General features: G+C 34.4%; 3 protein-coding genes, 1 non-coding gene and 1 pseudogene across 5 annotated transcripts; 4 read left to right on the top strand and 1 right to left on the bottom strand.

The window, feature by feature from the left end:
- The first annotated feature begins 13,204 nt into the window (after nucleotides 1-13,204).
- Nucleotides 13,205-14,027, top strand: LOC145077362 (18S ribosomal RNA; annotated as a pseudogene).
- Nucleotides 14,028-22,479: 8,452 nt separating this feature from the next.
- Nucleotides 22,480-24,061, top strand: LOC145075261 (uncharacterized). The gene is made up of 2 exons (XM_079021562.1): nucleotides 22,480-22,669; nucleotides 23,653-24,061. Exons 1-2 carry the CDS (start codon nucleotides 22,551-22,553, stop codon nucleotides 23,924-23,926), a joined length of 393 nt encoding a protein of 130 aa, XP_078877688.1. The 5' UTR covers nucleotides 22,480-22,550; the 3' UTR covers nucleotides 23,927-24,061.
- A 5,615-nt stretch (nucleotides 24,062-29,676) lies between these two features.
- On the bottom strand, nucleotides 29,677-29,749 carry TRNAA-AGC (transfer RNA alanine (anticodon AGC)). Its single transcript has one exon. It is a non-coding gene; the product is annotated as a tRNA-Ala (tRNA).
- A 232-nt stretch (nucleotides 29,750-29,981) lies between these two features.
- LOC145073152 (uncharacterized) lies at nucleotides 29,982-36,082 on the top strand. Of its 2 annotated transcripts, XM_079019715.1 has the most exons (23): nucleotides 29,982-30,156; nucleotides 30,482-30,606; nucleotides 30,752-30,836; nucleotides 30,922-30,975; nucleotides 31,149-31,240; nucleotides 31,357-31,457; nucleotides 31,604-31,679; nucleotides 31,805-32,237; nucleotides 32,332-32,661; nucleotides 32,735-32,941; nucleotides 33,008-33,112; nucleotides 33,219-33,291; nucleotides 33,363-33,490; nucleotides 33,592-33,892; nucleotides 33,959-34,146; nucleotides 34,214-34,338; nucleotides 34,420-34,537; nucleotides 34,615-34,670; nucleotides 34,745-35,025; nucleotides 35,120-35,200; nucleotides 35,364-35,467; nucleotides 35,548-35,610; nucleotides 35,708-36,082. In XM_079019715.1, exons 1-23 carry the CDS (start codon nucleotides 30,094-30,096, stop codon nucleotides 35,813-35,815), a joined length of 3,297 nt encoding a protein of 1,098 aa, XP_078875841.1. In that variant the 5' UTR covers nucleotides 29,982-30,093; the 3' UTR covers nucleotides 35,816-36,082. The 2 variants fall into 2 exon arrangements, with proteins under 2 accessions (XP_078875841.1, XP_078875843.1); XM_079019717.1 differs by lacking the exons at nucleotides 29,982-30,156; nucleotides 30,482-30,606 and having other exon boundaries at nucleotides 30,783-30,836; nucleotides 31,068-31,240.
- A 17,523-nt stretch (nucleotides 36,083-53,605) lies between these two features.
- On the top strand, nucleotides 53,606-56,282 carry LOC145072170 (sn-2 acyl-lipid omega-3 desaturase (ferredoxin), chloroplastic-like). The gene is made up of 8 exons (XM_079018553.1): nucleotides 53,606-54,289; nucleotides 54,557-54,646; nucleotides 54,822-54,888; nucleotides 54,969-55,061; nucleotides 55,186-55,371; nucleotides 55,463-55,543; nucleotides 55,654-55,791; nucleotides 55,893-56,282. Exons 1-8 carry the CDS (start codon nucleotides 53,766-53,768, stop codon nucleotides 56,073-56,075), a joined length of 1,362 nt encoding a protein of 453 aa, XP_078874679.1. The 5' UTR covers nucleotides 53,606-53,765; the 3' UTR covers nucleotides 56,076-56,282.
- The last annotated feature ends 13,561 nt before the right edge of the window (nucleotides 56,283-69,843 follow it).

Raw genomic sequence — 69,843 nt, 5'->3', positions numbered from 1 at the left:
TTAGGGAGAGGAGTCCCGAGCCATCCAAGGAGTACGATTTCGGCACACATAGTTGAGGTTAGTTACCTTCTAGGTATAAGTGGGTCGAATGCACCAATGTCAGCCCATGAGTAGTTATTTACAGTAGAGATGGTTGTCTTTGTGATAATTGTCTAGTATGCCACTATATGTTGAGGTTTATGTGCTTTTATGCTGTGTTATTACATTGTAATGGTAAGGGTGAAGTAGACCCCGTAACCGGTCGAAAGAGACCGAATGGGTAGGCCGGCACCCATATATGCTAGGTAGTATGTGATTTATGTGCTTATATGCTAGGATATTATGTGGTAGTGGTAAGGGTGAAATAGAACCCGTAACCAGTTGAAAGAGACATAAGAGGTAGGTTAGTACCCATATATGCTAAGCAGTTACAAATTGAAAGAGACCGAAGGGGTAAGCCAGCACCCTGATATGCTCGGAGATTACCGGTTGAAAGAGACCAAAGGGGTAGGCCAACACCCTGATATGCTAGGTAATACCGGTTGAAAGAGACCGAAGGGGTAGGCCAGCACCCGGATATGTTAGGCAGTATGATTATTGTATGGTATGTGGTATGATGAGGGAACTCACTAAGCTTCGTGCTTACGGTTTTCAGTTTTGGTTTCAGGTACTTATTCGAAAGTAAAGGAGCCGACATGATCACAATGCATCACACTATGATGTTTCGTACATGAGATCTTTGGGAGTTTTACTCTGATGATTGTTTTCTTATGACATGTTTTGGTTATTAAGATATTGGTTTTTGATTATGATATGAGATGACACTATTGATGTTTTTAGACTATCGTTTTTATGAATTACTTAATTAAAAACAAATATTTTGGTCTTAAATTTTAGGATGTTACACATAATTTTTTTTTTTAAAATTAAAATCATCAAATAATATTAATATAGATAAAAAAAAATAAGTAAAAAAACCACTAACCAACACCATTCACCATCCAAACAACACCACCCACAACCACTGCCCGTCACCGCCCACTACCACCAACCATAACCACCACCACCACCACCCCTACCCACTACCCACCACCATCATCACTGTTTGCTACCACCAACCATAACCACCACCACCCACCACAACCACCACCCACACCCACTTTCACCACCCATCACAACCACCCACCCACCATTATGACCACCACCTGCTACTTCCACCAACCAACACCCACCACCCATCACCATTACCCTCCACCATCACCCATCACCACCACCCGCCTCCACCACACATCACCACCACTCACCACCGCCACCGCCGATCACCACCATCACCCACCAAAACCACCTCCTACTCACCATTCGCCTCCACTACCCATCACCACCACCACCACTCCCACTCACCCACCACTACCCCTACCCACCAAGACCACCACCACCTACAACCATCACCACTACCCACCCACCCACCTCCACCCATCACCATCACCCACCCATCACCCACCAAAACCACCATACACTACCCCCACATGTCACCCCCACTACTATTCATTACCACCTACCACCAAACATCATCACATACCACCACCACCTATCACCACCACCCGTGATTATATGTATATAATCACATGTGATTATTTGTAACTAATCACATATGATTTATATGTATTTAATCACATAAATTACATATGATTAGATACATATAATCACATGTGATTAAATGTATCTAATCATATATGCTTTATAGATACAAGATTCATTTTCATGTTTTCTATTCAATAATTTTTCTCATGCATTTAATCATATATGATTATATGTATTTAATAACATATGATTAATGTGGGAAAGGATTTGTTTTTCATTTTTTTATTCAATGGTTGTTCTCTTGTATTGATGCGACTTCGACTCCGACTAACTGCTCTGAGAGAGTGCTTCTATGCCGGAGATAGATCTGCAAGGTCACAACAGATAAGGTCGTTAGGGCCACCCCAGGGACTGTGCCCCGGGAGTGGGCTCCGACGGTCAAGTTAGATCATCTGGTAGATCTGAGATGGTTCTCTTTAGCCAGAGAGAACCATCTTGGTGCTAGTGGTGGTGTGTGGTAGCTGACGGCGACGTGTGGCTGTTGAGCCACCCGGCCGTAGTATAGTGTGGCGGCTGAGCCCATGGGAAGATCTAGTAGTGGCTAAGCTACTTGGGGAAGAGTCCCCCTTCGTGGAGAAGGCACTATTCTATTTATAGTAAACAATTAGGTCAAGGGGAATTAGGTCAGGCCTTGGGCCATCCCAATTCAGGCCCAAATAGCAAGGAGCTAGGCAAGGCCGCCCGGAGGCGTCGGGCAGGGCTGACGGGCGCGCCTAGGCAAGGATGGCGGGCACACACCAAGAAATGATGGCAAGAGAGCGCCAGGCTGGTCCAACAAGAGAGTCCCTAACAAGGCTAGCAAGGGAGTCCCCAGGCAGAACCAGCAGGAGAGTCCCCAACAAGGCTGGCAAGGGAGTTCCCAACAAGGCTGGTAAGGGAGCGCCAAGCGAGGCTGGCGTGCCATAACTATCCATGCCTTACTAATGGACCATATATCATCATGTATAAAATCACATGTGATTATATGTATCTTATAACATATAATTTATATAAACAAATTTATTTTTGTCCATATAAATCATATGTGATTAGATACATATAATCACATGTGGTTAGATGTATTTAATCACATATGATTAAAGTTGACAAAAAACAATTATTGAATCGATAACGCGATAATGAATCTCGTGTACTTAAATCATATGTGATTGGATACATATAATCACATGTGATTATGTGTTTTTAATCAAATTTGATTTTTGTGGACAATATTTATTTTTGCGGTTTTGATTTAATGATCGGTCTCGTGTATTTAATCACATGTGATTATATGTATATAATATAATCACATGTGATTTTAGGTGTACAAGATTCATTTTTGTATTCTCGATTCAATAGTTTTTATCATGTATATAATCACATGCGATTATACATAAAATCACATGTGATTAAATACACAAGAACAACTATTGAATCGAATAAAATGAAAATGAATTGTGTCCACATAAATCATATGTGATTAGATTCATATAATCACATGTGATTAGATGTTTTTAATCACATACGATTAATATGGATAAAGATTTGTTTTTGTGTTTTTTACTCAATATTTATTATCGTGTATATAATCACATGTGATTATATATATTTAAGTACATATGATTTATATGCACAAGATTTATTTTTGTCCATATAAATCATATGTGATTAGAAGGCTTAGAGTTAAAGAATTAGAACCCACATGTTCAACTTTATGCATTCTTGTCGAAGTGTTATTTCAATCTGTATTCAAATTTTTGCAAATTGTTCATATACTATAAAGTAAATATTACCTAGAAAGTCCATTTTGTAACTTTAGAGCGATTCATCAAGGAAATGAAATATTGATCTTGTATATTTCTCTTTTGTTGTTGTTGGTCATGACTATATGAAATTAAGTAAAGGCATACTACTTTGATGGAATTCCTTTTAGATAAAAAAAAGACCTTAAACATCAAGTATCACTTGGTCTTCTTGTACATTAGGTGATGTTAGATGGTTTGATTTAGGCAAAACTGCTCTTTCAAGCATTTAGTCGAACATCTAGTGTGCAAGGCTCATTTCCCCCTTTTGCTATCATATTTACTAGAGCTGGAAAAAATTGAACCAACCCACCAACCCAACCCGAACCCAACCCAAAATTAGCAGGTTCAGTTGAGATTTTCAACCCATTTATGTTAAATGGTTCAACCTGTCTAACTCATTTAATTAAATAGGTCAGGTCAGGGTAAAAATTATCAACCCGTTTTCAACCCACCAACCCATTTAACTTAAATTATATTAAATTTAATAATTATTTAAATATTATCATGTATTAATGTAACGCCTGGTTCCAGGTATGAACTTAATTCATTTATTTATTCATTTTGGAAGGGCTACTCGATGAGTTGGTGGCCCTAACTCATCGAGTAGAAGGCGGTATATGCACGGGTTTTAAGTGAGCTACTCGACGAGTCGCAACCCTGACTTGATGAGTAGGACGGGCTAGATGAAACCTAATCTTTAGTGTTTTCACCTTATTTAAGAATCATATATGGCCTCCATCCTATCCTCTATTACCTCAAAACCCTAATCTCGAAACCCTAATCCACCTAGAGTGGTCTTGAGCTATTTCTTGCCATTTTGAGTGTTATTTGTGCCTTTTGAAGCTTGTGGAAGAAGAAGAAGTTAGAGGAATCAAGAGAGAAATAGTAGATCCAGAAGTTTCATCCCTTTACCTGCGTTTTATGGTAATAAATCTTTAAACTTGATCACTCTCTTCTTAGATCTATTTATGACTTCCTTATGTGGGTTTTGGTCCAAGATTTGCTAGCTTGTGGGTAAGGATCGAACCAAGAGTTACTCTTCCAGATCTAGTGCCTAGAGGGGATGTGAAGACATAAATGTGCAAACTTTATGTCCTTAGAGCCCCCATGAAAGTGCTAAAGACATATTTATGGCCTTTTGAGCTCAAAAAGGCCATGCATGGAAGCAAGCTTGAGACTTTTTGTGATTATCTGATAGCTAGGCCCTAGATCTAGGTTTACATGCGTGGATTTGAGATTCTAAGGCTTTTTGGACAAGATCCATGTCCTAAAGGAATTAGGGTTTTAGCTAAACCCTTCAAAAAGAGTTATCAACAGGTAAAGTTGGAAACTTTATCCTTAGAAACGTAATTTCCAGTAAACAAGTGAAGTATGGACTATAGATCTAGAGAACAAGGGCTTAATCTGTTAAGATGGCCAATCAGACAGAAGGAGTGGTCGAGTCCATGAGGGAACTCGACGAGTCGAGTCGTGTTATCCCGATTCCAGTTTATAGTAGAACTCGACGAGTCTGTATAGGGACTTGACGAGTGGATTATCCAAGTTGTGACTGAGCAACTCGATAGGACTCGACGATTCGGTGGAGCAACTCGGCAAGTTGAGTCACGATTCCAGGATTTTTGAGTTATAGAACTCAACGAGTGGAAGGTTGACTCAGCGAGTTGGTCAACCCAGAATGTTGACTTTGACCGGGGTAAAATGGTTATTTTACCCATATATGGATTTTTAGTTTTCTGACCAAGTAATATTGTATAGAGCTATCCGGGGAGTCGTGGGAGCAGCCAACAGAGATTCCTCACGCACGAGTTCAATATCTAGTTTGAGAGGTGAGTCCTCTTCCATTAGGAACGGGTCTAAGGCCACAATGTCAGCCCGTTTAGTTGTTAGTATTTCCGGACTATGGTCCGATGTTGGGGCGGTCCCGAGAAGAGTATATGTATGCTTGATATCTTTGTGATTCATGCATGTTATGTATTATGTGTTATGTGTTCCGAGGCAAGCCCGATATATGTTAGTGTATCTGTTATGTGTTATATGTTCCGGGGTGAGCCCGATGTCGGGGCAAGCCCGATATCGGGGCAAGCCTAGGGGTGTTGATCAGGTAATTTTTTCGGGTTATGAGTAATTCGGGCTTTTCATGTTAGAAAAAATACCCATTACCCTACCCAAACTAAATTTGGGTAATTCAGGTATCGGGTCGGGTTTGGGTAATTCGGGTATTACCCGAAATATATATATATATATATATATATATATATATATATATATATATATATATATATATATATATATATATATATATATTTTGAATTTCATCTGAAAATAAATTTAATGAAATAAATACGTTGTGCTTTATTAGTCTTGTTTATATAAACAAACGAGACATAAATGAAGTCACTCAAGCTTTGAGCATTGAGATTTTTTAGTTAATAATACGTGAGATATCAAGTAATTTTTTAACAACTTAATCTAATATAATAAGATGTTAAAAAAACAAATACTTAATGTAACGACCCAAATTTCACGTCCAAAAATTTTGTTTTTAAAACATTACTTTAGAAAACATTAATAATTAAAAACATTGTTTGATCAAACCACATCACAATGTAAACCATGTCTAAAAGCCAAATCATACAGCCAATCGAAATATCAGAGTATAAATCCCAGAGGAATCTCGTAAGTGCGGAAACCAGTGTGTGTGTATGATGTGCTGCTACCGCGCCAGCTCCTTCCCCTTCGATGAAGAGGTACCTGAAACCAAAAATATAAACTGTAAGCACAAAGCTTAGTGAGTTCCCCCATAATACCTCATACCATGCAAGCATATAACATACAACATTCAGCTAGGAGTTACGGGCCTCGCCCACACTCATGAAGATACGGGACCTGCCCACACTTCGCTAGCCGGGAGATACGAGCCTCGCCCATACTCTACTATCTGGGAGATACGGGCCTAACCCACACTCCACTCTCGGAGAGATACGGGCCTTGCCCACACTCAACCGCTAACTCATAATATACAAGTATCACACAGACAACAAGTATAGACAACTCTATCATACTGACACATATATCATAATTAACTAAACCAAGAGATACGGGCTCGGCCCACACTCTAGTGCTAACATCTCGTCTACACGGGTCGGCCTTGGTGCCTTAGACCCGTCCCTACTGGAAGGAAACTCACCTCGAAATAGCTGCTGGTCTGTGTGGGAATTGACTGTCTGCTGCTGCTGCTGCTCCGGAAATCCTCCGGCTATAATTCCCACAAAAACTCAATCAAACACCGCTAACTGACCCTCGGGTAAATTGACCATTTTACCCTTGATCAAGTTAAAATTCAAAGCCAGAGTCAACTTTCAGTTGACCCGACTCGCCGAGTTGACTACCCAACTCGCCGAGTTGACTACCCAACTCGCCGAGTCCTTATCCAATCAATTGTCCTGCAACCCGTCTCTACTTGTCGAGTTGGGCGTTGATTCGACGAGTTCTCCTTCTAAACTGATATCCAAGTCCTTCATTCTACTCGCCGAGTTGTATGAACAACTCGCCGAGTTCATCTTCATCCGATGAACAATTTATGCTGTGACTCGCCGAGTTGTATGAACAACTCGCCGAGTCTGTTCTTGATCTAAGAAGATTGTCTTGAACTCGCCGGGTCAGGGCGCTGACTCGCCGATTTCCTTCATGGGTGAGTTCGACCACCAACTCACCGAGTCCACCCAGGACTCACTACTCAACTCGACGCAACGAAAAGGGGATAAACTCGGAGACTCGCGACCAGAATCGTCGAGTCAGATGAGCGACTCGCCGAGTCTGCTTCATGCAAAAGCCAAATACGCGATTTTTCTCGAATCCAGTCCATGCTATTCATAGATCTGGGCTCCTAGGGCCTGTTTTACACGTAAAGTTTCCAACTTTACGTGTAGATCATCACCAATAAAGGTTCTAAGGCTCAAAATGCACCAAAAGGGGTAGATCTAGGGCTTGTGTGCAATATGACTCCATAAAGGCAGTAGATCCAAGCTCCAGGGACTGAATAGGGTCTAGATCTAAAGGCTAACAACTTGAATCAACCAACAATGCACAACCAAGCTTGGGAAATGGTTCAAGAAGGACTTTAATGGAGTAATAAGCATAGAAACAGAGGGAAAACGAGTTATACCTCCAAGAAATTACTGAGAGAACACGAAGATGCTTGGATTCCTTCCCTTCCTCTTGATCTACTCCTCTTCCTTCCCAGAATCTTCAAGAAAACACACTAAAAAGCCTCAAACTCACAAGAACAAGGGCTAGAATGTATGGAGAGCTTCTGAGGGTGAAGGGGGCGGAGTTGGGGCGCAAATGGTTGGTTTAAATAGGGTGCAAACCCTTGGAAATTAGGGTTTCATCAGACAACGCGGACTCGCCGAGTCCATAATATGGACTCGCCGAGTCTCCAACTTAACCGCGTCCCAAGTCCCGTCTCTACTCGGCGAGTCGGGCCTCCAACTCGCTAAGTCCAAGGCCAATAATACAAAATACTTAGATAAATCTTACATACCAAGAACCAGGTGCTACACTTAAAGATCTTAATTTAAAAGTTTAAAATGTTTAAGCTAATTGTAGCCATAAGTTTTTCCATGTTATGAAGTTTCGTCAAGATAATGAGTTTGTTAGTTGCAATAGAAACTATAATCTAGAAAACAATTAAGTTTTAAAGAACATGATGATATATAAACAGTTACTTTTAATATTGTTAGTGTCATATTGTCATAATAAATAGATTCATGTTTTACAATAATGATAATTATTTTAAGCGTGATCAAATACCTGCTATATAGCACAAGCTCTTCAAAAAAAAAAGGAATTTTTAAAATAATTCGGGTAATTCGGTTATACCCGAAACCTAAAAAATGTACCCTTTACCCGACCCGAAAAAGAATCGGGTTACCTGATTACCCGAAAAAATTTACCTGATACCCGATTACCCGATACCCAAAAAAATAGCACGGGTAATTCGGGTATCGAGTATTTTCGACATGGCTAGGCAAGCCCGATGCATGTTAGTTTATATGATATGTGTTATGCGTTCCTGGCTTCGGTCCGATGCTGGGGTAAGCCTAATGTATGTTATATGCTTATGTTATGTGTTTATGATATATGATATGTTGTGTCTGTTCCGGGGTGAGCCCGATGCCAGACGTGCTCCGATGTCGGGGTGAGCCTGATATCGGGCAGGAGTCTGATGTCGGGTTCGTCCCGATGCAGTTGGGTGGTGTCCCATAGTTGTGTTATCTGTTATATGATATATGTGGTAGTTTGGGGGAGCTCACTAAGCTTCGTGCTTACAGTTTTCAGTTTGGTTTCAGGTACTTCATCTAGCAAAGGGAAGGGCTCGAGATGATCGCATGACACACACCACAGTTTTCTAGCCTGGGAGATTTACTTTGATATTTGATATGTTGATAGATATAATGATATTTTGAGACACATGGTTTATGATTTTATAATATGGTGATGATATTTATGGTTTTAATAATGATTTAAAAACGAAACTTTGGACCGTATTTTTTGGATGTTTCAATTAATCTAAGTATTAGTTTATAACTTACAATGTTTGTATTATTATTTATGTTTAAGAAAAATGAAATCCTAATTCCTACCTTTTTTATTGGCACCAACAACACTATCCACTCTAAATGGGTCAACCCAAATTTAACCAATTTGTATTACATATCTTTAATGTTATTTGAACAATTTCTTTGTATATGTGAATTGTGATTGTGATTTTATCATACTTTGAAATTTTATTTAAGTCTATAACTAATTTAAGTGGTGTAATATTTAATTAATTAATTAATTAATTTTATTTTAAATGGATCAACCCAAAGTTAACCAATTTATTTGATAACTTAGGATGGGAATTACAAAAACGGGTCAACCCGGTGACAACTCATTTATCTGAAAGTTTGGATTGGGTTGGAAATATCAACCCATTTAAATAAACAGGTTGGGTTGGGTTGAAATTTTCAACCCAATTAATGAATGGGTTGAACCCGAACCCAACCCATGTCGACCCATTGCCACCTCTAATATTTATAGTACCATAACTGACCAAATAACTTCACAATAGGAGCATGTAAGAATCATTTGATCACTTATAAGAGTCTTTGATGTTATTGGAAACATTTAAGGTGAGCTCAACCTTTGTTTTAGGACGATGTAACAACTTTTTCTGAACAAATTGAGGAATCAAGGAAGCCACCACAATCTGAATCAAGCAAATCCATATCAAAACGTTGTTTGTAGGATAAGAGATAGTTTGGGAAAACTATCGGAGGTTAGAGTTAGGACTAGAGTATGTGAAATTGAAGATTGAAGTAAGAGATTGTGCACACTAGTATCCAGGAAAAGATCGAGATAGTGTCGATGATGATTACATAAATAATTGTTTTCACAATCAGACCTATAATCGATGCATGAATAATCCACGCTAAGAAAAATTTAATCAGAAGAGCAACCACGAGGATTCAAAGATTGCATATACTCGGACCTGGTGGCGAGTCCGTGATCTTATCAGAGCCTAGAGCCTTTCCTGGTTCGCTTCTACTCTTCTCTCAAACAAAGAGAGGCGGAGGGGGATTGCGGTTCTCGACTGTGGGAGTCAAAGGGAGATGGAAACTAGTAGATCTGGAGAGGTGGTGAACAACTAGATCGGGATAAAAGGGAAAGGAAATGATTGGCTGATTCAGGCACTAGTCCGATGATTCCTACGACGGACGGTGACTCCGGTAATGGTCCGGTGGTCTAAGTGGGTGGTGCAAGTTCAAAAGAGGCTGAGAGACGTCATAGTGGAGTGGGGGCTTTTGTATTAGTCTAATTAAAAAATGTTCTCAAACATTCTCATTTAAACATACCTCTCTCTCTCTCTCTCTCTATATATATATATATATATATATATATATATATATATATATATATAATGATTAGTTACTTCTCGTTATCTCTAAATCCAGGTGTGGAATTTCCTATGAATATCGACCAAATTCATCATTATCAACATGATTTATCAACCAAACATGCTATTGACTGAATCTTTGAAAGTTTTTAGAAATCTTTAAAAAAAATCTAATTAGAAAAGGTTTTGTTATCACATTATCCAAAAAGTTACTTAGAGCTTTTAACTTTGAATTTTTTTATGTGATTTTATATTTTTAAAAGTTTTTAGTTATTTAATCCTACATGTTTAAAAGCTACAACTTTGGGCTATCATACATCATTTTAATTGAAATTAAATCCGTTATTGGGTTAGCCATACACTTCACGTGTTTTTAGCGATTCACATGACATCATCAAATGATACAAGTCTTGGATAAGAATCTACAACGCACCAGAATGCCCTTGTTGACGATCCTTTACTCCGATTACATCTAGGGTTCCTCGAACAATGTGATATCTCACACCAGGTAAATCCTTAACCCTCCACCCTCTTACTAAGACTGCATAATGTTCTTATGAATTATGGCCAATACCGGGTATATAAGCAGTGATTTAAAATCCATAGGTTAATCGTACTCTGATAACTTTATGTAAGGCAGGTTTGGTTTTTTTGGGGTGATAGTGGAAAAGTTGACAGATAAGTTACCCTTACTGCCACTCTACAGAACCGTACATGAGATTTTCACCTCATACGACTCCTCGTTCAATTCTTTCAAAGTTATTGGATCCTTTTTCGCTTTCGAGAATCCCCTCCCTTCTTCCACTCAGTCCCGAAGAGTAACTTGTACCAATTTAGTCACATTTTCATGTTCAAATTGAACACCTTTTGTTTTTTATTATTCTTTTTACCAAACATATGCGGATCCAATCACAATCTTATAATAAGAACAAAAGATCTTTCTCGATCAATCCCCTTGCCCCTCATTTTTCGATAATCAGAAAGATCATTTTCAAGTTTGAATTTGTTCATTTGGAATCTGAGTTCTTCTACTTCATTTTTATTTACTTATTTTATTTTCATTTTTATTTACTTATTTTATTGATATTTAATATCAATATTTTTGCCTCTCTCTCTCTCTCTCTCTCTCTCTCTCTCTCTCTCTCTCTCTTTTTTATATTATTCCTTAAGTCCCATACGTTTGATCCTTTAGAATTGGACTCATTTATCATTGAGTGAAGGGTAAGAAATAAATCAGATTGATTAAAAGCACTATGTGAAATATTAAGTTTTTTCCTCTTCCTCTATCCCATAGGTACAATGTTTGAATCAACCGAGAACCTTTTCTTCTGTCTGAATCGATATTATTCCATTCCAATTCCTTCCTGATACCTCTCAAGGAAAATCTTGAATTGGATCCTAAATTGACGGGTTACCGTAAGCTTATCCATGCGGTTATGCACTCTTCGAATAGAAATCCATTTTCTGAAAGACCCTGGCTTTCGTGCTTTGGTGGGTCTCCGAGATCCTTTTGATGACCTATGTTGTGTTGATGGGATATCTATATAATACGATCGATTGCGTAAAGCCCGTGGTAGTAGTGTAACCGGGGAAAGTATACAAAAAAAACAATTATTTTCTATTATATATATATATATATATCATATTAGTATTTTCTATTTAATTCATATTAGATTAGTCTTAGTTAGTGATCCCGGCTTAGCCAGTCCTTTCTTCTGTGATGAACTGTTGGCGGCAGTCCTACATTTTGTCTCTGTGGACAGAGGAGAAATGGGGTTCTGCAGGAAGAGGATTGTACCGTGAGAGAAGCAAGGAGGTCAACCTCTTTTAAATATACAACATGGATTTTGTCAATGTAATGTAGTTAGACTCTCATGATCCGAATGAGTCATCCTTTCCACAGAGGCAAATCTTTGCCTTTTAGGTAAGAGGATAGCAAGTTACAAACCCTGTCTCGGTAGGATATGAGTCTCTATTACTATAAATTTCATAAATGAAGTAGTGAATGGTGGGGTTACCATTATCCTTTATGTAGTGACGAATATGTGTTCCTAAGAAAAGGAATTTGTACATTTTTGGGATCTCAAAGGAGTGTGGAAACACATAAGAACTCTTGAATGGAAATGGAAAAGAGATGGAACTCCAGTTCCTTCAAAAATGGCAAGATCTTTGGCGCAAAAAAAGAGGTGGATCTGTATCATCTTGAATTGGTTTTGCTTCCTCTATTTTTTAATAATATCGGGTCGGGTTCTTCTCCTACCCATATCAAATAGAACACGTTGAGCCAAATCTTCTTCATGTAAAACCTGCTTGATTTAGATCGGGAAAATCGTGTGGTTTTATGAAACCATGTGTTATGGCTCGAATCCATAGTCAATCCTATTTCCGATAGGGACAGTTGACAACTAAATCCTATTTTCCCAATATTTTCTTATCCGTAATAGTGCGAAAAAAAGAAGGCCCGACCCCAAGTTGTATAAGAATAGTGTTGTTGAGTTTCTCGACCTTTTGCCTTAGGATTAATCAGTTTTATTTCTCGATGGGGGCAGGAAAGGGATATAACTCAGCGGTAGAGTGTCACCTTGATGTGGTGGAAGTCATGAATTCGAGCCTGATTATCCCTGAACCCAATGTGAGTTTTAATCTTTTGATTTGCTACCCCGCCCTGATTGAATGAGAATGGATAAGAGGCTCGTGGGATTAACGTGAGGGGGCAAGGATGGTTATATTTCTGGGAGCGAACTCCGGGCGAATATGAAGCGCATGGATACAAGTTAGGCCTTGGAATGAAAGACAATTCCGAATCTGCTTTGTCTATGAACAAGGAAGCTATAAGAAATGCAACTATAAATCTCATAGAGAGTTCGATCCTATCTCAGGATGAACACTAGCGACATGCTTAACACATGCAACTCGGACGGGAAGTGGTGTTTCCAGTGGCGAACGGGTGAGTAATGCATAAGAACCTGCCCTTGGGAGGGGAACAACAGCTGGAAATGGCTGCTAGTACCTTGTAGGATGAAGAGCAAAAGGAGGAATCCGCCTGAGGAGGGGCTTGCGTCTGATTAACTAGTTGGTGTGGTAATAGCTTACCAAGGCGATGATCAGTAACTGGTCCGAGAGGATGATCATCCATATTGGGACTGAGACACGACCCAGACTCCTACGGGAGGCAGCAGTGGGGAATTTTACGTAATGGGCGAAAGCCTGACGGAGCAATGTCGCGTGGAGGCAGAAGGCTCACGAGTCATGAACTTCTATTCCCGGAGCAGAAGCAATGACGGTATCTGGGGAATAAGCATCGGCTAACTCTTTGCCAGCAGCCGCGATAATACCGAGGATGCAAGCGTTATTCCAAAATTTTTGGCGTAAAGCATCTTTAGGTGGCTTTTTAAGTCCGCGGTCAAATCGCAAGGCTAAACTCTGGATAGACGGTGGAAACTACCAAGCTGGAGTATGGTAGGAGTAGAGGGAATTTCCGGTGGAGCGGTGTAATGCATAGACATCGGAAAGAACACCAACGGCAAAAGCACTCTGCTGGGTCGGCACTGACACTGAGAGACGAAAGCTAGGGGAGCGAACGGGATTAGATACCCCAGTAGTCCTAGCCGTAAACGATGGATACTAGGCGATGTGTGTATCGACCCGTGCAATGTTGTAGCTAACGTGTTAAGTATCCTGCCTATGGAGTACGTTTGCAAGAATGAAACTCAAAGGAATTCATGGGGGCCCGCATAAGCGGTGAAGCATGTGGTTTAATTTGATGCAAAGCGAAGAACCTTTCCAGGGCTTGACATGTTGTGAATCCTCTTGAAAGAGAGGGGTGCCTTTGGGAACGCGGACACAAGTGGTGCATGACTGTCGTCAACTCGTGCCGTAAGGTGTTGGGTTAAGTCCGACAACGAGCGCAACCCGCATGTTTAGTTGTCATCATTGAGTTTGGATGTAACGACCGAAAAATTCCAACCAATTTAAATTTTTCAAAAACAACCCGATTCCATTAAATTACTATAAAAAGGTTTTCTATACAAATCATTTAGAGTATTCCCAAAATCACATTACGACAAAAACATGAGGAGTGGTACGATCACGCCTTCGCCTTGCCACGGTCTCCTGAAGTACCTGAAAAACATAAAACCACAACTGTAAGCCCGAAAGCTTAGTGAGATATCCCCCAAATACCAACCACATATACCATACACGCATATCATGCCATAACATATCCAATCACAGAACAACCATGCACCTCGGGTCTACTGTGTGACTGGTCCGCCGCACCGGCCAACAGTCCATCTGGTCCACCCTCCAAGTCTATCCGTATACCTCGAGTCTGCAGTGTGATTGGTCCGCCCGCACCGGGCCTTCAATTCACCTGGTCCACTCTTTGAGTCTACAGTATGAATTGTCCGCCCGCACCGGGCCTTCAGTCGGCCCGGACCACTCTCCGAGCATCGGCACGTCTGGTCCGCCCTCTTGGGGCCTACAGCCTATCCGGACCGTATGCTGGGCCTTCAGGACAACCGATCCGCCTTGGGTATCTTGGCCTACAGCACAAAGCAGGACCCGCCTCAACCCAACTCCAGTCCAAACAACCATGTGCACATAAACATACAGTCATATAACAATTAAAAGTCAACAAGCTGATCAAGTAGATCACATAACATATCATCACCCTAACTAGGATACCGACCTAACCGGTCACTTAGCATAGCAACACCCTACAGAACAGGATACCGACCTCAACCAGGTCTCTAACATATACCATCCTAACTAACAGGATGCAAACATATCAAAGCAGTCACATAACAACAAATACCCGGATCTCAATCCGATAAAGGGCCGGCCTTGGTGCCGTAGACCCTATTGATATAGTGAGGATAACTCACCTCGAAACTGCCGGCTGAAAAGATAAGATCCCGCTGCTCCAAACTCCGACATGAACTCCTCCACTGAACAACACCAAAGCACTGAACTCAATAATTACTAAAATACCCCTGGAAGACAACTGGTCAACCCTTGGTCAAAGTCAAAGTCAACCTCTGACTGACTCTACTCGCCGAGTCAACCCGATGACTCGCCGCCGAGTCCCCATGCCCAACATTTCCTTCAATCCGCGACCCAACTCGCCGAGTCACCCCGAGACTTGCCGAATTCAACAACTCTGAGTCCACTCGCACACAACTCACCGAGTCATCCCTTGACTCACCGATTCACGGCTTAACCAGAAAAGATTGGGACTCTTCGAAAAGACTCGCCGAGTCCAAGAACAGACTCGTCGAGTCTAAGGCTATCTTCAACCTACTCGCCGAGTTGTTCTTCTAACTCGCCAAGTTCCAGGCCATCTTCATCCAACTCGCCGAGTTGTTCTTACAACTCGCTGAGTTCCAGCCTATCTTCAAGCAACTCGCCGAGTCTACCCATGTGACTCTCCGAGTACCACCGGGTCTGAATCCATACCGAGGCTTTCCAAGCCATGCAGATGATCCAAACCATAGATCTACCCTTCCTAAGGCCATCCATCATGTAAAGTGGCAAACTTTACGTGAATCCAAGGAGATCTAGGCATTTTCACTCTAGGGTTTGGGTTTGGGACAAGATAGCTCCATCAATCACTCAAAAACAGGGACTTTTATGCATTCTAACCCTTCTCCATTCCAGATCTAAGGTAGCAACCTCAGATCTAACCTCTAAACTCCAATACCCCAAAAGATATGATCTCTAACACCTCCAAAAATGATGAATCTAGATAATAGCAGCTCAAACAATGAAATAATACCTCAAAAGGAAGCCCTAAGAGAAGATTAATCTGAATCCTTGCAAAGCCCTTTGATCCAAGTCTCTTCTCCTTCAAGATTTCTTCAACAACCACTTCTCCAATCTCCAAATGCACTCTAATCCCTCACAGTCACGTCTTAGGGCTATTTGGACTTCAATAGAGGGTAAAGAGACTAGGGAGAGGGTATAATGTTCTTTATATAGGGCTCATCCTCCGGATTTAGGGTTTTCTCCAATCAGCGCCTACTCGCCGAGTCCATCCGCTGACTCGCCGAGTCGGCCACTTATCACGCGACCAAAGTCGCGACCCTACTCGCCGAGTCCACCCATGGACTCGCCGAGTTTCCCCTTCCTAATTTACTCTTTTAGCCCTTCAACTTTACTCTTGATATTTCGGGATGTTACATTGGAACCCTGAACATACTGTCGGTGATAAGCCGAAGGAAGGTGAGGATAACATCAAGTCATCATGCCCTGGGCGACACACGTGCTCCAATGGCCGCTAAGATCTGTAATACTACAAAGATATTCTCGAAACTTTTTATAAATTTTTACCTAAAATTTTCTAAATCTCATATTAAATCTTAAAGTGCATAGTCGTTTCCCGCTTGATATGATATATATTTACTTAAAAGTTGAGCGATCTTCAAAAAAAAAAAGTTTTGAGAATTTGGTGTCATATTTCAAAACTAATGCAAATTCCCCTAACATCCTATTTCAAACCACCTATAACTACTGTATCTTCTCTATCTCTCGTCCATTTGTCATCTCTTAATTTCTGTAGTTGAGTGTGTGAAGGCGAAGGCCATGGACGGGGACGACAACAACAACAATGGACATGGCACTCGCTATGAGATTTATGCATATGAGATTTTGTTACGCGTAACAGCGTTTTGCATAACGCTACTAGCTACGCTGCTCACAAGTGTCGATAATGAGACATCCTCTTTCGAAGTCACCGTTCACTGGTATGAACTTTCTTCTACTGTGTTCATTCATAATTCATTAAGACTATTCCTCTTTTGATGATTTCGCTATCAACATGGATCTATTTTGTTCTGAAATGTGAACTCATTTTCGATGAACTATGAAGTAAAACGTAGTTGAAAAGGTGTGGATCTGTAATCTGTATCATATATTCGTTTTAGGTCAAATACCTATCTAAAAACAAACTATATTATAATTACTTTAATAACGTCGTTGATCGAGAAAAATATTGCCACTCAGCCGATGTATCGGTCACGTTCCGGCCTTGAGCGCTTTAATCACGAGAGAGGCGACGGAGGGATGACGGATACCTTAGCTGGACGATTAGATCTGAAAGGTATATAAGCTATCTGAAATCATTCGGTCCTTGGCGGTTTCCGTGGCGATGTCTTCCGATTAGGAGAGACCGAGTCGTCCAACCTTAGAAGCGAGTCAGCTAGCTAGTGAACTCGCTGGCTGCACGCCTGCACGGCGGACATAGACGTCAACGACGACTTCTGACAGATCAAACTTCGGCGGCAAGACGGTGGATAGTATGGATTTGGCAAGGCGACGGAGTGTGAATATAATATTCAGATCTTACCATATCTTTTATTGTTTTTTTTCTTATTATTTTTAATATATTAATAGCTACCATCATATTAAGTATTAACAAATTAATACTAACAAAAGAATAATTATTACGAATATTATGTTAATCGCTTGATCATTTAACTGTCAACTTTTGGCCCCGATTTTCATGATGATACAATGCTTAATTCCAACATGTATTATCTCTCATACTAAAAGGAATCAGAAATAAAAAATTTCTTTTGTATGTTTATTCCATTGACAATTAAAAAAGAAACAAAGTGTTGAATTTATGGTTTGTTGCATGAATTTATATATAACTTTTGTTCTTGTGCAGCTGGATGTTGAAGATATCAAATGCAATAGTATCCTTATACTTGGAAGGATCAGCAATACTCGCCCTGATATATCACATCAAAAAGGTCCGTACAGAATTCCCAAGATTTTTGGTGTTGGACACTGTCGTGATGGCGATGCTGTTCTCTGCTGCTACTGTGTCTGCCCTGCCCCCGAATCCGATTACAGGCGTGTGGGAGTGGGACATCATTGGCTACCCGATACTCATGTCGTACCTTGGATCCCTTCTGGTGATATGGCTCATATATGTTTCATTTCAAAGCCACACTAAAAAATACTAGTTCATTACATACGCTGGAACAAATTAAGTACCATGCAAAATATTGAGGTTAGATTTTTGTTTCTTTTTTGTGTTTTTTATCTTTAGATCATGTTTTCGAAGAAATTGAATCTGTTGAATAAATTTGAATATTACGGACTTGGAGATTGAATCGGTGCATGTATTTGTTTGAATGGCCATGGAAGGAAATTTTGGTTTTGTGTTTGGTTTGTAGATATGCATGTCTAATTAGATTAATGTAAGTTGTGTCAATTGACCTAAACAATTAATGTAAGTTGTGTCAATTGACCTAAACAATTATTTATTGAAGTTTTTATTATGGATAATAAAAAAAGACCATATCATTTTAGGAGATACACAAAAATGACCCTAATATTTGAGAAATAACTACCATTTATAATATTTTTTCAGTCCCAAAATTATTGTCCACAACAGACAAACAAAAATCACACAGATTAAGAAAACATTAATTATCAACAGTTTTATTAAATAAATTGACAATTTTACCCCTTTATTTTATTTAATTTCATAATAGGTGAACTAATAATGAGATGTATTTTAGTAAAAAAGATATTTATTTATAGGAGTAGGTTATTATTTTGAGACAAACCAAAAGGGAAACATGAATTATTAATATGGGAGATGATTTGTACACAACAATTTTTCTCTCTATACACAATAATTGATGCTTTAAAATGTTGTACTGTACAACTCTATAATGTATAAATTGTTGTGTATAACAAAAAACTGTTGTGTATGAATCACTTCACTATTAATATGGGATGGAGGAAGGATATATTTAGATTTAGCATTTCGATAAAGGATATGTGCAGAAAAACACAACCAATTATGTAACATCCCAAAATCCAGGTAAAGCTATTATATCCTTCCATTTTGTCAAGTTGTCAAAAGTGGTCCTTTGAAAAAGTTCTTGTAGCAAATGAGTACGCTAGGCGTACTGGGGAGTACGCTGCGCGTACTCATGTGCTTAATTTGGACGCGAACTAGCTTGGGTAAGCTGGGTGTAATGGGTCCAGACTCAAACCCTAATATTTTGGCTTGTGCACTATATAATGGATGCTAAGGCTCATTTCTCAGCCTCCATATCAGTGAGTGAAACCCTAAGAAAGCCTCCCATCGTCCTTAGCTTGAGAGTGAGTGTTTTGGAGCTAAAAGTGCCTTGGTGTGTTAGTGAAGAAGAAGGAGAGGAGCTTGTGGAGGCTAGAGCTTGAAGTGCAAGTTTGGATCTGAGATCTTCAGAGGAAGGAGCTGCATATGGAGGTATAAAGTTCAAAACTTTCCTCTTCATTTTGGTTTGCTGTTGCATGGGCCATTCTAGGGTTAAAAGTCCCAAAGGTGGAGACTTTATGAGTGTAATGTGCTCCATGGACCTAGATCTGTCCCATTTAAGTGGTATTTGTGTTATAGATCCATAAAGTTTCCATCTTGGTCATTGATATGAGGTTATGCTTGAGTATTGAGCTTTCTAGTGTTAGGAAATGGAATATTATGGGTGTTAGTGACTTGTCTAGCCATGCAAAGGCTTAAAGTTACCAACTTTATGGATTAAGAGGGTTATAAATGGTCAGATCTAGAAGTTGGACGTGGGTCTTAACTGATTAAGACCCCAAAATGCTTAGAGTCTGAAACTGGAGTTACGCGGGGCGTAATCCCAATACGCGCGACGTAAGGGGTCGCACACCCTGTTTTCTGTGAAGACATCGGGTACGCCTAGCGTAACCCGGGGAGTTGACTTTTGTTGACTTTTAGGGTTTGGTCAATTTTGGGTCTTAGGGCCATGAGAGGGGTAAAACGGTCTTTTACCCTTCTGAGAGTACTAAGAGAGAGAATAGCCTAGCCTTAAGGGATGTATTGATTTAGAGTGTTTATTTCATATGATTAGGCGGAGGCTAGATCGGATTTTACAGAGTTCGAGATTTTACCGAGTTACCCGAGGTGAGTCTTCTCACTATACCTTACCTAGAGTGGTAATTAGAGTGATGTGATAGAGTATTTGTATGTTTGTGCATGATGAGATTTCTATGTGTTTTGTGCTATGCATGTAATAGAGTTTGGACCGTAAGGCCCACAGAGTTAGGGCCAGAGGGCCCACCAGAGTTATGGGACCGGAAGGTCCCACTGAGATACATTGACCAGAGGGTCAAACAAAGTTATAGCCTCGAGTGGCTAATATTAGTTGCATGTGGTATTTTGGGGAACTCATTAAGCAATTATGCTTACAGTGTTGTGTTATGTGTTTCAGGTACCAATGAGGATCGCGGGAAGGCGCCGGTTTGATCAATACACACTCGAGGAGCTTTTACATATTTTGATCTTGGGATGCGATGTTATGAATTGATTATGTGATACAATGATGTTTTTATGACAATTATGAATGAAAATGTGTTTTTATAAATGTGAAAAATTATTTGAAAATTTGGGTGTTTCAAATTATATATATATATATATATATATATCAAGATTAAAGTATTTCCTCAATATTTGATTCTTTTTAAAAACTTGAAATAACTTAGAATTATAAAAAAAGTTAACATCTAATTAAATACCAAAAAGAAATACTATGAAAACGTTTCGATACGAATAGACAATGGATCCTCCAAGTGTATGAGAGTATAAATTTCACAAAACACGTTGTCACAGTTATATGACATCTGTTGTTGGTATACTTTTGGCTGTGTTTACTGCTACTACTAATATTATATCAGAGAAAGAACAAATTCACAAGAATGGTTAAATTTAAAGCTGAAAATAAAATCTGAGTGCAGTAACAATCATTTGACAGCATATAGCATTGTGCAGAAGAACAAATAAATGCATAATCATAATGGTTAAAATCCTGAAAAGCAAAGACATATCAAGATCTACAAGAGGTCAAGAATCATACGATATCATCTTATATAAATTAAGTTATTTACGCTTATATATTAAGTAACGCTGACACAACTCTCTTGCTGTATATTGTATACATTTGTAGATCACCCGAGTCCATCTCAACACTTCTTTAAATGGGAACAAATACTAACTAAAAATTAACCAAAAAGAGAAACTTATATATTTATCAACAACCTAATTCAATATAAAAAATCAATTTCTATTTTTCTCTTTTCCAACTCAACCAAATTTGTCATTTTATTAACATAACAATCTTAGCCAACATAGTATTATATAAAAAATAAACTAAAAGATATTGTCAATATTGTTGTCTATTTTGTTAGAACAAAATTATAGATTTTGATTATTTTTTTATTAAGATGAAATTTTAATTTATGACTATCAAGAAGATATGTAGAGAGTGGAGACGCAACCAATTACAACATGGGTTCCCAAAATTAAATAGCAGGGTTGTTTTTTTTTTTTTTTTTTTTTTTTTTTTTTTTTTTTTTTTTTTTAAGAGTTCATGAATTATTATTATATAAGGTAACACACTTTATTTCAGGTATATAATTAGTTATTTATGTTTTTTATGATATATTACTATCAAAATTGTTTTTTTTATGTAAAATAATATTGTAACCGGTTATCGTAAATTCAATCGTACATAAAAATAAAACCAAATTTATATAGTTTGGTGTCGTATTTCAAAATTAAACCAAGTTTCCTTAACCTCTTATATATGTTAAATCTATACCTTAGCAATCTACAAATTTTCAGAAAGGGTTGGTTTTTGCCAATTTTTTTTTTCTATTTTGATGTAAGAAAACTTAGGATTAATTGCATATAATAACAATATGTGGACTGATTTTATTTTAGGTGATTTATTTTTTATATAATATAGTAACATGTACAAACTGTAATTTTTTTATTTTAAGTAATATACTTTTATCTTCAACCCGTATATACTCTAAATTTCATTATTTGAAAACCAAAGAATGTTAACTAAAGGGTCAATACGATTTTTTTTTTTTTAAATCCACATATTACCAACCCAACACAAAATAATTTCCAAAATCTTAAAATCATTTATTATTAAAAAAAACTACAATTAATTATCATTTTATGTAAAAAGTATCCATCTAAATTAATCATATTTATCATCTAAATTGTTTTGTACGCATTCTAGGGGCACAAAAATTATTTACTTCAAATAAAACTGATCCAAAACGTTGAGGGTGTGCTCATGAATAACTGTATCCATCGGTTTGTTACACCTTTAACTACAAGACAAATTTCTACAGACACCTCTCTACTCGAATTGTTTTCTCTTTCAATTCCATCTATGGCGAAGCTGACCGACATGTCGTATGAAATTGCATTACGCGCCATTGCCTTCTGCTTCACTTTACTGGCTGCGGTGCTCGCCATCGCCGATCAGGAGTCCTCCGCCACTGCTAACTGGTAATAACTTCTACTGCGCGAGTTCATTACTATTTCTCTTTTGATGATTTCGCTATGAACATGAATCTATTTGGTTTTGAATTCATTGCAGATGAACTATGATCATATATATGAATATAAAACGTAGCTGAAAAGGTGAGGATTCGTGTAATTCTTCTTTAGGTCAAATCGCTAAAAGCAAAATATATTATAATTTCATTAACTCATCGATCGAGAGAAATGTCGCCGATGTGCTTGATGTTTTTCACCTTCTTACGATCACGTTCCGGCTAACTAGCTCCTTGACTCCTTGAGCGCTTTAATCACCAGAGCGGCGGTGGATTGGACAGCGGTCAGCGGACACCTTATATATATAGCTTGATATTTAAGCTTGACTGCAACTCTGACCGGATCATTGTAGATCCAATCCTAGCGATGTCTTCTCCGATTCTTCGGAGGGAGACCGAGTCGTCCAATCATATGAACGACTAACAAGTGAACTCGTCGCATCGACCTCATCTCCGGTCACGCGGACATAGACGCCGACGACTTGTGACCGATTGAACTTCGGCGGCATGTTTGAAGAATCGAGAGAGACGGCGGATATGGATTTAGCGAGGGAATTTGAATATTATATTCATATTTTATATTGTTTTCTTAATTTTTTAATAATATAATTGCTATAATCAACATAACTAATTAAATATCTACAAAACGAAGATACGTTAATTTCCTGTATTAGAAATCGCTCGTTTAATTGTCGAGTTTTGGCTTCAGTTTCATGGGGATGAATCGATGATGATACCAATTAGGAATTGGAAATGAGTAATTTCATTTCCGAGTTTATTATATATGGGTCTATTTACATTTGTATCAGTGGCATCATAAATATAAAATACTTAATCTATGACAAGATCATGAAATTAAGAATGAAATATTATTATTATTATTATTATTATTATTATTATTATTATTATCTTATCCGTTGTGAAATATTTTTGCAGGTTGTTGATGTTGGTTAATGGGATAGTATCTTCATACTTGGGTGCATCAATGATACACTTGGTGATACATGACGACAAAAAGGTGGATACCAAATTTGTAATTCTGGTTATTGACATCATAATGGGGGCACTGTTGTTCTGCTTTGCTCATTTGGCCGTTTATGCTGCGGGAGGAATCGTCAGCTACTCAATGGTAATCACCTTTCTTGGAGCTTATGTCTTTTTATGGCTTCCTCTGGCTTCAGTTATAAGCATCGCTAAAACATCCATTTGAAAATGCAACAAAACAAGTTTCAGATTTAAGGCTACATTTTAATTGTGTTGGTATTTTTGATCTTTAAAGCATGTTTAGTTTGTGGAATGTTTTGACTTTTGAAACAAATTGGTATCTGTTAAAGACAATTGAATGTTAAGGAATTAGCATTTTGAGTAGTTTAAATCAATATATCACGTATTTTGTTGGATATTCTGTCCACTATTTCTCTATGATTTGATTTTGTTTGATGCCATTGTCATGTATATGTTATTGGCTAGTGTCTCAATATAAATTCTCTAGAGGATATTTATTTTTAAATATGTCGTCAACAACATGCCAAGGAGGAAAGTCAATAAAAATGAAGGTTTCTTAGGTGTACAATGCATAAAGGAAATTTGGTGTTGATATAAGAAAGGTTTAAGATGAATCAAGTCTTTTTAATAACTAATTAGTAACGAAATATAAATTCCTTCTCATTATCTCTAATGTCAAGCCCACTTTGTCCATTTAGCTCTTTTTGATTATTAAATGATAGAAATGGTTTGATTATTTGGTGATCAGGTAACCATAGCCCATAGGGTTCGATCTTTCTTTACGACCACAATGGAGAAACCACGATAATTGGGAGTCAATTTTGTTCATTATTGAAGATTATGAACATTGACGTTTGAGATGATGGATTGAGAACATTATTAACTATTTCATTATCGAAGAAATTATGAAAAACATAACTAAAAATCTAAAATCAACATACACGAAACCCAAAGCCGAAATTTAACATAATTCACATCCAAAGACAAAAATCCTAACTAAAACCAACAAATATAAATTGGTTATTGCTATTGCTTTTTTTTTTTTTGGTGATTTCTATTGATTAGAACTTGAATCTGTTTCAAACATTCTTTTTTTTTTTGTTACTGTTTTTATGCTTTTTTTTTTATCATTGATGCTTTGTTCCTGAGTTTTTTTGTAATTCAATAAAGAAAATGGAAGAAGAATATTGACTGAAAGAAAGAGAGAGGATTTTTTTTTTACTTATTCCGTGTTCTCGAGTTTGAAGAAAATGAAAGAAAATAAAAAGAAATTTTTAAGTTTTTATGACTAAAATATTTTCCTTGCTTTCTTTCAGAATCTGCCCAATTTGGGATGACTCAAAAAAAATTTCTTTCATCTCACTTTCCTTCTATCAATTAAACTTGGAAACACAATTTTCCTTCGACATCTCTTACGTTCTCTCCATATCCATCTATATTTCTCCTTAAGTAGAACTCAAAAACAAGGCGTGAAGATTGAACAATTTGTTGCTTTCCACAAATAAAAATGTCTAGATAGACATTATTTACACCACATGGATAAAATTAGCTTAAAACGGCTTAAGATTGCCACTAGCCCACTAGAATGACTTATAGACAATTTACTTGATGACCTCTATACTTTTTAAGAAAGGTAAAATTGAAAAAAAAAAACGTGAAGTCTAAAAAACAAATTAATAATCAAATAAATCAAATAATAAGAATTTATTGTTGTTTATCAACATTAACATTCTCTTACATTGCTTATGTTATTATAGTTATGGTATAATTCAAACATGAATTTGAAATTAAATTTCGAATAAAAACATGAAATCCCGGAAGTCCCATTTAAAATGAGGTAAAAGAGGTAAGATGTCCACAATCATGCTTTCTTTACGGATAGATCGATTGCATCACAAAAATGAAATCCGACATGTGCAAAAATATTAACCAAAATGAGGTAAACAAAGAGTGTGAGTCAAAGTGAGCAATATGAAATAAAAAAAAATATGGTATATCATATTGTACACATATGGATCAGAGAACCTATAAAAAAGTCAAACAATGAGAGAGTAAATCAATGTGAACAGTGAATATATATATATATATATATATATACATATATATATATATATATATATATATATATATATATATATATATATATATATATATAATCAGTATACAACCATATGAGCAAGAAGCATTGAACAACACTGAATATTAAAAATAAAAACATACATGGGTGTTAGGGTACTTATCTACCGATATATTTAATCTTCAGACCCTCTTATATGAGGTTATCTACTTTAAAATGGAAAGCTTCATCATATTCGGCGTTGTTGGGGTCTTGTGCTACTGCGGTTGCCCTGAACCCCGAGATGTGTGTGGGACATCATTGGCTACTCCATACTCAGGGCCTACCATTGTTTCTTTCTCTTTCAATGCCTCATGTATGTTTCAACTCTAAGCCACATTAAAAAAACTCTATAATTAAAATGCAGGAACACAACTACCAAAATGAGATTAGATTTTATGTTTTTGATCATTAGATAATGATTAGTTTTAGTTTGTAGAATGTTTTGGAAGAAATTGAATCTTGTTAAGGATATTTGAATATTAAACATTTGGAATTTGAAATAGTTTGAATCTATTATCATGTATTTGTTTGTCTTCGGTTTTATATTTTGTTTGTAGATATGTCTAATTATGTTACTTTTTGATAAACAACGACTATTTCAGTGTTCAATAAATATATAATATGTATTTTTTTTTATTTGTACCAAACATTTAAAAAGTCTTTTTATCCATAATATTGAAAATGTCTAATATAATCATCAATTTTCAAACAAATGCCATTTTTAAGGCCTTTCTATCATATCTACTTACAATTTGATGTGCTTCTTTATTTTTATTTTGTTAAATTTGATCAAAGGCAAAACATTTTCCCAAAATTTTGGATTTGTATGTCAGATTTTGGAATTTTTTTTCATGTCCGAAATCCAAAATCCAAAATATACGTTTTTTTAGAATAAGGTACTTGTAAATATAATGTGGTGTAAAGTTAGTCCACAATGTACAACTTCAAACACGGTTATTTGGGTAAAACCGAAAAAGTTAGGTTATTTTCACATATTCTAGAATTTGGATGGTAATTTTTATGAATATCTTTTTTTATTATTTCATATTTAGCTGGTAAACGAATAAAATGAACACGAACATATTTTATTGTTCATTCTTATAACAAATTACATTGTTTGTGTTTGTTAAGATGTTAAATGAATAAAGATAAAACAAACCCAAATGAACATATCTAAACACACATGGACACATATGAAAAATAAAAATAAATAAATGAACATAAGCAGCCTAATCTAGGACAATAAACTTAATCGTTGAACACTTGTTATATGTTAATCATACCTAGCATTGGCACCTATGATATTTTTATCATATGTTAGAAGTTATAAAGCTTAAATCACTCTTATAAACTCAACTTTACAAGTTGCATAATCTATATATATTAGATGTTTATATAATATAATAGAATAACTGAACTTAAATGTACATTTGAGGACATAAACAAACAAACTTGATTCTTTGTTTGTGTTCGTTCATTTAATAAATAAGCAAAAATCATGTTCATATTTATTCATTTATAAAATAAATGAAAATAAACGAATTTTCTACCGAATGATTCATGAACATTCAAATTCGTTTACATATTCATTTACAACTAATTATATCAAATGTGAGCACTATTATATACTTAAGGTGCGTATTTATTAAGCTATACTTTTAATCCTTTTAAATAAAAATAAATGACACATAATTAGCACAAAAATTGCTTAACACATGACCACAAAATTTTAAACTTTTATATAATCTTAATATCAAATGACTAACTACAATATATTAACACCAACAAAACTCACTCGTTCTAGTTTCAAATTCCACATTAGTAAACGGTAAATTAATACGTGCATTTTATTTAAGTAAATGCTTCATATTCATATAACTCTTGCAACATTCCGTTTGGGTTGAAGAAAATGCATTGTTTTTTGAAAACATGTTTGGTTTAAACCTACATCACCTAAACCTACAAATCGCTGTTTTCGAATGTTCATTAGTGAAAAATGTAAATCAACTTTTTATTAAGAATATAATAAAAAAAATGTTTATTTCTTGGTTTCGTTTTTGTTTATTAAAAATTATTATAAAATAATTAATAGCCTCGATAACGCAATCAATCCATGTTTAACCTTCAACCATACAATGGCCCAATGGATCAAACCCGATTTTCAGATAACAAAAGTCTACAAAAAGGAAATGTTTCTAATATCTTAGATCTATCAAATTAAAATATCACAATATTAACCAATATAATTATGCTAAATGAAATACTTCCAAATATATTTAAATTGCACCTTAATTGAATATATAAACATACTAGGCTATAATCCGTGGAAACCACGGTCGGAATATTTAAAATTTTTATATAAATAAAAAAATAATAAATGTAAAAAAATCAAAGATATTGTCGATTGTAAGTAATTATGAATTAATTTGTTAAGTAAAATAAGTATAATAATATTATTAGGATATGATTTTGTATTTTCAAAATTTGAATTGAATTTGATTTATTATAGAAAAAAAAAAGAAATATTAAAAAGCATAGAAAAATGCAACGTGTCAAAGAGACATTCTAAAAAACTGACACATGTCATTTTTAGGTTTCATTTATTAGAAGACTAGTTTATAACCCGTGGAAACCACGGTTATACAATTAATTAAACTTTTAAAATAAAAATTAAAAATTATTAAATAAATACGTGAAATTATATCACTTTACAATTTGTATTAAGTTTATTTTAATATTTATTATAATGTTATTAATTTAATGTAATTAGAGTGAGAAATTTGAAATTTGAAATTTGAAATGGAAAATCAATAAGTTACAATAACATGTATTAATTAGGAGATATAATATGGTGACACATGACAAAAGGAGAATAAAATATACATTAATTAAGAGCCCTAATAAGATGACACATGTCAAAAGGAGAATAAAACTATTCTTTTATTAGATAAGAATATATAGATGCGAGTGCAGCTGAGTTTCTAACCTTCGTTTAGAGGGCCTTGATGATTATGGCCTTGGTCTTTTTTTTTGTTTTGTTTTTTTTGTATTGATCTCACATACTACCATGTTACATAGGTATCTGTGTTGCCAAAAAATCAATAAAGTAAGTAGCAAAAATAATAAATGGCAACAAATTATAATGTTAAACAAGATACATGTTGAAGTCGTCAAACTCAAATACCAGAGCAAGGATCTTGTTATCGATGGGCTGACATTTGACCATCATGCTAAACAACATGATGTTCCCGTTTAGACATAACAAAATTGGTATATATTTGATTATTTAACTTATTAAATTTATTCATATATTACTATTATCACATAAGATAGCAAATTATCAAATAAGTCTAAATGCAAACAAATCGAAAATGCAATCACCTAAGTGTTTTACCTTTAAATAACTTTTAGATATAGTTTCCCATTTTGAAATGTTTTAAAAAAAAATAGAGATTTTTATGCAAATTTAATAGTAATATATTGGGATTATGAAAACAAAAAGGTATATAACAAAGTTTGTTTAATAGTCAAATAAATTATCGTCGATCACCATAAAACAATGTTACCCAACGAATATTAGATCGAGTAAAATACCGTAAAGCCAAAATAAAATTAGAAATCTAAAGATAATATCGTAGTTATTTTGGATAGCGATAAAAATCAATTTAATCAAAGATTTGATTTTATTTAAAACACTGTTACTGAATATTATATAGATATCTTTTAGATTTATAATCCCTTGTGCTATATTATCTAGCTTTATTAGAAAAATATAAGAGAATTTTCATAAAACTAAATTTGTTCAGGAAGAAAAACAAGAAAAGATAGTTAAAAAGTGGAGATGCGGGGTATCGATCCCCGTACCTCTCGCATGCTAAGCGAGCGCTCTACCATCTGAGCTACATCCCCATTTGTTGACATCGTCTGATTAAATGTATATCAACAATATTAATTACTCTAATCACCTATTTGTTTGAATAAATTGCAAAAAACACCCCTGGGAAGTGGGAATGACAAGCGTAAAACGAATTTAAAATCAATCGAGGGATAATAATAATATGCTTTTTTTAGAGAGTTGTTATTTGGTAGCCTTTATTTATTCTTTTGTAATTTGTATAATGAATATTTTATTTCTTTAATTTTCTTTTCTTCAAATCCAAACAGCTGGAGACCGGAGAAGACTTCAAAGCATTCTTCGTTACACTGCTTGATACCATTTCAAACATTTTTCCGAACCACAACAATCATCACTCATGTTTGCCAAGAAACTGTTGCAAAAAGCTACGAAGCTTCACAATCTTCATCATCATCATCAGGTAAGCCTTCTCCTCACTATGTTACTTCATCACCGATCCTTGATTTTGATGATGATTTAGTTGAAGGTTCTAAACAAGTTATTGTGCTTCATATATATTTTCAAATTTCACTCAAGATCTTTATTGTGGTTTAGTATGTAAGCGTAGTGTGAATCTGTTCATCGCCGATTGATGAACTGATCAGATGATTTTGTTTTATTTGAATTGTAATTTATCTAGTGGACAGTGAATTAGCATTATCTAGTGAACTGTGCCTTAGTTTGTAACTTTTTAGGCATCACTTCTAAATTTGGGTTGATACCTTGTATTTTGCTGTCTAAAACAGAATTTAAGGGGGAGCCTCACACAAGAAGATTTGGATTTTCAATTAGCAGTACATTATGGTATCCCATCTACTGCATCGATTCTTGCCTTTGATCCCATTCAGAGGTTATTAGCCATTGGGACATTGTAAGTTTTTACTATTGTCACCCTCCATAGAGTTATAAAAGATGGAATTCTTAAGAAATTTATCAGGCCACTTGTAATGTATCAAAAAGAAAAAGAGAAATGCAACTTCATTTAGTAACCATTTTTCAAATTAATTCCTTTGCAGGGATGGCAGAATAAAAGTGATTGGTGGGGATAACATTGAAGGACTTCTAATTTCTCCAAAGCAATTACCTTTCAAGTATTTGGAGGTTTGTTAGTTACTTCAAGGATATGGAACAGATAAACCTTTTAAGAAGATCTTTTTTAATACCTTTAATTGTGTTTCTCTTGCAGTTTCTATCCAACAAAGGGTTTTTAGTCAGCATATCCAATGACAATGACATACAGGTAGCAACTGGTTTCTTATTTCTCATTTTTCAAAATACACTAGAAACTACCAATCCAGATAATTTGGGTTTATTGTGATCTGAGTTAAGCAGGAAAACTCCATTCACAGTCAAAGTTTGACTTTTTCCTATCAGGGTCCCACTTCTGTTTCAGACTTGATACTCTTTTTGTAGGTGTGGAATTTGGAAGATAGATCTGTAGCCTCTAGTTTGCAATGGAGCTCCAACATTACAAGTTTTTCTTTGATACATGGCTCCTTCTTCATGTATGATAATACTGACAAATAATTTAATTGGCTAATGCAAGAAATACCAATATACTTTACTTTACAGTATTGCCCTTTGAAAAATCTACCTTTAATCAGTTTGTTACTATATACAGGTATGTTGGAGATGAGCATGGGTTGATGTCTGTTTTGAAGTATGAGGAAGATGCAGAGCTTTTGATGCTGCCATATCATATTTCAGCCAAATCTCTTACTGGTAATATCTCTTCCCATTTCATTGATAAATAGTTAAATACTATTAGAATTATTTCTTTATAAATTTGGTGCTTAAATGTGAGTTCTCTATCTTCATTTTAACACATTACAATACTTTATATAATTATATTCCAATTTACTCTACAGAAGCAGCTGGATCATCATTTCCAGATCATTGGACTGTTGTTGGAGTTCTTCATCAACCATGTTCTTCTGGAAATAGGCAAGATACAAGTATTGGTTGAAGTTCTCTCCTTTTTCGTTTTAAAAAAAAAAAAACTTTTTGCATACGTTCACTAAATATCATATACAGCCTGTATAAATATCCAATTGCTTGTTCTTTTGAAGGGTTTTAATCGCATACGAAAGTGGATTAATCATTCTTTGGGATGTCTTTGAATCTCAAGTGGTTGTAGTTAGAGGTGATAATGTTCTTGAACTAAAGAATGGAGTTGTTGACTCTTCTGATCAACCTGAACACAATCTGGAGGAGAAAGAGATAACTGCTCTTTGTTGGGCTTCTTCTAATGGCAGCATTCTTGCTGTTGGATACATAGATGGAGATATCATGTTTTGGAAAACATCAACTACTACTTCAAGTAAAACCCAAAAATCTGGAGCATCAAACAATAATGTTGTAAGGGTACAATTGTCATCTGCAGAAAGAAAATTACCTGTAATTGTCTTGCACTGGTCAGCCAACAGTAAATCCCAAAATGACTCTGATGGTCAACTCTTTGTTTATGGAGGCGATGAAATAGGGTCTGATGAAGTATTAACTGTAAGTTGTAACTTTTTAACATTTAACAGATCATTTTTTTTAAAACTTAGTTTCCATTTATTCATATGTTCAAGCTTTTGAAACTAATTTACAGGTTTTGAGTCTTGAATGGAGCCCTGGGATGGAAACCCTAAGATGTGTAGCTCGTGCTGAGCTTACTCTTATTGGATCATTTGCTGATATGAGTTTGTTACCAAATCCTATAAACAACCTTGGAACTGATTTATTAGTACTCACAAACCCTGGGCATCTTCAATTCTTCAGTCATGAGAGTTTGACTGCGTTGACTTCTGAACATGATAAGAGAATTACTCTGAATTCTATCGAGTGTCCTGTAGTCATACCTACACTTGATCCTATCCTCACTGCATCAAGCCTCAGTTCACTTATATCCACTGAAAACACTTCAAACTTCCTTTTGGAGGTAATTACATTCTCTACACTTATGGCTTTGTTTTTTCATTTTTGTATTATTAACTAGAATTCTGTTTACTTAGATAGCTACAAATATGAAAGTTAATTCAACATCAAAATTTATGAATGGAAGTGGAAATTGGCCTGTGTCTGGAGGCATTGTACAACAGTTGTCTTCTCCTGAAGGTTATTTAATACAGAGAATTTACATAGCTGGATACATGGATGGATCTGTTAGAATATGGGATGCCACGTCATCGGTCTTATCAATATTGTGTGTTATAAGGGAGGTGAGTTGCTCTTTTGTGATAATTAAAAAGTAGAAGATGAATTTATATATCTGACACAATTGACAGATGAAAGATGTGGAAGTGAAAGTGAAAGGGTCAACCGCTCCAGTTTCAGAATTGAACTTTTGCTCATTGACTTCAAGTTTAGCAGTTGGAAATCAACTTGGTTTGGTAAGAGACGATTCTATATTATATATTTAGTATTTAATTATTTATCTTTTGTGTTTAATGGATATTTATTTTCTTAAACTAATTGCATAATTGTTTGAGTTTGTAGATCCGTGTATATAACCTCAATTCCAGTTCAAAAGATACAACCCTACACATTATCACAGCAATAAAACAAGAAGGTAAGTTTTGTTTTAGGTATATGTTTTTTAATATCTTTCTTTATTTTCATAATGTTTAAATTTTTTTTCAGTTCACAAACAAGCTGAAAATGGTGGGCCCAAGTGTAGTGCGTGTTTCCACCTTCTTGATTCCCCTGTTCGAGCACTTCAATATATGGACCATGGAGCTAAGCTAGCAGTTGCACATGAATGTGGTCGTGTAAGTCTACTCTTTCTGTGAAAAAAGACGTAAATGCCCTCCTCGTTTTCTACACCTCTACATGGTCTTACTAACTAATGACTGAAATACCCTTGTTGCAGGTTGCAGTGCTTGATGTGAAATTATTCTCGGTTTTGTTCCTGAGTGACTCTTTACCTAACCCTAGAAGTCCAGTGATTTCCATGATGTGGAAATCATTTTTGCATAATGATGGATATGTTAAGAGCCCAAAAGATTTGGGATCAAAGGATCTTAACAAAAACAAACCTGTAGAGAGTTTGATGTTCATACTCACTAAGGATGCAAAGTTGTATTTATTTGGTTGTGATGATTATCGCATGATCAACTCTAAACCAATTCAACTGAAAAAGGAAACAACTGCTATTTCAATGCATGTTATAGGTAAGTATAACTTACTGTAATAGTAAAATGAAAGTGAGATATTATAATAAACATTTTTTTTTTCAGAGGGGAGTACTTCCATGGTTGAATCAGTTGACCAAAGGGAGTCAAAGCAGTTGACCAAAGATGTTTTATCCAGAAATGAACCGCCACATAGTCCAGTTGACCAAAAGGAGTCAAAACAGTTGGATTCACTTGTTTTACTTTGTTTAAAAGATGCACTACGATTATATCGTTTAAAATCTGTGATTCAGGTGTGACCATTTTGCCCTTCATTTTCTCAACTTTTTTATGTCATTATAGTAACTTTTATTTGTATAGGGGAACGAACAAACTTTGTGCAAAGTAAAACTTGCAAAGCCTTGTTGTTGGAGTTCAACTTTTAAAAAAGATGAAAAAACTTGTGGATTGGTGTTACTCTATCAATCTGGAGAATTAGAGATCAGGTTTCTCTATCGCATTAAAAAAAATTATGCTTGTATATAAAGTTATTAAAATATGTCATGTTGACACTTATTTTTATGCAGATCATTGCCAGATCTAGAAGTGGTGAAAGTAACCTCATTGATGTCGATATTAAGGTGGAGTTTCAAAGCAAACATGGAAAGGACTATGAGTTGTACAGAAACTGGGCAGATTTCCATGGTAATAATATTTTAGAAATCTTAAAACCTCATTAGTGAAGGTTTTCTTTTCTCCATTAAATTTCTTTATTTATGTAGATAAATGGATCTGAAGTGGCGTTTATCTCTCTACTAAATGGTGGTGATGATTTCAGGTATTGTAACTTTACTTTGTGACACTTGTTACATTTCAAGATAATGATGATGTGGTTGTGTTTATTGGAATTAGGGTTTTGGAATCTTTGCCTTGTCTTCATGATAAAGTGCTTGCAGCTGCAATAGAGGCTGTGATTAGCAGTTCTCAAAAACAAAGAAAAAAGCAGGGTACCCATGGATCAATTGTGAATATTCTGAAAGGATTTAAAGGAGGAAAAGCGAAAAATGGCATCAACTTTCCTGCAGATTTTCTATCGAGTTTTAGTAATTTGGATAAAATCTTTTCAAAGAATCCATTTCCAGATCCAGTTGAAAGCATTACTGATGATCAGGAAGATGTGGAGCTTGATATAGGTAAGTCAGTCTTCCTATCTATGTCTATTATATAATCCATTTAAAAGATTTTTTATAGCATGTATTTACTCTTAATATATAATTAATGATGCAGATGACATTGAAATTGATGAAGAACCTGTATCCATGCCTATGCCTACTACTTCATCGCATTCAAAACAAAATGAGGAAACTGGTATGTATGTTTAGAAATGATTCTTCAATCCGTTCTATATTTTTTGACCTCTAATGAACAGATTAAAGTTGATGGAATTGGGGTAGGAATGGAATGGCTTATTCCATTCCTTCCATTCAAACAAAGATACCCTAATTATTTTATGCCTGAACTGATGATGCAGGAAAGAAAAGTGACAGGGAAAGATTATTTGATGGTGACAATTCTGATGCCACACCCCGACTTAGGACACGTGAAGAGATCATTGCTACATATAGAAAGGCTGGGGTATTAAATACTACTAAATACACCATTTTATCTCAATTCAAATAAAATAAAATAAAATGTGACTGTTTCTTTCTTTACAGGATGCTTCCTCAGTGGCTTCACAAGCAAGAAACAAGCTTTTAGAACGCCAGGAGAAGCTTGAGGTAGGATCTCTAATCCATCATGTTAACGAATGCAAGATTGTGAATTAATTCACGTAATTCATAATTTAGATATATTAATTAACTCTTAATGTTTTAGAGAATCAGTAGAAGGGCCCAAGATCTAAACAATGAAGCCGAAGACTTTGCATCCTTAGCAAATGAGCTTGTAAAGGCTATGGAACGCAGAAAATGGTGGCAAATATGATCATTTTTGCCAATATATCATATTTCATTCAAAACATATCAAAAACTACACAGAGACATTTTATGAATCTTGTTTCCAACCATAAAACTTGAATAGTTGATATGAAGAGACAAAGGAGTTGTAGTCTGTTGTAGAAGTAGGCACTTCTGTAATATGTCAGCAATATGTCAACAAGTGTATGGGGTCTGTTCATGACATATTAGATAATTATATGAATTCAAATCCTAAGAAGGTAATAATATGAATGTTATAGAATTGTGTAAGAAAGTTATTGTCATATTAATATTTTCTAAAAAACTAAAGGAGAATATTTTGGTCGACAGAATGCATGAATTTTGAGGGGAAAAGTTAGGTTAAAATTATGTGAATTGAGGGCGAGGGAGTGCTTTGTTCCACCACTAGTAGACAAATTTTGACTGATCTTGTAGTTGGGTAGTTAAACAAGAAAATATACCAAAGGATCACGATCATTTCCAAATTTAAACAAGAAAATGTTGGTTAACTAACGCCACTTTAGATTGAAGTTCATGTAGACACTAGAAGCCAGAAGGCTTCTATGGGAATTTGTTAGGGTTTCCCATTTTTGATAACGATCCCTTCTTATTCGAACATGTTCCAGGTAATGAGGCCAATACAGGGTTCCTGCTCTGGTCTTCTTCTCCAAGACCTCCCTCAGCATGATTAAGCAAAAGTGATTGTTGTGTCTGAAGTGCGTGTCTGGCTTTGCATATACATACTTAGGATGGCAAATCTCAAAGAATGCATCAAAAAATGGGGATCGTTCCCACAGGCATTCATCGTGTACTGTTCCAAACCACAGATGTTGCACGTTAGTAGCAAGAGGAATCATGAGGAGCCTTGTTCTTAGATCATCCATGTCGATTTCCAATGGCAACATAGTAGTAGTATAGCTGTAAGTTGTTATATAAATGTCGCACTTGTGTGATAACTTGAGTGCTTCCCTCATCTTAAGAAAAAAATTAGCATCAACAGGAAGGCGGAGGCTGAGTGAAATGATTTGCTTGAAGAGAGTACTAGAGACAGGAAACAAGAGAGTAGGCAATGTGGCCCCACATCACTAGATTAGATTTCCACAAAAACTGTCATCTTATCTTATCTTATATATATTACAAATATATAACAGAGTACGAAATCACCAAATGCCTACAAAACACGGCTAAAAATCATGTTTGGCTGCTCGATTAGACTAAAAACAGATTAGTTGGGTGACCAATCCCAAGAGATCCAAGGGAAGGAGACCGATATATGATGTTGACTAACCCAAAGAATACAAAATAGCTTTACATATCTTCAAAATCACAAAAAGTTTCAAAATTTCTCTTCCAAAAACAAAATCAAGACAGAGACATTCATAGATACCATGGGTTCCAAACTTATAAGAAAAACTCAATCTTGTAACTTCGAGTTTAGTCGCTGTAGTTTATGCCTCCGATTGTTCATATGTAGGATTTACGCTCACCAAAGCAGGCAACAAGATGCAAAACAAATTGGAGGATTTACCTCATAAGCAGCCGGTTCGTCGAGGATGAATAGGTCAAAATAGGGGTGAGCATGGTGCGGTTCGGTGCGGTTTTTGGTCAAAACCGAACCGAAAACCGCAACTTCGGTTTTTTGAAATTTAGAAACCGCACCGTTCGGTTTTTGCGGTTTTTTATTGCGGTTTTTTGCGGTTCGGTTTTTTTTGCGGTTTTTATTAGTTTTTTTTTTTTCGTTTTGTCTTTTTACTAAAACTCAAGTAACTCAGCGAGTTACTTTGACTCAGATGAGAAGTGCTAATCTTTTATTGGATATAAACCGATACCACCACCTCTTGGTTTGAAATCAAATTACATAACCACTCCTTCAACATGTTTCTAATGTTTCAATATAATACGAATTTAATATAATATTTGTTTCACAAGTATATAGGATAATATCAATTAATGTATTCTTAAAAATGATACTATATCACTAGTACTATTCATATTTAAATATTAAAAAAAATGTCATAAACATTATTTGTTATTGTAAATACCACTAAATGTATGCTTAAAAATATAAAGTCATCCTCCGATAGATAAGAAGATATTTACATTTATAGAAATTTTAATTGTCATAAGTTTTTGGTTCTTATAAATATCAACACTTAATATATATATATATATATATATATATATATATATATATATATATATATATATATATATATATGCGGTGCGGTTCGTTTTTTGCGGTTTTTGCGAGACTAGAAACCGCACCGCACCAAGTATTTTCGGTTTTTGCAAAACTAAAAACCGCACCATCGGTTTTCATTTCGGTTTCGGTTTTTCGGTTTATGCGGTTTTTTTGGTTTGCGGTTCGGTTTTTGCTCACCCCTAGGTCAATATATATATATATATATATATATATATATATATATATATATATATATATATATATATATATATATATATATATATATATATATATATATATATATATATATATATATGGACTAATGCCAGAAACTGTGCTTACTAACTCACACACACACAAAAAGTTATTTATAAAATTTGGAACAAAATATTTTATTATTGATAATATCATAAACATAAAAGTAAATTTACATGATAGAGTTATTAAGAAATACAAGCATACTATTAAATATGTGTTCTCAATATTTTCTGTTTTGTCAAATATACAATAAATATTAAGATTTAAGAACAAGTAAAAGGTTGTTGTATGATAGACTGATGGTGACTTTTTTTTTGTTACTTAATAAGTAAAATAATTAATGAACATTTGTTATTTTTTTACTTAATAAGTAGATAATTAATGAACAATTGTTGTTTTCCATCGAGGGATAATATCGTAATTTTTCATCATTCACCATAGTCGGTCAGAGATATAAACAAACAATATGGTTTCAGTCAGAAGTTCTAACTCGGTCTGAACTAACTCAGTTACCAACTATCAAATGAACTCTAATTACACATTTTGTCCATTTTATGGTTTTTCTTAATAAAATTTTATTTTTTTAATTGTAACATTGACGGCCTTTACAATTTGATTTTGGTCTTTAACAGACGTAAAATGATTAAGCTTCCTTCAGGGATGACCATATTGACCAAAGAACCGAAGTTGAACGTTATAGGGCTATTCAGTTCAATTATCGATTCTTCAAAATCACATTATTATGTTTCGGGTCAGTTTGGTTTTGGTTCCAAGTTCACTCCTAGTTTGTTCTTAAATAACTAAGTTTCCATGAGGGGTGAACTTTTTGAAAATGCTTGTCCTTATTTTAAAACTCAAAACAAAACAAATGTTTGTCCTTATTTTAAAACTCAAAACAAAACAAATGTTTGTCCTTATTTTAAAACTCATTGTGAAAATGCTTTCATGAATGAAATGTGTATTACATATAGTATTTCACACACTATTTCACACAGTTGTTACTCATAGTATATCTCATAAAAGGAAACATAAAATACAACAATGTATTATCAGGCATGTGTTCTTTGGTAATAAACTCACCTCATTTGATGTGAATACTATACTCCACTCCTAGTGATTTTTGGATATCCATGTGTCACCTTACCTTAGACCGACATTAATTATAATATCAACTACTTACTTTCTAATCACCTAGGTTAAAGTAACTAAACTATAACACCTTATTTTATAATCTACATATTATCCTTAAATCCATGGAAGGGTAATGAAAGCAACTAGAGTTTCAACAGATTAAGAGTGAAAAAAAAATTCATATCGCCAAACAATAGATTATATGATTGAGTTAATTTTCTCATGGGTTGGACTTGATCGTGTAATTAAACATTACCTTCAAAAAATGAGTTTAAAATCCAAACATGCTTCCATAACTTGCCTCATTTGAATTCAATACTGCTAATCCCAAACTCTAATAACTAAGTATGATTAGTGAAAGTTAAAAGCTTTGTTCCAAAAATCAGATTACCTCACTAACACCATCATTAATTTGATCAATCATGAATTAAAGATATCATTTCCTATATTTTAACTTTAACCTTCAAAACTTGAAAATTGACTTCTAGATTTGGCTTCATTTATGCTTTGCAACTATGATGAAATAACCCAACTTCATACCATAATTTAAACTTATTTAGTTTACTCATTTTACACCAAATGGATTCAGTGGTGATCTAATCATTTTGACTAAAAAAACTCCACTAAAGCATTAATAATCCACACTGATTCAAATGAATATTTTAATACCATGATTTGACTTTGCATCAATGAATTTACATTCAAATCATAACATTCACCTAGTCCATTTATTAAAATATATATACCTAGAACTAGTGATGGTTACATGAATATATGAAATGATATTACACCACTAGATTAATGTATTAACTTTATTGAAAATCAAAGGTCAGGTCAACTATATTAGAAATCTCTATAGATGACTTGACGTAAGAACACCACTAGATCTTCATTTTGCTTCCAGTTTCACCATTTTCTCCAAAAACTTAGGTCTCTCTTATCTACCTAACATATGAGTATATCCCCTTTTCGCGGACCTTGCCAATAAGCTACTACAAGGATTCTTTCCGAATTATATATGATTCATATATTTCCCTTCGAATATTAAGGACAACGGTACAACATAATCATTGTTTTTGTCTAAATAAATTTTCGTAACTTTCATTGTATTATTTTAATAAATTTCACATAACTGATATATACACTCTTTTATTGTAGGTTTATAATAAAGATGTAAATAATCTTGCAAAGATGTTTATGCTAATTACCGAATGAGACCATGAAATATGTCATAGACCAGAAAGTACCCATAGGCTTTATCCTAAACCGACATGGATGATATTTTAAGATTTACTATGTATTTGGATGTGATAAAGTGGGGTTTGGTTTTCAAAGACGGTAAGAGTTGGGTACTTATTAAAAGTTTAACATATCAAATATTGTTATTTAAATTGTTATATTATCTTATAACTTTATACAAATTATGATGTTATTAATTCAACTATTGTGGAGAGGTGGGCAGAAGGTTAAGAGTTAACGATCATGCCAATGATTTTTGATTTCAGAGACAATTCGTGTATTGAGTTGGCAAGATGGGGTTCCAATTCTGTTGTGGAATCAGACTCTCGAGTTGAGTTGGGGACAATTCGTGTATTGAGTTGGCTAGATGAGATTCCGGATTCGTAGGTGGGTTTTCATTTTGAGGGGTAATGATCTCCATCTAATGTCTCAGACTGGAGTGGGTTAATTTCGTTGGTATGGGAAGAACCGCGAGACGCATGGAACCAGTAAGTAGTAGACGACAGAGATCGGGGTGAGACGACTTCAGATGGGGTTGTAGTATTCGCCTAGGGTAAAGTGAACTTCGTGACTTGTGTGTCACAATGAGTCGAGATAGTTATTGTGAGAAGGAAGCCGATAAGTCGTTTTATTGGGTGTGCAGTGGGTAACCTTTGGAGGTTCAACTATTGGGTCGGAGTTGACCTGGTGCGCAGTGTTGGAAGGGACATTTGAGATAAATTGGGGCTTATGATTAAGGGTGTCTAAGGATTGTTCCGAGCTGGCTTGACCGCTTCCTTGTCTGAGGACAGAGTTTTAAGGATCATTCCTACAAAAGAGTTCTGATAGCTGTTCAGGCGGTGGGTCCTTAGTGGGATATGACATTTCCGTTCCTTTTGAGTTGCGATCGGAATCGATTAGAGAATCAGATTTGGTAGAGTGTTCTTAGAGTCTGTTATTCGATGAGCGATTAACATGATTATATTTTGCGAGGGTGGTCTGACAGAGAGACAGACCACTAGAGTTTCCAAGTTCTGAAGAGTCATATCGAGTACAGCAGCTGCAGAAGGGTCTGTCCTTCTTCAGTGTCGGGAGTTCCTGTTGGGTTCAGGTGTTAGGTGTGTCAAACCCAACAAATAATAGGGGTACAACAGACTTCAAATACACTGCTTTAATGCACTAAAAAGTAGTACAAGGCAAGCAGGGTCGAACCACAGAAACACGGGATAAAAGTCTATTTGTTTGCAAAAGTCAAATAATTAAAATAACAATCAACTTTGAAACATGCAGAAAATGAAATAGATTTGTAAACAAGTTGTAAAAGTGCTTCCAGTTCTAGTTCTCAATGTTGTCATTTAACCTGATTATGACTTGATGTAAATTGTGATTGCTATTCTAAGTTGGTACTGATAGATATTAACACGCTCTAATACCTCTCGTTTGCCAAATTATCTAGCCAAAACACGCTCTTTGACTAGATCTAGCTTTACTAATTTAACCTAAACACGCTCTTAGATTGTATTGAAAAACTACATTAAGATTTGTACAAGCTTCCCAACAATGTCAATTTCTTCTCATACGCTCGGAAGTGTGAAAACATGTGGTAAATGTTCTACAATAAGAAAACCTATTGTTTGTTACCAATCATTAACTTTGTAGAACGATTAGGTGCCCTAAAAGTTAATTAACTACACAAAAATTCAATTCATGAAAGTGGCCAATCAAACACAAATCAAATTTAAGGATTCTAGTTTAAACAAGAACATAATCACTAGAATAGAATCACAAATCAAACATCAAATCACATGCTTCAAGTCAAGCAATCAACATGTTTTGAACAAGAACTAGAAACTAGGGTTCTTAGCCATACATGGCTAAGAACAAATCAAACAAGAATAAAGATGGAATTGGAATGTTTAATGCTTACAAAAATGATATCAAAAGTGTTTGCAATGATTAGGTCTTCTCAAAAGCTCCAAGAATTCTCCCAAAATCGCCCAAGATCGCCCAAAACTGCTCCAAAAACCGTTCTCTGTGAAATGGCGACATCTTCACTTGTTTTATTAATGTTCACGTGCTTTCCATAAGAGCATGCGTTTTTAGCATGGTCATGCGTTTTTGGCATGGCCATTTTTCTTGACTATGTGTTTTTGGCATGACCCATGTTTTTTTGCTAAACGTACAATAAGTCTTCACTATTGGCTCCATCTTCAGTCTAGCTTCACCGTGAGTCATGTTGCTCTAAATATAAGATAAGAAAAGACAAACACGACCCGTGTCAGTGTGACATGAACCGTGCTTCAAATGTAGTCCTTTGCTATGATGATAATGCACAATGACTCGGGTTCTGTCTTCTTGTTCTCTTCCATTACATGACCGGTTCATCTTCTCTTAATGCTCCAAAGCTCCATGCTCTGTGCATCCAAGCTCCACGCTCCATAATGTCTACAAAATAAATCAAAAATAGTGAAGTACCAGACATTTTTAAAGAAATGTGAAATTGCCCTAATAATTAACTAAATGCAAGAATTATGAAGTAGAATGCTATGAAAGGACGGAAATAAACATGCAAAATAGGTGCATAAAATGCACCTATCAAACCTCCTTAAGCTTGGACCTTTCTTGTCCTCAAGAAAGAACAAAATTAAGAATCACCTTAAAGAAGACGATAAACGACTAAAAAGAAACTAAGATGAAAAGAATGGAAGAAACGAAAAGGTCTAAATGGAATTAAGAGTGAATGCATGCAATAAAATAAAAACTAATGAAAATAACATATGTACAAAAATATTAACAAAGCTTCAAAGAGATATATATATATATATATATATATATATATATATATATATATTCAAATATTAATGCAGTAAACAAAACAAAACAACCTTATTCAACCTAATTAACCTCATTGTGTCATACAGTCAAAAGTGCACACGTCGTGCTTTGAGATAACTTGGCATTAACCCCACAAAGATATATAGCATTTAAAACAAGTTTTTTAGCCACTTGCTAACACAACTCAACAAAATCAAAAGTTACAACACTTATTCACTTTTGCAGGTATTGGGTTTGCATGTGGAACAAATTATGGTCTTACTCTCGTAAAAACATGTTATGACAAAAATGATCAATCATTTTCATTTTACAAAGCATAACAATGACCAACTCCAGATATTTGTTGACTAACAACAATCCTTTTCTAAAAAATATTTTCTAAAAATTCCCTAATATTTATCCAGATTGGTTACATGTTTCAAACCACTTACACCAGTCAAAGTAGTTTACAGTCAGTCCCAATGTCATAAGTTCAAGTCCAAGTCCAAAGGAGTCTTTTGGTAGCCAAACATTTTTCCTAAACATATTATTCAATTAAACTATAAACATAGATATATACAAACTATCTAATTATATTTTCCTACAAATAAAACTCATGGCTTTCTTTGAAATCCATGTAGCGGGCTTCCAACCAACACATCCATACCATATGACCTTGGCGTGCTAGATTTAAAGAGATCCCTAGGGTGTACTTGCCCGAACCTCAAAGGCCACAGATTAGCTTTATTTGAATATCTAAGCATATCTATATACTTTTTTTTGTTATTATTAAGGTCATAACTTTCTATGGAACCCGTGTAATGAACTTTCAACCCAATCAGTCCCAAACAATTCAGCTTTAGGCAATTAGTTGTAGAACACCCCTCGGGGTTTACTGATTCGAGTCCCAAAGGTCACATATTAACTTAATAATATTTTATTTATTTATTTATTTATTTCTAAATTTGTTTTCTAGGCTTATTTCCTTATATTTTCGTCCTCGACTCTTTCTATTGTTGGGACATCTCACAGTCTATTACCGTGAGAGACTTCTAAGACATTTTTCTGGGGACTGATGTAAACGTGCAAAGACCCGTAAGTATAGTTGGAAACAATGTCCCCAAGCAGGGTATTTAGAAGGGAGTAGGTAGAAAAGACTTTTTAGAGCGCTGGATGATTCGAGACACTAAAATTTTATATTCATTTTATGGCTCTTTTGAATTTGGAGTTTGGATATGAATGAGCACTTACTACTCATAAGACTGGTCGTGTGTTCCAAGGGCTAAACTATATCAGTCTTTACGCTTCAGTGTTGATAACCTTATCATTTTTTGTTTTGCACGAGTAGCTTCGGGAGATGTGTTCATGTGTGATTAGATTGCTTCAAGAATTTTAATGAAAAACGAACAAGTTCTAATCTCAAGCCATAATTAATCTACCACTTCAACTGATTCAAGAAGATTAGGTTCCTTTGGATTGATTTTTTTTTGGGTAAACTAAGAAATAGTTAAAAACAAAATCTTTTTTTTTTTTTTTTGTATATTTTTTTGAATGCTTTGAAATGAATGCATGAAAAAATATAATTTTTTTTTGAAATGCATGTGGAAACTAAAACCTAATGTACAAAGACCCCTCCCCAAACTTAAGATTAAGCATCGTCCTCGATGCTCGGAGATGGTAGGGCAACCTACTGACCACAAATGTATAACTATTTAGAGCATATGAACGGTTTCTCAACCGTTCTAGTCAAACAATCTTAGGATTCATGCATCAAACTTGAGATATGGAAGGAATGTACCATTCAAATGCTTGAATTTTTGATGTATGCTTGACTTTTTCACGTCATCTTCAACCTCAAGAAAAGTTGATCTCTTCAATGGTGGAATGCACAATCAGAGATGAAAGCTTCCAATCTTCCTTCGAAAACACCTCCTCAAGCTTGCTCTTGAAACCCTATATAAGAATTTTGAAACTTAATACAAGAATCAATTCAAACTTTACAAATAAAAAACTATGGTTTATGAAGAGAAATCTGATTTTACACTTCCACTGGGAGAATTCGACCTAGATGATGAAGGAGATGAAGTTAGGAACTTAAAACAACATACATTTGTGCCTTAATCTTGGATTAATTGAAAGAAATTGAACCCTAAACTAGGGTTTGAGGGTTCTTGATCAAATAATGATAGAGGGAAGGAGACGCACGATTATGAGAAAGATAGAAGATTTTTTTTTTTTCCAAAAACGCACGTCTAAAGCAAGAGATGCCCGTGCAGATTAAGCATAGTCTGTGTGGTTTTTGCATGGCCCGTGCAATTTTTTGCATGGCCCGTGCAATTTTTTGCATGGCCCATGCGTTTTTTTTTTAGATGGGGGAGTTACGTCAACAACACACGGTCCAAAGGTAGGCCGTGTGATTTCAAGTTTTGCCAATGCGTTTTTAGCATGGCCCCTGAGTTTTGGCTTCAGCCCATGTGTTTTTAACAATTGGTCGTGGAAAAAAAATTCTTGAAAACCTCGAAAGCCAAGCACGGTCTAAAAAATTAGGTCATGTGTTTTTGAGTCTTGCCCATGCCAATTTCACATGCCGATGCTTTTGTTTTCTGATAACACAAAAATCACATTTATTTTAACCACACAAAAACATTTTTTTTAACATGACTCACTCTCAATCTTTTAGTTTTTTTTTTGGAACTCTAAAAAGACTCAGAAACATTGCAACATAACAAAATACAGTAAATAAAAGAAGAATGGAAAGAAAATACTCCCCGAGTTGCCTCTCGGTTAGCCACCCTTGTTTCAAGTCTTCGACTCGACTTGTCCCTTGGAATATGTTATTCTTTGAATATTGGGGCTTTCCAACTCAGTAAACTTCTTACTATTTCCTCAAATTGGCCACTTATCTTGTACTTGACTTTCTTTTTGCTTGGGAACCATACTGGACTTAGACCCTTGATGATAACAATCATCCAATTAACCCCTTTCATGTACTTTTCCAATAAAGTAATCGACTCTTCTTTCTTTGATAAGGTGGTTGATTTGATGACTGATTGTCTGTCTTCCTTCTCGAGATATGTATCCTTTAAAGGGTCCCACAGATTTATCGTTTCTGACTCTAGCAGTGGGTGGCACAGTCTCTTTTTCGTCAACCTCCAATACATCCTTTACAACTTCGATGTCATCCTTCTCTATTTCTACTTCTTCCTTAACAACATTCTCCACTTCTACTTCTTCCTCCTCTTCCCCATCTTCAAATTGCAATCTTGGGTCATCAAAAATTTTCTCATCGTTCAAGGTGATGGCAGAAACGGTATGCCTTGGGTCCTCTTCAGTCAGCGATGGTAATTTTCCTTGAGTTTCTAATATACTCACAGATTGAGCAAGTTGTGCAATTTGTTCCTCTAAGCTTTTGAGGATAGCTTTGGTTGTTTCCTGGAAGATTTGGGTAGTAGTGGCAATGCTTTTCACAATGTCTTCCAAGGACATGCTCGAAGTTCCAGCTTGTTGGGGAGGTGTAGAATATGGTTGTTGGAACTGTGGAGTTGGTTGGTATTGGTCATTTCCCCAAGCTTGGTATGGGTTTTGGCATTGGTTGTTTCCCCAAGCTTGGTTGTTTTCCCATCATTGATCATGTTGAGGTTGATCATAACTCCATTGGTTTGGCCAGTAGTAGCTTCCCCTTTCATGCACTTCCTCCCATTCCCCTTGTAAATATGGACACATGTTGGTGTGATGTCCATTTTGAGTGCAAAAATCACAGGGAATAGGTGTGGGCTGCACACTCTGGTCATTTCCAGTCATCATAACCATCTGGGCTAGCTCCGAAAGTTGGCCTTTAATGTACGGAGTGTTCATCTCCGAGCCGATTTTTTTTTTTTGTTTTTTTTGGTAGAGATGTACCTGCTCACAAAAATCTTGACATAAACAATTAGTAACATCGTGTCCCCGACAATGGCGCCAATTTGTTAGGCGTGTCAAACCCAACAAATAATAGGGGTACAACAGACTCTAAATACACTGCTTTAATGTACTAAAAAGTAGTACAAGGCAAGCAGGGTCGAACCACAGAGACACGGGATAAAAGTCTATACCTCTTTGCCCAAGGTACTTCGGTCACAAAGGGGAATTTGTTTGCAAAAGCCAAATAATGAAACTAACAATCAACTTTGAAACATGTAGAAAATGAAATAGATTTGTAAACAACTTGTAAAAGTGCTTCTAGTTCTAGTTCTCAATGTTGTCATTTAACCTGATTATGACTTGATGTAAATTGTGATTACTACTCTAAGTTGGTACTGAAAGATATTAACACGCTCTAATACCTCTCGCTTGCCAAATTATCTAGCCAAAACACGCTCTTTGACTAGACCTAGCTTTACTAATTCAACCTAAACACGCTCTTAGATTGTATTGAAAAACTGCATTAAGATTTGTACATGCTTCCAAACATTGTCAATTTCTTCTCATACGCTCGAAAGTGTGAAAACATGTGATAAATGTTCTACAATAAGAAAACCTATTGTTTGTTACCAATCATTAACTTTGTAGAACGATTAGGTGCCCTAAAAGTTAATTAACTACACAAAAATTCAATTCATGAAAGTGGCCAATCAAACACAAATCAAATTTAAGGATTCTAGTTTAAACAAGAACTTAATCACTAGAATAGAATCACAAATCAAACATCAAATCACAAGCTTCAAGTCAAGCAATCAACATGTTTTGAATAAGAACTAGAAACTAGGGTTCTTAGCCACACATGGCTAAGAACAAATCAAACAAGAATAAAGATCGATTTGGAATGTTTAATGCTTACCAAAATGAAATCAAAAGTGTTTGCAACGATTAGGTCTTCTCAAAAGCTCCAAGAATTATCCCAAAATCGCCCAAAACTGCTCCAAAAACCGTTCTCTGTGAAATGGCGACATCTTCACTTGTTTTATTAATGTTCACATGCTTTCCATAAGACCATGCGTTTTTGGCATGGACATTTGTCTTGACCATGTGTTTTTGGCATGGCCCATGTTTTTTTTGATAAAAGTCCAATAAGTCTTCACTGTTGGCTCCATCTTCAGTCTAGCTTCACTATGAGACATGGTGCTCTAAATATAAGATGAGAAAAGACAAACACGACCCGTGTCGGTGTGACATGAACCGTGCTTCAAATGTAGTCCTTTGCTATGATAATAATGCACAATGACTCGGGTTTCGTCTTCTTGCTCTCTTCCATTGCATGACTGGTTCATCTTCTCTTAATGCTCCAAAGCTCCATGCTCCACGCATCCAAGCTCCACACTCCATAATGCCTGCAAAATAAATCAAAAATAGTGAAGTACCAGACATTTTTAAAGAAATGTGCAATTGCCCTAATAATTAACTAAATACAAGAATTATGAAAGTAGAATGCTATGAAAGGACGGAAATAAACATGCAAAATAGGTGCATAAAATGCACCTATCATCAGATGTCTTTGAAAGAGATTTTTGTATGATATGAGGTCCTTTCGGTGGTGCTTATAGGGTTTGGGTTCGATCTATGTGTTGATAAGGAGCGATTTTGAGGGTGAAATCTAACTCAAGTGGGGGAGAATTGTAACATTTTGTTTCAGATCGTCCGCGATTAGGGTTCATGGGCTGCAACCCGGGCATGATGAAGCCTCAGGGTTGCGACGAGTTGCTAGGTGCGTAGGGCATGTTGTCACCTTTCCGTGGATATGAGGTTCATTGGAAACAAAGTTATATCGAGGAAGCTATGGAAGTTTGAAGTTTTGGCAGGATATGTCCCTATATTGAGAAAGGTGGCAGCTGAGTACGCTGGGCGTACGTGTGTGTACGCTTAGCGTACTCATGTGCGTGACTTTTAAGCGGAGCCACCTAGTACGCTGGGTGTACCAGAGGGTACGCTGGGCGTACTAGGCACTGAGTGAAAAACCCTAATTGAGGGATGTCCCTATATAAAGAAGGAGATGGCCTCATTCCTGGCCACCATCCTTAGATTGCAAACCCTCTAAAACCCTAAACCGTCGTTCATGGAGCTTGTGAGTGCATTTGAGAGCCTTTGATCTGAGCATATCTATGTTAGGAGCTTCATATAGAGGTATAAAGCTTCAAGCTTTCTCACTCTTTTGATTTGTGCATCTTAGTAGAGTATTTTAGGGTTTTGTCCAAAAGTTGGAGACTTTATGTGATATTTGAGCTCAAGAGTCTATAATCAACCTCTTTGAGTGTAATTGGTGGTGTAATGTCATAAAATTCAAGACTTGGATGTTAGAATCAAGCCATGCATGAGTTATGAGCATTTTGAGTTAAGAAAATGAGAGTTTTGTGTGTTTGTCACCTTATCAGCCATGCAAAGGATTAAAGTCACTAACTTTATGGAGTAAGAGCTATTAGGGAGTCCAGATCTGGGATATGAGCCAAGGTCTTAACTGATTAAGACCAAATGAATAGAAAGAGTGAAGTTGGGTCGTACGCTGAGCGTAATTCCAGTACACCCGCGTACTGACCAAGTGTCCCCGATGGTCAATCCGAATTCGTGAGTACGCTGAGCGTACCAAGGGAGGTACGCCCCGCGTAACCTCACTGTGGACTTTTTGGGCTAAGTCTCATTTTGGGCCTTGAGTGTTGGGCCTGGAGTTTGGGCTTGTTGCAATAGAGTTTTGGACCAGAGGGATATATATATATATATATATATATATATATATATATATATATATATATATGTGCTTTGGGCCCTTGAGTTGGGCTTGCCTTTTTGATTTGAGAGTTGGGCCTCAGAAGAGCCCATTTATTATTGGGCCTTGGTGGGCCCAATGGGTTTTAGGTTATTGATGGGATGGTTGTGGACTAACTTTAGACCTAATGAGTGAGAGTTTGGACTTAGTTCCTAATTAGGTTAATTGTGGGTTTGGCTCAAAGATAAAGGTTGGGGCGCAGCAGCAAAATTTATAGGGGCTTTTCATCATCCGAGGCGAGTCTTCTCACTATACTTACCATGAGTGGTATCTTTATGTGACTGAGATGTCTTATGTGCTTACCTATGTATTGTGATAGTATGTACTATGTCTTTGTGATTTATGTTGAGTATTATTATTATGAGCTTATTGAGTTAGGACCAGAGGGTCCACCCGAGTTTTGGGACCAGAGGGTCCCACTGAGATACATTGACTGGAGTGTCTTATCTGAGTATAGTCATGAGAGGCTATTGAGATATGTGTGGTATTTTAGGGAGCTCACTAAGTTTTGTGCTTACCGTGTTATGTGATATGTGTTTCAGGTTTTCTCAGGATCGCGGGAAGGCACCGACTTGATTATACACACCAGAGAAAGAGTTATGTTTTGAGGATCCTGGATTATTAATCAAACAACTATGGAGTTGCGTTTTGTAAATTAAATTAATGAGATTTTTGTGAAATGTGTTATGAGAATTATGTGATTTTAAATGAATAATTTGTTTGAAAATTTACGGTGTTACATGTTGGAACTTGATTAGGATGTTGAGTGATTAAGAGACAACCTGCAATAGTGTTCAGTACCGTTAGATTTTTATGTTGTAACATATGTTGTGTATTGATTATGATATCTTTCGGGTTTTATATATTGAACCAACACTTATTCTCAAGATATTTTAATAAAATGAGACATTTTTCGCAAAAGGGAAAATGACACATATAGCCCACAAATTTTTTAGGGTTTAGTCACTTAAGTTTTTTCGTGGCTTTATGAGGGAACCAAGTTGTGGGCAACCTGTCCTTTTAGTCCCCTTTACTTGTTTTAAACGGTTTAGGGGACACATAGACAAAACTTGGGGCCCACCCACAAACCAATCACCACCCGTATATTTCTTTGTTCACCACCAACATCTTCTGCCAGCCATTATTACATTTTATTCAAGATCAGAAGAGGAAAATCACACCCGGATCTAGAACAAAATCAAGAAAAAAGAACAGGAACATAATACGTGTGAGGCACAGAGCATCGAAGGTGACTTCAATGGACAAAATGGCAGGCTTGCACCTGCCACTATTTTCTTCTCCAGATTGAAGTTAATCTTAGTCCTTCAATAACCAAAAGATTACAAGAGCATAAGAAGGACCTCAGTAGCCACCTTCGAGATGCTAGGGTCTCCTGACTAATATTACAAATGAAAAACAATGATAAAAACTAACCTCCTACAGCCGACTATAAGAGAACTTCTAACAAACTTAAATAACTAAATTACCAAAATTGCCCTTGAACAAGTTACGAATGGATTCTCTTAGGACGAATTCTCTTTTCTACCCATCCTCTCCTAAGTATACTTCATTTGTTGCTTAGCAGATTGATGGACCTCTCTACAAGTAGAAACTTTAACCATAACTTTACATAGTAGGGCAACCAAGATTCAGTTGTATCATTATAAACAAAAATGAAATCGATTTAAAGTATAGGGATGGGGTTAGGCTGAGTTCACAGAGATTACCAAGAGCTGGAGTACGATGGCGTTGGCAGAGGAGAAGGGTTGAAGGAAAGCGACACTAGCAGAAGGCTTTTATCGAGGTGGTGCCACCGGAGGAGGATCAGGGTTAGGCTTCACGAGAGGAATGTCATACTGATTTCAATATAGAACAAGCGAATGACTGTGGCTTCGCGTTTGACTGAACTTATGGATCGTCAGAGGTGGTGATAACAGATAGATCCCTGTGTTTGTGTAGAAAGATGGAGAGTGAACAGCCAATCGAAAGGGAAGAATGTTAAGGAATTATGAATCGGAGGTGTGAATACAAAGGAGGAGGGAGTAAGTGGGAAAAACTTAAACCTAAAATATTTTTGGGGGGAAGGTAGAGTAAATCTAGGTTTGTTCATCTGGGACTAATTTACAGGAAGAAGAAAATGGGTCGTCATAGAGAGAGAGAGAGAGAGAGAGAGAGAGAGAGAGAGAGATGTTATGGGACCTTTTAATTTTTTTTAATTTATTAAAATATAAAAATAAGTGAGTTGACATAAGGGGTAACCGAGTTACCCCTTCGTTTTCTCAAAAAGGACATGTTGGGCCCGACAAAACCAAATTTTTTCCCTTAAAAAGTCACTTAAAAAGTTAAGTGATTAAAAGAGTAAACCCTAGAAACTTCACGGTAGTCCTCTCTTAAAGGGTCACTATCTATAAAAATGACATACATCAAACAATCTATCAATACATGAAGCTGCATTTTTTTTTGAGAAAATAAAATATTTAGTTGTAAAAACATTATAAATTTTAAATAAACAATTAAATTTTGTAGAAAAAATATTTTACCACACATCCAATAGGCACAAAACAAAGTTGGAAAATGATCCATAACACCAATTTTGATATTTGTGTAACTATGATGGTTCATCCTCCGACGGTTGTGCATGTAAACATGCAAGTTGATAAAACATTCTTTGTGTTCGTTGTCTGAGATACTCATATTCAAGCAATCATAATAGAGAATTATGGATTCTAGTTGTAAGAATTGACGGATTTAGACGGAAGACCACTCGATTTTACGTCACAATGTAATTTCTTTTTCTATTAAGGTGCACCTTTTATATATATATATATATATATATATATATATATATATATATATGCACCTATTGGTGTAAGGTGCAGCTACAACTATAATTCATGCTTTGCCGTTGGTTATAAGTTGATAACTAAATGAAATACCACATGTTATATAGGGAAGGAAAACCTAATTTTTTTATTTCTGGAATGTCAATCTTATATGTACGGTTTTGACTACCGTACTTCGAAATTAACTAGATCAATCTGAAATATAAAATATCAGATTTTAAATTCCAAACTATACCTACTACAAACTTCTACGAATGAATAATGCTTCTCCGGAATACCATATCCTCAAGATGGTGGTCATTTTTCCAAATTTTTAAAAAGTTAATTATTTTTATTAAATTACTCATCATTTATAAAGGTTAGTTTATTTAATTTTCCTTATAAATGTTGTTAGATACATACTTATTAAAAAAGTCATAATGTTATATACTATCTTTAATATAAAGACTAATCAATAGTACATATTTTATTAATTAAGTTAGAAAAGAATAAAATGCATTGCATAGTTTCGCATTTGATCCTATTATCGAATTTTCAATCAATCTACCAAAAGAGATTCCAACTTCTTGTTCTATTTCTAGTTTTCTACTAGCGACAACACCACCACCCACAAGATCTACTTTATTCCCATTGGACCTTTATTCAATGTATGCCTCCAATATTCGCTCTTCATATATATAAACATTCTTTACAAATATCTAGCTAGGGTTTGAGGGACGACTGACGAAAGATATAGGAAGAGAGACCACTATCTTTCTTGGTCTCTCACTCTCTCATAATGGCAGGATTGGTGTTATCAGGGTGCGGCATTAAACCCTTTTCCCAATCTCTTGCCATACCCACAAGAGGGTTTATCCATAAAAACAACAATAACCCTGTCATCCTTTTACCCTCTAAGGATCCAATTGCAATCTTTTCATCAAAAACGACGACCCCAGATCGGTTTTCCAAATGGGAGGTTAAAGTGAGTGCTCCATTTAAAATACCATCGATAGATGGGGAAAATTCAGAGCGCGAAAGAGGAGAGAGAATCAATTCTGATGAAGAGATTGTGAAAGAAGAAGAGAAATTTGACGCAGGGGCACCACCGCCTTTCAAATTGGCTGATATTAGGGCTGCTATTCCGAAACATTGTTGGGTGAAGGATCCATGGAGGTCTATGAGTTATGTGATAAGGGATGTCGCTTGTGTTCTTGGTTTTGCAGCAGCTGCAGCTTATCTCAACAATTGGCTTGTTTGGCCGCTTTATTGGGCTGCTCAAGGGACCATGTTTTGGGCTCTTTTTGTTCTTGGCCATGATTGGTAATCTATAATTTCTCATCTTTCTGTTCTTCGTTTTGACTTTAATGGTCAAACTAGTCGTTTTTTAGGTTTGAAATTGGGTATGCAAATTTCTAGATGTACATCAAACAAGAATTGTTATGACATTTCATATGAAAACGACTCTTGATGACTTATTTTAGCCATCAATATAGGATTAACTATAATCAACCATTTGACTACATTAGTCAAAAGGTGCATGCTTGAATTAATTGGTTTTTGATCTTTGTTCATATTCTTAATTTGCAGTGGCCATGGGAGCTTCTCAAACAATTCTAAGCTGAATAGTGTTGTTGGGCATATTCTACATTCTTCAATTCTCGTGCCTTATCATGGATGGTATGTTTTAACTAACCCCAATTGGACCACTTTTAGTCTATTCATTCTTCAATATGCAATTTTGGTTTTTAGCTCATTGACTTCTAAAAGAAGAAAATGACAAGGTTTAAATTTGATTATGATTAATTGATTATTAATACTAATTGTGATTTCAAAACATAAATGAATGTTACAGGAGAATCAGCCATAGAACACATCATCAAAACCATGGACACGTTGAAAATGACGAATCATGGCACCCGGTATGTTCTTTAGTACTTGTATTTTTTTTTTTTTGAACTTTATTTATCAATCAATTTCACACTTTTGTTTTTATTTATAGTTATCTGAAAAAACCTTCAAGAGTTTGGATTGGATGACACGTACACTTCGCTTCACCCTCCCTTTTCCAATGCTAGCTTATCCCTTTTACCTTGTAAGTTACAAAATAATACAATTGTTGTAATTTGTAAATTTGTAACAAATAATTTATATATATATATATATATATATATATATATATATATATATATATATATTGTTTTTTTTTTCTTATATAGTGGAATAGATCTCCGGGAAAGAGTGGGTCCCACTTTGATCCAAGTAGTGATTTGTTTGTCCCGGTTGAGAAAAAAGACGTGATCACTTCAACAATTTGTTGGACTGCAATGTTTGCTCTGCTTCTTGGTTTAAACTTTGTTGTTGGCCCAATGCAAATGCTAAAACTATATGGCATTCCATATTGGGTATTTAATATTTTTCCATTTCCCTTAATTTTTATATTTCTATTTTAATTGTTGTTAAAAGTTTTTAGCTTCTCATTTGCTTTGATTTCAGATAAATGTTATATGGTTGGATCTTGTTACTTACTTACATCACCATGGTCATGAAGATAAACTTCCTTGGTATCGTGGAAAGGTATTTTTTATCGTTACATAATTTCATAAATTTGGTTATGTACTTTTTTTTTGTGACACCATAACAACTATTTAAACATACCCCCAAGACACTCATGATTTTTTTTACAGGAATGGAGTTATTTAAGGGGAGGATTAACTACAATTGATCGTGATTATGGTTGGATTAATAATATTCATCATGACATTGGAACTCATGTCGTTCACCATCTTTTTCCTCAGATCCCACATTATCACCTAATTGAGGCAGTGAGTATACATTCTAAAGATCACATGGGCTTTTCTGTAATTTTGACCATGAAGTTAAATTTTACTCAACATTTATTACTTGTTTCTCCTTTATTTTATAGACGGAGGCTGCAAAGCCAGTGCTTGGGAAATACTACAGGGAGCCGAAAAAGTCAAGGGGTTTACCTTTCCACCTACTGGGTGAATTAATCGCAAGCTTGAAGAAAGACCATTATGTTAGTGATACTGGAGATGTCTTGTACTATCAAACTGACCCTAAGCTTACCACTTCTCAAAATAGGTGATTTTTTTTTTTGATTGGATGACGAATAGTTATTTCAAGCGACATTTTTTTCTTATGAAAAAGAGATTAAATTAGGACAGCTCGAATAGGGTTTATGGGATGAGTCTGTTCGGTTACTTTATTTTATTATTTAGTATATTATCATTTTTATATGTAACATTTAGTTTGACTTTGGTGGAAGGAAAATAGAAAGCAAATGATATATTAATGTTGTGGGTTGTAATGATCTGTATGTTCTTTGGTGTAAATACGTTTAAATGAGAAAAAAAAAACTTTAAAAACGTTTTTTGAGGTATAAAATATATGATTATGTTTTTTTATATGTATTTATTATATTGATACGTATTTTTTACATGTTGTTTTGGTATAAATATGTTTATATGTATTTATTATATTTAAGAAATAATATATTTATTTTCATTTTTAATAAAATAATAATGTTAAGATAAAATTGCAAGAATGGTCCTTGTGTTATGTCAAAACTTGTATGTTTGTGCCAAAAATATTTGGACTAACATCGATTGTCCAAAAGTTATATTTTCTTGCATGTTTGGTTAAATTTGATTTTTCTCTCTTTCTCTCTATTACAATAAAACATAAATAGTTTTTAGATGTCTCTTGCCTAGAGCCAACAGAGCCAACATATTGTTGTAGCTGACACCCTAATCAGAGCCTTATCAAACCATTCATGTCTCGCTGAAAAAAAAAAACTAGCTGATGTTTTCGTTGGAGGAGCGAGGGTTTCAGATCTCTCTCTCTTTCTCTCTCTTACAATTTGTCGGAGACGATGTATATCTCTCAAAAACCGCTAGACCTCATCCCACCATAATCGGACCTCCGGGGAAAACCATAGGGACCATTCTTGTAAATTTGTCTAATATTAATAATAATAATAAGAAAATGAAAATAATAATATTCTTTTTGTAGAAAAGTCCTAAAAATTTGGGTCGGTTAACGATATAGTTTCAAATTAATTTGTTATCGGTTAGAACTGAGAGAAAATAATCAAAATGCAACATTTTATCGGTTTTTAAGATTTTTGTAAAAAAAATGAGATTAAAACATAAACTTGATCAAAAATTTTGGATTTTACTGAAGATTTCACACAACACACACACACACATACATATATATATATATATATATATATATATATATATATATATATATATATATATATATATATATATATATATATAACAAAACAGAAAAATCGTCTTTACAAAAAAGCTCACACTAAATTGGATCAAATTCACAAGAAAAAGAAACTTTTGGACTACTGGTTACTGGTGTTAGTTCAAATGTTTTTGGATTAAACAAGTGAGTTTTGACATACCATAGAGATCATTCTTTTAATTTTGTATAATATTAAAAATAATAATATAAGAAAATGAAAATAATAATATCTTTTTGCAGAAAAGTCCCAAAATGTTAGGTCGGTTAACAAAATAATATCAAATTAATTTGTTATTGATTCTAAACAGAAGAAAATAATGAAAATGCAACATTTTATTGGTACAATTGAAGTTAAGAACAATTTAAGAGAGCAATAGATGAGGGGACACATCAGATACAGCCTCGAGTTCTTGTCAAAACAGCCTAATTCAAACAAAAAGATCCTAGACAAAAAAAATCAATAAGAGATTGTGTTTTAATAAATTATGATTAAAACTATATTATATATATTTTCATTGTATTGTGTTATATACTTCTATTTGATTATAAATTTATTTGTGACTATAAAATAAAAGTTAATTATTTTACTTCAATTTTTGTTTGTAACGTATTTATTTATGATTATAGGACGGTAACAAATCACCACATTATAAATTTTTATTGTGTTATTCATTTATAATTTAGTTTTATAAATATATTCGATCCACAAGAAAAAGGTCGATTATAGTCGTGCATTAATATAAGACTTCGTTTTAAAGTGATTTCCCCATTTATAAATATAGTTGTATCATTTATGAATATAAATCAATAAACATAAACAATCCTTTTTTCAGTGGTTATAATTAAGAAAAACTACAATAAAGTCCCTACATATTGGCCTCATAATCGATTTAGTCCCTATATATTTTTTTTATTCAATTAAGTCCCAAATACTGGTAATCGTATTCAATTTAACCCTTTGACCCGGTCAACAGGTCATCCAACTTTCAAAAATTACATTTTTGGCCCATATTTCAAAATTTATTATAAATTTGGTCCAAAATTTACACTTTTGGCCCGGATTTAAATTTTTTTTACAAATTTGGTCCAAACTTTACCTTTTTTGCCCCAATTTTAGAATTTTATTATCAATTCATCATCATTTTAGTTTTTTTTGCAACTTTTTTTTCAAAAAATTGTTTCTAATATGTTTTTTCTTTATAAAATCATATTTATACAAAAAAAATATATATTTTCACATAAAAATCTTATATTTTCTTTATAAAAACTTTTTTTAAAAAGTTTTTGTATATGAAATATTTAGTTATAAAAATAAGTATTTATTAAGTATATAAATATATAGAAATCCGTTTTTATAAAAAAAATGTATACAAAAACGTATTTTACAAAAAAAAATGTATACAAACACCTATTTTATCTATATTTTTTTTATAAAATCGTGTTGGTTTATATTTTTTTTTTTTATAAAAACGTGTTTGAATATTTTTTTTATATAATACGTGTTTGTATACATTTTATAAAATGTATACAAACACGATTTTATTAAATATATACAAACACGTATTATATAAAAACTTATTCAAACACGTTTTTATAAAATGTATACGAACACGTATTATATAATAATTATTCAAACATATTTTTATAAAAAAAATATAGATACACACCTATTTGTGTGTGTGTATATATATATATATATATATATATATATATATATATATATATATATATAAAGGTGATAGGTGTTTGTATACATTTTTTATAAAAACGAATTTATATATATTTATATACTAAATAAATACATATTTTTATAACTAGATACTTCATATACAAAAAACTTTTTAAAAAAAGTTTTTATATAGAAAATATAAGATTTTTATGTGAAAATATATATTTTTTTGTATAAGTATGATTTTATAAAGAAAAAACATATTAGAAACAATTTTTTGAAAAAAAAAGTTGCAAAAAAAACTAAAATTAGGATGAATTCATAATAAAATTCTAAAATTTGGGCAAAAAAGTTAAAGTTTGGACCAAATTTGTAAAAAAAAATTAAAATCCGGGCCAAAAGTGTAAATTTTGGACCAAATTTGTAATAAATTTTGAAATCTGGGCCAAAAATGTAATTTTTGAAAGTTGGATGACATGTTGACCGGGTCAAAGTGTTAAATTGAATACGATTACCGGTATTTGGGACTTAATTGAATAAAAAAAATATATAAGGACTAAATCGATTAGGAGGCAAATATGTAGAGACTTTATTGTAGTTTTCCTTTATAATTATATATGTTTAATAATTTATTTTAATTCATTTATGAATGAACCCATATGACCCAGACGATACAACTCATACAAGAAAAAAACTTTAGGTTCTTTCGTTTTTAGGAACAAATGATATAGTTGCACTTATCACTCAATAAATAACACAAAATCATATGACATGTACGTTTATCATCTCAAATGATAAAAGATTGCACAATTCACACACGTGTAACACCGATGACCTACAGAAATAAACTAATAAAGTTAACTTGGTAAAAGTTCAACATTGGCTACACCACACTACTGATAAGAAATCATCTCAACTGCTACATATTTATTTCTAATTAAACAACCACATTTACTTAATAATGTAAACAAAATTTAAAAATAAAAATAAAATAGAAAGAGCACAAAGAGTATTCTCTCATGCTTCTCACTCTAACCAAGTAACAAATTCAAATCACATCACGGAAACGAAAATTCAGCAAACACAACCACACTATAAATCAAAGTGCATATTACTAATAGACAAAATTGCAAAAATAATCTCTGTAGTATGCGTTTTTTCCGTGGTTTAGTTTAAACCTCAATTTTTTTAGATTCGTAATCATTTTGAGCTAGTTTCGTTGCGAATTTGCTCATTCAGTAAACTGAAATGACTTTAATACCCATTGGGGTATTTATTATTATTATTTTTAAATTTTCTTAAATCCAATACTTATTTATTTATTTAAACAATCTCTCTCTCTCTCTCTCTCACACACACACACACACCCCCAAGAGAGAGAGAGAGAGAGAGAGAGAGAATCCACTTCCATAGTGGAGCATTTATACATAACATAGCTCAAAACTGTCGGCAAGGGTGGATTTTGTTGTTGTAGACGATAAAGACATGAAACTTTCCTTGAGTTGAGATGGAACTCGTCTTGAAATTAGGACACATGGATGAGCAATAAAGATGAAATTAGGACACGGACTTTACATATATCGAAGCTGCATAGGGTGAGGTTTATCAATTTAATAGAAAAAAACGAGTATAACAGGTGTTAGGACTCTTCACTATTCGGATAAAGCGGAATTTTCCAATTGGACAATTTAGTTTGGGCTATTTAATCCGGATTTTGGATTGGTTTTCATTAAAACCAAATTATTATTTTGGATCGTATTAGATTTGAATTTAGTTTGAACTATTTAGATCAATGTTAACCGAACCAGATTCACTTAATAACAGGTGTTACTCTGTCAATTTCAACGTTCCCCGATAAAATTTCTGCCACAATTCAATTCCGAAAGTATTCAAATATAATATCAAACCTGAGATATAATAATGTTATGTTTGACGTACTAACTAAAAAACTAGTTTTTAGCTGAAAAACTAACTGATAGCTGAAAAACTAGGTGTTAAATAAAAAATTAGTTAATAACTGAAAACTTATCTGATAAGAAATGACGTTTGGTAAAACTAGCTGAAATATATAAAATTACATAAAAAAGCATTTCAGAGAATGTGTTTCTATAATTAATAGCATGTATGTTTTCTGATATGTGTTTGATAGTTAAATGAGTAACACCAATAACAAGCATCTTACCAATAGATTTGTAGAAATTTCCAAAAGATCTTAAGAATGACCTTACACACACACACACACACACACACACACACACATATATATATATATATATTAGGGATATTAATTACATCTTCAACATTTAATATGCATTAATTATTTTCTTAAAATAACTAAAATGATTGGTCCAGAATCAATCATACATGCACACAATAGATAGTGAAAATATTTGAACATATATATATATATATATATATATATATATATATATATAGGGTTAGGTTATATTGTTTCCAGTAACTATTGTGTGCCATAATGCACAGATCTGGACCATCGGATGAATAGAATCAACAATCATGATCTGAGGGTCTATGATATTACAATAGGGTAGCATATATCATATAATCACACAATTTTTATCAAAAAGGTATTTTGGACAATTAACTACATTTATAAAAGGAAATTTTCAGATTTTTAGGGATGATTAATTCTCCTAATTTAAAAAAATCTGAATTTTTTAATTAATTCAATTTCAATTTTTACCGATTTTATTCTATCAGAATATTTTTTTGTTAGAATGATAATCTTTCAGAATTTTATTCTAACAGAATATTACTGAAGAAAAAAAAATTCATGAATAAGATGTTCAAATAACAAACATTCTAATATATTCTTATACATCCAAACTTAAATACAAATTCATACATATTCTTACAGACTAAAAGTCTTATACATTTTAATATAGTTATAAAAATTCTAAAAGAATATAAACAAAAATGAATAACATTCTTAAAAAAAATAACAACATTCCGCTAGAATACTATCGTGTGCCATGTTTTCTTCTTGAATTCTGAAAGAATATGACTGTTTTTGAATGTTGAATCTTGAAATTCTGAAAGAATATTGTTGTTTTTCTTCATTCTTTGAGAATGAAGCATCATATATCTTTTTTTCATAAGTTTCCTCATCATTCCTGCATCATCCTAACAACTGCACCTTAAGCATACAAATAATTAATTGCAATTCTTTCAGAATACAACAAAAATATTCTTACAGAATAAACTATTCTTGCATAATGGTTTTAAATATTTTTAAAGAATTTGTAGCCTTCTTTATCAGATCAACAACAGACTTGAAGTGGCACACCAACCACACAGGAGCCCACGTTTGACCGTTGTTCTTCCCGATTGAGTCCCTAAATCATTCCAATTGAGGTACAATTACCAATTTCATGGTTCGCATCACACATCCGATTTTGACATATGCCCCGATTCCAAGACCCATAACACAGCGAACCTGAAAAACGTGAAGCACCAAATTGCGAGATGGAATTAACAGTGCTTCGATAGCCTATGTTCTGACAGTCTTCAAGGCATCACACCATTGTAAAGGCTTGTTCCAAAAACTAGATTAACAAACAAAATCGCCAGTTCATTGCAACAACAGCCTTCAATTGTTTAATCAAATTTTGACTTTTCATTCTTTAACCAACTGTTCGACAATTGTACATCACAGGACCCAAAAATCTTGTTCATCCAACACCACGTTAATACTTAAAAGATTAATTTCATTTAGAAATCATTAGCAATTTTAACAAACAAATGAACTCAAGTCAACAGAAATAACGGGAATAAAAGAAAACGATGAACACAGAATGGATGAGCAACAAATTCAAGATACGTCTTTTACATATGGGTCGATTGTAATAGCTTTAAAGAAACGCTCTATATTCAAACGTTTACAGACAATAGCATCAGTCAATCATCAAATTGTTAATTTTGACAAACAGGAAAGATTGACTTGAACACAGAATGAAGACACAATCGGAGACTCAAAGAAAGAAAATCTTAATAATTGATTGGAGAAGGATAATTACCTGGTAATGAGTTTTGAATCTTGATGATTGATTGTAGAAGAAGAAGCAGAAGTCGTGGATTAGAAACGATGATGAGTTAGATTTAGGGCTAGGGTTAAGTAGTTGGTCAAAGAGATTTTTATGGTAATTCTCATTAATTAAGGGATTTTATTTTAATTATCATTCTAAAGTTACATAATTACCCTTATTCAATTTTTTAATTATTTAATTATTCCTCAATTCCTATTGGTGCATTCAGTCACACAATAGTTGTCAAAAACATTTGAACCTAGCTCTCTCTCTCTCTCTCTATATATATATATATATATATATATATATATATATATATATATAGAGAGAGAGAGAGAGAGAGTTAGGTTCAAATGTTTTCACTATCTATTGTATGCATTTATGATTGATTCTTGACCAATCATTTTAGTTATTTTAAGAAAGTAATTAATGCATATTAAATGTTGAAGATGTAATTAATATCCATTATATCTTCAACATGTAATATACATTAATTACTTTCTTAAAATAACTAAAATGATTGGTTGAGAATCAATCATACATGCACACAATAGATAGCGAAAACAAAATAACCTAACCATATATATATATATATATATATATATATATATATATATATATATATATATATATATAGGTTCATGTAAGACGACCTAATTTTGTGAGACCGTGAGACGCATTTTTTTTTATTTTTTTTAGTTAATTAAAGTTTCGAAAATAATTATTAAAAAAAGAATTTTTTGATTTTTCCATTTATTTTGCATTTTAAAATTATTTTTAGAATATGTACAGTGTAATATTCTATTTAGAATATTTCACCTATTTTTCAAAAAAAATAGGAATTTTTTTTATTTTTTTTTAGTTAATTCAAGTTCCGAAAATAATATTTAAAAAAAGAATTTTTAGATTTTTCCATTTATTTTGCATTTTAAAATTATTTTTTAGAATATGTCAGTGTAATATTCTATTTAAAATATTTCACATATTTTTCAAAAAAAAAAAAACAGGATTTTTTTTTATTTTTTTTACTTAATTCTAGTTCCGAAAATAATATTTAAATTTTTTTTTTTGGATTTTTCCATTTATTTTGCATTTTAAAATTATTTTTAGATTTGGTCTCACAAAATTAGAATTGTCTCAAATGAACCTGAACACACACACACACACACACATATATATATACACACACACACACACATATATATATATATATATATATATATATATATATATATATATATATATATATATATATATATATATATATATATATACTCACACACACGAGAAGGAAAACATGAAAAAATAAAAGAAATAACCAAAAAAACTAATGCCATATTAGATAGAAGTGCATGTAGACACCAGGAGTCAACCTGTCAAGAATGCTTGTAAGGGTTTCTCAATTTTGATAAGAAATAACCAAAAAATTTACCTAATAAAAAACCTTAATTTGCATAAATTCTTAAAACTTTTTTTATTTATAAAATATTAAATTATAATATATTTTTAGTAGTTGTTTATAAATGTTAAACCACAACTAAATAATTTGTTTTTGTTTCTTCTATAAAATTAGATAATTTTCTAATTATATGTAGTTATAAATTGTTTCGGATTTTAAAAACTGATCCAACTTAATTATTATTTGGTTGGATTAGATTTCAATTTAGTTTGGATTATTTGTATCTATGATTTGAAAACCGAAATCAATTAAAATTCATTTAATTGCATCGGATCAAACCGATCCATCCAAACGAATACCTCTAATTACCTTAAAGCTTTAATGTGGTCTTCATTTCACTTGGTTAATTCTTTTTATATTACATGTAAAGCAATTTGAATGGTTATTTGTCAAAAATTATATTTTCTATCCTAATTTTCTAACAATTACGTATGGTACAAGGGTTTACAAGTTTTTATCACTAGATTTCTAATAGATGAATCCATTAAGAAAATGTACGGATTGGTATTAATTTCAACCTATTGGTTATCTAGACAAGTTGGATTTTTACAAGATTAAGCCAACCAGTACCTGTTGGAGTTTGAACAATATTTAAGCATATCGGGTTACCTTTTTAAAATAGATGCCGGATATTGAACAAACTTGGTTGTTTTTTTGTCAATTATACTTTTGGTCCCTGAGCATAGCCGGTCTTTACAAATTTGGTTCGTATTTGAGGTTTAGTTTTCATCTATTATAGCAATGCACTTCCATTTTCTTACAAATAATAGTAATTTACTTTAGGTGGCTTATTTTCCCAAGAAGGACCATTTTTACATTTTTGTCTTACTAATAAAACTTCAAACAAAAATGAAATTATCGAAAACTTTTAGGTTATGCAAGTTAGATTAAAGGAAACGTGTACTACATCCGGTTTTGATAGAAAAACGGTTACTAATCCATTGCTTGTTTTAATATTTATTGTACTAAAGTAAAATAAAAGAAATAACCAAAACAAAGCAGTCGGACATGCATGTTGGTTAAGTAATTAATGCCAGTTTAGATAGAAGTGCATGAAGACACAAGGAGTCGACCCGTCTAGAAAGCTTCTGCGGGAATCTGTCAGGGTTACCCATTTTTCATAAGAATTCCTTCTTATTTGAACGTGTTTGAGGTGGTGAGGCCAATAAGGGGTGGTGGTGGTGGTGGTGGTGGTTGTCGTCTTCTTCTCCAAGAACTCCCTCAGCATGAGTCTGCAAAAGTGATTCTTTTGTCTTAAGCATGCGTCTGGCTTTGCAACTACATGCTTGGGATGGCAAATCTCAAAGAAGGCATCAAAAAATGGGGATCGTTCCCACAGGCATTCATCCTCTATTGCTTCAAACTCGAGTTTTTGCACGTTGGTAGCAGGAGGAAACATGAGGAGCCTTGTTCTTAGATCATCCATGTCAATGTCCAATGGCATCATAGTAGTAGTATAGTTGTAAATTGTTATATAAATGTCACACATGCATGATAACGCGAGTGCTTCCCTCATCTTCAAGAAAAAATAAGCATCAACAGGAGAGTTGAGTTTGAGTGAAACAACTATTTTCTTGAAGAGAGTAGAGTCCGGAAACAAGAGAGTAGGAGGCAATGCGACCCCATGAAACCAGAAAAATTCTAATTTTGGTGCATGAACTTGTACGTCCGTAAGCATGGAGAGGCACTCCTTCAGGGTCAATTTCTTGATGGAAGCACATGTGAAATGGAAGCTTTCCGACTTCCAAGATGTCATATCATCAAGTATCAAACTCTCGAGAAAAGGAAATCCTGATTCGATCATGTTCAGACACACGCTGCTTCTTACCATACCATAACCACCTAGCCTTCACTTTGTCACGTTGCTTCCTAATGATATTGAATCGTTGATAGGAAAAGATATATGTAAATCGCAGCTAAACACCCCAAGATTTGGGACATGACTGATTTCCATAGCAATATATCCATCATAATCATCATATTCTGAGGATATTGTCAATTCATAAAGACACGGGAGGTTTTTAACCTTGATGGTTTTGAGCCCCTTGCAAGAATCTATAAGCACAATCGTCTCAAGCAACCTACAAGACGAGAATATGTGATTGAGTGCCTCTTCACCTATACTCACACCAAACAATTCAAGTTCTCGTAGGGACACACAGTTGATCACAGGAGTAGTCGTTGTCATCCAAACAACAGAATGGCACCTAAGCGGGGAGAAAACTTCTATCTTAGTCACGTTTTCACCCGACGAGAGTATCTCATCTGGCAATGTAATCGGGGCACCATAAAGGTAGAGTGAGAGGGATAACTCTTTGAGACAAGAAGCTTTGGTAGTCACCACAGAACCAATCCATTTTTCAGCATGAGAAGCTGACTCCTGGTTCTCAATGTCGATAAGAAGCCAAAACCTTTCGATTGGTATGTTGTCATGGAGATACCTTATCAGAGTGTGGTCTACGTCCACCAACTTCATGCTCTTTCCATTTTGTTCGCTGCGGACACGAAACCTGAGGGTAGGGATGGTACGCCACGCGTGTAGCCATGATTTGGACAACACGCTCGTGCGGGCCGCTTCTGTTATCGGCAACCGTGATTGTATATGCTGCATCAACTCCACGACATCTTCTACTTCTCGTCTCATTCCTTCAAACACCATCCAAAATATATACCTTTAAATCTCTTCAAAACCACAAAATCTTTCAAAATTTCTCTAAACGAAATCAAGACAGACGAACATTCATTCACAAAAAAGTTTCAAAATTTCTCTACGTATCTGTTCAAAACCACAAAGAGTTTCAAATTTTATCTTCCTATCAGTTCAAAACCACAAAAAGTTTCGAAATTTCTCTTCGTATCGCTTCAGAACCACAAAAAGTTTCAAAATTTCTCTTCGTATCGGTACAAACAAAATCAAGACAGACAGACATCATTGAGAATTCCAAACTTATAAGAAAAACCCAATCTTGTAATTTCGAGCTTAGTCGCTCGCCGTAGTTTATGCCTCCAATTACATCCACCAAAACAGCCAACAAGATGCAAAACAAATTGGAGGATTTACCTGATAAGCAACAGCAGCAGCTGGTTCGTCGAGGGCCAGAGCAATCACTGTTATTCAAGAACTAGGGCTCCTATCAAGAATCAGGATTGTAGTCGTAGCGCAAATATGGTTTTATAGTTTTTCTTAATAATAATTTCATTTCCTTTGGTGTTCGAAAGTAGATGTAAATATAAATGGAAGTAGGTCTCTCTCTCAAAATAAAATATACGCCAATGAACATCTAAAGTAGAGTGTTTCCCAATCGATTTGAAAATGGAAAATCAGTCATATCTGTCGTCGGTTCAGTTTTGCTGTTTGTATTTCCTTTGCGGCTTCAAACTTTTCAAACTGCAATGAACGGTTTGACTTACGATTTCAAAATTTTCAAGTCGTATAAAACCGGACCAGAGGATTTATATACATAAATTATTTTATTTAAATGTATTTGTATTTTGTTTTATTATATATTATTTGTTTTATATATAAATAGTACAAATATAAAACCCACAAAATGATTTAATTACCCATCTCAATCCTTTGTGTAGTGAAGTGTGAAGTGAAGCCCAAGTATCCAACCCTCTAGATGTACGTCACGTAACCTTAGTCCCAGTTTGTTCTTCCATGCCCTCCATTTTCCAATTTGCATTATCCATTTCCACTTTCCAATTTACATACTTCGACACTCCGTTGTTCATTTAATTCTCATTGGCTGGAAAGCACTAAAGAGACAACCCAAACACGTCGCCACTCCGCCTGCTCATCCTGCTCACCGAAAAGACACACTACTAGAAAAACAATATTTTACGATGTGCAAACCACGACACTCATTGATTTATGTTACACAAAAGAGCGTGACATTAAAAAAGTGTCATCTCTTCAAAAAATTTAAGGATTTAGGTCACGTATTATTGTGTGCCCTTAAATAGTGTCTAAATAAAAAAAAAAAACACGGAGGGCACCTATAATAAAATGTGTGTCGTCTACGAATGTTGCTTTATAAATTTTAATGGAACGCGCATTTTCCAACCTTTAATAGCTAAGCGGGAAACGAAATCCCCAAAAATTAGAAAACCCTGCCTTGTTCTCATCTTCCTTCGTTTCGAATTTTCTCTTTTCCATGGTTTGGCTTAATGAAGCTCTGTGAATTCCATGAGTTATCGCTATGAAGTATGGAATGCAAAGCTTGATTCTTGTTTGTTTATGATTTCCCATAGATAAATCAAAACAACACACAGACGAAGAACCCAAGCACTCGTTGGCTGGAAAGCACCTGTTCTGACTTCTAGTTGTAACTCAAAACACCTTTCTTTGAGCATTCATTTATCTTTCAAGCGAGTATTTTTCCTATTCTTTCATGATTCTTACAACACAAATCTTTTTCATATGTGAGACCTCATTCCTACGCAGGTGTCGCCACATTCTTCCATTATTACAATCCTTGTACTTAAACTAGATGAACCTAAAAAGCCCAAATCTTTAGGGGTTTAAAGTTGTAGAAATCGTCAAGAATATGTGGTACGACACCAGAAAACCATCGCAAACCCTCCTCCATCTTCGTCTCCTTCAACTAGTATCTTGATTTTGATCCTCAACAATCTTGATATTTTCTATTAGCATTTGTGATTTTTTCGATTTGTGTTTAGGTTGGTGCGATTTTCCGATTAACATATGTGATTTTTCTTATTTTTTTTTTAGGTTGGTGTGATTTTGTAACACTGTACTTTTAAAACACCATTTATTACCAATAAAAACGTGCTTTTACAAAAACTTTCAAATCATTATCAGAGTTATTAGCTTTTAGTGTTACAAAATAATATCAAAAAGTATAGTAAAAGAGAAAAGGATTATACAACCTTCTCTAGTTCAATTGTAGACTTCTTGGCAACACAACCTATCTCAATTTCAGTACCTGAGTACATAGCACCAAGTGCGTAAGTATGAAGACTCATGAATTACATGAATTTTGACTCGTACTTTACTAACCTTTAAATACTTTTACATGAATCATTCACAAATACCTTAGCATATATGATCCTAAGACATAAGGTCTTAACACATAAAATCCTAACACATACGGCCACGAAAGAACATATCGACTGCATGGCAGTGGCCATCGGTAACCCTTATGGATCACACTTGAGTCCCAATCGATTGGGAACCTGAGTCTCGAGAGACAAGTCCGTATCGATTACTATCAACATGGAGTCCTCCCTAGTAACCCCATGAAGACTTGATACCGATAACCTTATCGGATCCACGCCACCACATGAAGACCTGGAACCATGAATGCAAAACCTTGTCAACTCACTATGTACGTAGAGCCCTCCTTAGTGGCTGACACAAGCTTCCATCCATAAAACGTAATTCAATCTAAGCCTT

Source organism: Lactuca serriola, chromosome 9 (assembly GCF_051521515.1).
Source record: "Lactuca serriola cultivar US96UC23 chromosome 9, Lser_US96UC23_V15, whole genome shotgun sequence".
NCBI classification, from domain to species: domain Eukaryota; kingdom Viridiplantae; phylum Streptophyta; class Magnoliopsida; order Asterales; family Asteraceae; genus Lactuca; species Lactuca serriola.
The sequence above is the reverse complement of the archived record's forward strand: the minus strand, read 5'-3'. Positions and strand labels throughout refer to the sequence as shown.

Bases quoted from the DNA above. Each gene is read 5' to 3' on its own strand.
- LOC145075261 (XM_079021562.1), top strand. From the start codon at position 22,551: ATGGCGAAGCTGACCGACATGTCGTATGAAATTGCATTACGCGCCATT. The intron at 22,670-23,652 runs GTAATAACTTCT...ATATTTTTGCAG, and splicing joins TCCTCCGCCACTGCTAACTG to GTTGTTGATGTTGGTTAATG.
- LOC145072170 (XM_079018553.1), top strand. From the start codon at position 53,766: ATGGCAGGATTGGTGTTATCAGGGTGCGGCATTAAACCCTTTTCCCAA. The intron at 54,647-54,821 runs GTATGTTTTAAC...TGAATGTTACAG, and splicing joins CTCGTGCCTTATCATGGATG to GAGAATCAGCCATAGAACAC. The intron at 55,062-55,185 runs GTAAGTTACAAA...TTTCTTATATAG, and splicing joins TAGCTTATCCCTTTTACCTT to TGGAATAGATCTCCGGGAAA.
- LOC145073152 (XM_079019715.1), top strand. From the start codon at position 30,094: ATGTTTGCCAAGAAACTGTTGCAAAAAGCTACGAAGCTTCACAATCTT. The intron at 31,680-31,804 runs GCAAGATACAAG...GTTCTTTTGAAG, and splicing joins CCATGTTCTTCTGGAAATAG to GGTTTTAATCGCATACGAAA. The intron at 33,113-33,218 runs GTAAGAGACGAT...TTGAGTTTGTAG, and splicing joins TTGGAAATCAACTTGGTTTG to ATCCGTGTATATAACCTCAA.